At 35.7% G+C, this 64746-nt stretch overlaps 1 protein-coding gene and 2 long non-coding RNA genes across 5 annotated transcripts; 1 reads left to right on the forward strand and 2 right to left on the reverse strand.

The window, feature by feature from the left end:
• Positions 1 to 18099: 18099 nt before the first annotated feature.
• Positions 18100 to 19620, reverse strand: LOC108368501 (uncharacterized). Its single transcript, XR_001848378.1, has 2 exons — positions 19413 to 19620; positions 18100 to 19347 (listed from the first exon to the last, which is right to left on the reverse strand). It is a non-coding gene; the product is annotated as an uncharacterized LOC108368501 (long non-coding RNA).
• Positions 19621 to 23336: 3716 nt separating this feature from the next.
• Positions 23337 to 23966, reverse strand: LOC108368500 (uncharacterized). Of its 2 annotated transcripts, none has more exons than XR_001848376.1 (3): positions 23874 to 23966; positions 23641 to 23775; positions 23337 to 23568 (listed from the first exon to the last, which is right to left on the reverse strand). It is a non-coding gene; the product is annotated as an uncharacterized LOC108368500 (long non-coding RNA). The 2 variants fall into 2 exon arrangements; XR_001848377.1 differs by having other exon boundaries at positions 23641 to 23791; positions 23874 to 23960.
• Positions 23967 to 36743: 12777 nt separating this feature from the next.
• On the forward strand, positions 36744 to 54796 carry LOC108368499 (sodium-independent sulfate anion transporter). Of its 2 annotated transcripts, none has more exons than XM_017623347.1 (10): positions 36744 to 36938; positions 46811 to 47080; positions 48892 to 49062; positions 51466 to 51668; positions 51742 to 52078; positions 52158 to 52319; positions 52390 to 52490; positions 53586 to 53771; positions 53861 to 54197; positions 54268 to 54796. In XM_017623347.1, the coding sequence occupies exons 1-10, from the start codon at positions 36908 to 36910 to the stop codon at positions 54282 to 54284; spliced, it is 1815 nt and encodes a 604-aa protein (XP_017478836.1). In that variant the 5' UTR covers positions 36744 to 36907; the 3' UTR covers positions 54285 to 54796. The 2 variants fall into 2 exon arrangements, with proteins under 2 accessions (XP_017478836.1, XP_017478835.1); XM_017623346.1 differs by lacking the exon at positions 36744 to 36938 and adding an exon at positions 46352 to 46586.
• Positions 54797 to 64746: the final 9950 nt, after the last annotated feature.

The raw sequence follows: 64746 nt of genomic DNA on the forward strand, positions 1-64746 counted from the left end.
AAAGTTTCGTCTAAATTTCGAATTTTTTACTCTGAATTTTTAGAACAATAGCCAAAATGTGCTGCTTAAAATTCTCATTCATTTTTTTTTATTTCTTTTTCCATTGATAACGTTGATTTAATTCTTGTTGCAAACAATCAGGTGCGTAATTACATACCTGTAAATTTTTTCTTTATATTTAAATAATCATTTAAAATATTTAGGCATTCAAAAGCTCCTCGGGATTCCAGTAAAATTAGTTTTGAATGGAGCGCGATATGTTCGCCTTATATCGATATACATTTATACGTATGTAATTATATAAAAAGTATGCAAAGAAATTTATAATATAGTTAAAGATAACTACGAAAAATAAATCGGGAACGGAAAGTTCATCAAAAATCTACCAAAATGAGAAAAAATTTACCTTTTTACCAACCAAAATTTTTTCTACCAATTTTGGTAACAATTTAACAAAGTGGCAACCCTGCATAGAATAAAAAATTAAGTTGGTTTTTCGGAATCAGCGAACAAGTCTTTATTGGACAGTGCCATCCATTGAACATTTTTGTTGTAAACCAGTGTTATTAGAACATTGAACTAGTGCTTAATCTATACAGTGTTTTAATCTAGTACTCAAAGGTCAATAGGGGTATATTATATTTCAAAAATAATGCTTCTACATCCAAGCCTTCGCTTTCGCTGGAGGAATCTGAAAATATTTCTGGGTTGCTTATAAACTTTTGGCAGTACTTGTTAAAGGCCTATCAATGTTGCTTAATATACTACTTAACCGTTCAGCTCCTGAAGCTAAAAGCCGGTTATTGCCCGCACCCAGGTTAGACAGACTTAGACCCATTTCAACAATATTAGAGTGGACTCTCTGCCCAAGAACACATTCGCATTCGTAAAACCTTCGATCATTTGATGCGTATGTGTTTTATTTATTTTTATGCGCTTAACTATGTCCATGTCGCAAAAAAGCTCTGCCGTTCGTCATTCCATCTTCTCCGACACTCGTCGTCCACGAAAACAAGGCCATAGATCTTGCGTAGAATATTTCTCTCGAAAGCTCCCAAAGCATTTTCATCTTTGTTCGACGTCGTCCAAGTTTCTGCGCCATATAAAAGGGCGGGCATGTTGAGAGATTTGTAGAGCGTGATTTTTGTTCGTCGAGAGACGAACTTTCAATTGCCTACCAAAGTAGCACGTGTTGGCAAGAGTTATTCTTCGCTTGATCCCCAGGCTGACGCTGTTGGTGGTGTTTATGCTGGATTCTAAGAATACAAAGTCCTTTACTACTTCAAAGTTATATCTACCAACAGTGACGTGTGTCCCGAAATGCGTGGACTCTTTATATGTTGCCAGGAGGTACTTTTTCTTGCCCTCGTTCGCCACCAGAACCTCTGTAGCTTCTTTTTCTAAACTGGAAAATGCTGCGGTTACGTACCTCCGATATCGATATCATCTGCATACGCGAGCAGCATCGTTCTTTTGCTATATGTGGTGCCACTGGGATTCAGATTGGCCGCCCTTATTACACTTTTCAGCATCAGATTGAAAAAGTCGCACGAGAGGGAATCTTCTCCTTCTTCTTGTTTGGCGCTCTAACCGCCTAAGCGATTTTTGACGAGTTTAACAAAGCACGCCAGTCGTTTCTTTTCTGAACCAACTTACGCCAATTGGAAGTGCCAAGTGAAGCCAAGACCTCCTCCACCTGATATTTCAATCTCAGTGGGAGGCCCTCTGCATCTGCTACCACGAGCGGGTTCCGAGTTGAAAACTTTCAAAGCTGGAGCGTCGGTGTCCATTCGAACGCCATAACCAAGCCAGCGGAGCAGCTGTATTTTAATTAGCTGCACTATATCCATGTCGTTGTAAAGCTCATACAGCTCATCGTTCCATCGTCTGCGGTACTTGCCATTGCCAACGCGTAAACGCCCATAAATCTTCGAATGTTGTCATTGCGCCATATACCAGCACACGCATGATGAGTGACTTATAGAGTGTGGGTTTCATACGTCTAGAGAGGACTTTACTCCTGAATTGCCTACTCAGTCCAAAGTAGAACTTGTTGGCAAGAGTGGTTCTGCGATGGATTTCCATGCAGGCGTTATTGTCGGTGTCAATGCTGGTTCCCAAGTAAACTAAATTCTCTACTTTCTCGAAATTATAACTGTCAACAGTGACGTAGGTGCGAATGTGCTGACCGTTTCTTTGATTACCGGAGATACTTTGACTTGTCCTCGTTTACCACCAGACTATTTCGGCGGATGGAATGGCCGAGGTTCTAATCCGCGTCTACGCTTCGATTTCACGACTTTCGAATCCCCATTGTAGCAGCGGTTGGAACGGCCGGGTTTCCAGTCAGCCCCTACTCATCATGTGCACGAGGTTCAAAGACGCGCTAGCTTGGCGGTTGGGACAGCCGAGGTTCCAATCCGCTCTTACTCTGAGAAGGAGCGGCCTTTCTTTGAAGATCTGCGGGACTGTCCCGCTTGGCGCAATTTTCTGAGAGTGGTGCGTGCCATATGGCAAACGTCGGACCAATTTCCACACTCAAGCATGATATCCACAAGGTTGTCAACTATAAGTGGGTCCCACCTTCCCCTTTCGGTTGCAAATATCGCGCAAAGGAAAAAACAATGTTATGTGTCCTCGATTACCTTTCAGTACAGACCGTGCAGTAGGGATCATCGTCGTACTTATATAAGTCTGTATAGGTACGCTTTAAAGCAGCCGTGTCCCGTTAGTATTTAAGTTAAGTGGAAGTTTACTTCTCCATGTCACCTGTCAAACCATTTGCTTATACTCGGAATGAGTTTATATGTCCAACGTCCACTAGTCGGACGGGTCCAACGATCCTGCCACTGCTGCAAGCAGTTTTGCTTCGCTCTTTCTCTAGTCCGTTCATCTGGGTGTACCATTATCTGAATTGCCACTATATCAATAGGACAGAGCCTTGCGACTACCAGCTCAGCCTCTTCTGAAGTAGTTCTGACCACGTAGCACACTCTTATAGCACAAAATATTTATAGGGATTGGATTTCCCGGGCGTATGATCTCCTCTTTAGAACTGCTCAGGCAGCCAAGAAATGCTATGATAGGGCAAGGCATGGTAAACCAGGAGTCTTGAAACGTCTACAACAGTTGCCACTTAAAGAAGCACAACTTCGGTGCTAAATTTGTGGTGAAAGAGAGACTCCGTCGCCGATGCTGTCGTTCAGCCGGTGGACGAACGTCTAACTACAATCCGCGTCAAAGCTAAATTCTTTAGCAACTCGCTCATCTGTGCCTATGCCCATATGGAAGAGAAGGACAGGACGTCCAAGGATTTCTTCTATGAGCACTAGGTTCCAGCGTAAAAAGAAATATCGAGCCACATGACTGTCTCAAGATCGAAAACCGAAAAATTAAATCGATCATGTTGTGATAGACGGAAAGCACGCTTCCAGTATTTTAGACGTGCATACACGCCAATCTCAAACTACTGACTCGTAAAATTATCTTGTTGCAGTCAAGATACGAACCCGCGTCTGTGAAGCAAAAAATGTGCGCCCAACAATGCAAGGAAACCTCAATGTCTAAAGGCTGCAATCAAAACAGATGGCCAATTTATACTCACACACTATAAGAGCACTAATCAACAAGTCGAACCACATTTCCCACACATTAAGTACATCCGCCGAAGAAGTAACTAGTCGACTTTCAGCGAGCCCGAAAGTACAACTGATACGATGGAGGAGTGTCAAAAAGCTGCAGAGATAAAATATGGCATCTACAGGGCCACGCTGCGATCGGGCGAAACGTGAACCATGTGGGACCGTTATAGGGAACTGAAGAGGGAAGCGCGATGTATTTTCCGCAATAAGAATAGGGAAGCCGAAATACGTGAATAAGCTCATCGCGCGAGCTTGAAATACTGTCCGACAGGAAAAACGCCCGGACGTTTGACCAGAGAGTTTGAATTATTACGGAACATTTCAAAGCCAGGACGAACTGCAGAATATAGTCAAATGAACGCATGCCCGACGACTGGAATTTAAGTGTGCTCTACCCAATCCACAAGAAAGGCAGCTCCGCCATACGCGCCAATTACCGTGGGATCAGCGTTCTAAGCATAGGTTACAATGTTTTATAGAGAGTATTGTGTGAAAGAGTGAAGCCCACCATCAACGACCTGATTGGAACCCATCCGTATAGTTTACTACAACACGCCAAATTTGGAAAAGACCCGCGAGGTTAGGACCATCTACTTGTCGATTTCAAAGCCGTTTTCTACAGAACGAAAAACGATTATTTATGCCACGGTGTCTTAATTTGGTATCCCCAAGAAACTAATACGGCTCCATCTGAATTTGGAGGGACCTCTCTGAACCGTTTGATGCCAAAGGAGGTTTCAGACAGTGTGACTATCTTTCTTGTGATTTCTTTAATTTGATGTTGGAGAAGATTATAAGAGCTACAGAACTGAACTGCTTTATAGGAGCATACAATTACTGGCGTATGCCGACGACATCGACATTATCGGTAAAAACATGTGCCAACCTGTGCTGCCGTCTCGAACTAGATAGAAAATCTTGCGCTGATCAGACCATGTCGAAACGCTTCAGCTCTGAAAGTATTCAGCGCGAATCGCGACGCTGGTAACAGAGGAAGAGGAAGGCCTCCTCTGCATTGGGAAGAGCAGCTGGAAAAGGACTTTTTTCACTTAACATTTCCAATCGGCGTCATTTGGCACAGAAGATAAACAACTGAACTTCAGGGGCATCCGATCGCACAGGGTTTGCCACAAACACCTGAAGATTTGGGAAAAAATTGAAAAATTTGTATACATTAGCTCTTTTTCATGCAATAATTCTATATTTACTCCAAGCACAAAAATTAAAAATTAGATATAATCAACTTTACTATATTGACATTATTTTCTAGTATTTCTTTGGTGTTTTTAAATAGGCATTGAGGAAAAAACTGCAAAACAAGCAGGCCTGCTGAGTTCGAGTTTTGTTAAGTGTAAAAAAATTGAATTAAAAGAATGATACGTAGTTTTCTTTTTTTCAATCTCAGGGTCTGGGCATGTAAAGTTTATATTTATTAACACAATCGTTGAATGAGATAAAGTCTATATTTATTAACACAATCGTTGAATGAGATAAAGTCTGCCCCAAAATTCACTCTGGATTCGTCCCTAGTTTTTCCCAACTCTGGGGCAGGTAATGTTATTGCCTCAGGCGGGACATCGTTTAGCAGTGATCGGTTCGGGTCTGAATGAGGCGAGAATAGAGGTAGTTCGAATTACCGCACTGATTTTTGCACTCTCTCCAGTTGATTAATAATGTCGCATTGTCCTGTGCCCTCGACCACTCAATGACAACATGCGTAAGGTAAGAATATTTTATTTAATCGCCGCTTTATACAGATTTACTTGACGAGGTCCACCTCATGGAGGCACTGAATTGAGAGAAAATATTCTGTTGGGAGTCATAAAAGTGAGTAACTTTGATTTCCTAATGTACAATCATAAATTTGTATATACATACAAATATTCATACATAGCAGTCGTGACCTCTTACAATCTCTTTTAATCACATACATACATAACTGACCTACTTTGGCACGCAAATTTTTTCACGTTTTTCATAGTCATTCATCAAAAGAGCAAATATGTACATAATTGCGCACCTGTACAAACTGATTGCCGGCAAAACGCCGGTTGAAGTTTTTGGCGCCCAAATTTTTTCCATACAGATGTATAATATGCATGTAAAAGTGTACAGCACAAATGACCAAAATCCGCAACAGAAAACAATAAAAAAATATTAATAAAAAAGCAAACAATGAGTAAAAGCAGCAATGATATGAAAATTGAGTCATTCGCCCTCCCACTACCGTACCACTGAAGGGGCGAAGTGTAACGCATGCGAGTGAAATTGCCGGCAAAAGGAAGCTATAGAAAACTGATACAATACATTTTTGGCACATTTAAATGGCCTTCGCATGCTAGAGCGAAACCAATTACAACGAAATTTCAAGGCCACGCAGCAATAACCCATTCGACATTTCGCCAATTTGCCACGCCACGACCAACCTTCAACATGCATACGTACTTTGTTCTTGACAGCAGTTACTACGTACACACATTTGTAACTAGCTTACGGGTCTACCAACATTGCTGGGACCACATCGTCAGCGAACCGCCCAATCACCCACATACACGCTCACACCGACCGTCATATGAATGCCTACACGTTATCACATCACATGGATTGCGCCGCTGCCACGAATCGCATGTAAGACCGTTGTTATAACTCGCCGTCCAATTACGAGTACTTCGCCAGCGACGATAACAAAATTCACATCAGCCACCGAAGCAGAAGCAGCAACAGCGGGCATAACAGTTAATAGAGGATGCCCATTAGCTTCACTCTCTGGAAGCTGTGCTATCGTTAAGCGACGCCTTCATATTCTGCAAGCTGTCGTGAATATCCTGCCGCCCATACTGTCATGTCTCCCCGGGCGCGCTCCTGCTAATACTCGGCAAAGGCCAGTTCGGCCCCAGTAAGCACACACAACAACCAAGTGCCAACAGCGCTGCGTGCCTAGCATTCCTACCTACTATCCGCCTGCTTAAAGGAATTCCTTTAATTTTTGATAACTTTTACTTTTCTTTGACCTAAAAAGCAGTTACATGCGAAGAATAAGACGAAGCAAAAACGTTCGCCACGAAAAAGGAAAACTCGAAATACATAAATGACGAAAGCGAATGCTTGAAGGAGCGCCGTGTGTTGTTTGTCTGTAGCGTTGAAGGACGCGTGGTACCCGTAGAATGGTAGATTGGAAAATATATTTGCGCTTTTTCGTTGAGCCATGACCAAAAGAAAAAGAGATTAAAGAAAGCACAACGAAGACAATACACGCTGACAAGGAATGGCAAGTTGGTTTCATAGTATATTTGTTCCACGTGTTGGTGTGGTGTTGCCGTGTGGCTGGGTTGGTTGCTGGTCTGAAAAGCTGCTGGCAACTGCAATGCCGGTTGAATGTCGCGCTGAGACTTGAGCACAATTCCCAACGCAAACTCACATAAATTCGCCTCGGGCTTGGAGTGGCAAGCAGTAAGCCAACTGTCCTCATATACACGCACTTACTCACACTCGTATACATAAAAATTATTTATGTACATTGAAGTGCTTGTGGAAATGAGTATAGTGCCAAAAAACCTAACGGAAGCTGGTCGTCATTGCCACCACCATCAGCCCAGATCGCACACCAAAACGGTAGTAAACGAAGCAGAACCACCAACATTAAATGAAGAGTAGCTGCCTTTCGAAGAGAAGACTCAAATGTTAGCTTACATACTTACTTATGCATGTACCTTCATACATATCTACACCCAAACAAATTTGGAAACGGGAGCGGATTCTGTGGACAAATTTCGAAGTGCCGAATATACACCTGGATTAATTTGTTTCGTCTTAAATTTTGCCTTTTTTGTATAATTTTTTTTTGGTCGGGCGTGGCGTCTCAACTGAGAGCTTAAAGAATGGCTTTACCGCATGATTTGTGGTGCACAAAATCTCTAAAAAAGACGGTCATATCGTTAATACCTTTCCGAAGAAGAAACATCATAGAGGCATGTATTTTAGTAAAATCGTGGGGATTGGGAAGTCGCAAGCTTTCTGACTCTAGGCTAAAAAAATCTACCTAACCAAGAAATTCTAAGTCAAAATCCTAAAACGGATAAGTATAAACATTGGTACACAGACGGTTGGTCAGATAATCGATCCACTGTAATTCAGGCCAGAGGGGTTAGCAATCTTGAAGTACAGTAAAATAAACATTAAAAAGATATCCTTCAAGTCTAACCACTCCTATATTCTTGCATGGAGGAATCACGGTGACAGAGTTCTGATTACGAAGGCAAAGTAGGATTGTCGTTTTTTTTTTTGTAGACCGGAACTATTTTGGTGTCTCAGTAACTATTTTTTCAGACTTTAAATTTTTTTATTAAAAAAGATTTACTGTCCTTAAAAGTATTTGCGTGTTGCTTGATACCCGCATTGAAATATTTCATGTTTTTGATCAATTTCATTAAATACAATTTTTCAAATTGGTGGCAGCCCTCCTCAAAAATGTTTTCGGCAGTAAACTTTCCTAAACCTCTTCGGTTTATATTGCAATATTTAGTTTATCTTATCAAAGAAATTTAATTAAAATTATAAAACATATAGCAATCTCCACAAAAATATTTTCAGATGTAAGCCTTCCTCTTTCCTCTTTCTTTTGACAACCATAGTGCAATATTTACTTTTTCTTATCAAATTACTTAAACAGCAATTTTCAAACAGGTGACAACTCGCTCTATATTTTATTTTATGTTAGACCTCTAGCAGTACATCGGAGGAAACTGCTTTAAATCCCATGCATTAGTTTTCAAGTGATGCGCGTACAAACATACAGACAGACGGACGTGCAGAGAGACAAACACACTAAAAACTCTAAAATTTGTTGATTTGGCTTCTATTGCTCTAATAAAGAGCACCCATATTAATTTTTCTTTAATATCTATAATGTGCAGACATCGGCTTGTTCCAATTTTGTTATATGTATAGATCCGGACACCGTCGTCCGCTGCGGTGTAGTGGTTAGCAGTGCGCGCTACCATTCCGCAGGGCCTGGGTTAGGCGGATCCTGTTAGTTCCAGTGGAGTTATCGGCGCTGTATTATACCTCTTTTTTTTAAAAGCACAAGTGGACCATCTTGTTACGTCACAATGCGGCCTTTGCATCATGTCGCACATTGTATGTGTGGATTTGCGTACGCGATAGCTACGGTGACCATAAATATGGATTCAAAATGAAGGACAATTTTTCAAAAATATGCCTGCATATATTTACGTAGTATAAAAATATCAAAAGAGTATTTATGATTCTAAATTCTTAATACATTTTAAACTTTAAAAATGAATCACGTTTTCTTCATTGATAATAATCTATTTTTACATGAATATTTATAAAAGTATAGTAAAACTTATTATAATTACAATAGCTTACACAAAAAGTGAAAATCTTTAAACGATTATTTTATATGCAAATTTTGAGTCGTTCAAAACGGAAAAAATACCCTTCTTTTTTTGTTTTTTTTTGTACTTTTCGCAGTTATTTGTCAAAAATCGACGTAATGAATCGACGTAAATGACGAGTTACAAAATGCCCTTTACAAAAATATATAATTTGTGCAGATTGCGCTCCATAGCATCTACATTTCTAATCCGATTTTCATTATCTTTGGCTCAAAGTTTACTGTAATGATATATCTTCTTTATCGAATTTTTTAAATAATGAAAAAACATAATCAAATGAAACTGCGTATTTGATTGAAAATCTAATTTTTTCGCCTATAGCACTAATAATTTTCATTGAATTCGCCACAAGTTATATATTTTAGTAAGAGGCACATCAATACCCTTCGAGCTGTAAGTCGCTTACGTTAATTTGCAGATTTTTTCATGAGATATTGAAGAAAAGCTACGAAAAGTACCAAAAAACACTTTTTTATTTTAAATCCATCCATAATTTTAAATAATTTTAAAATAACGAATAAAATGCGGGACAAATGCAGGACACTTGGAAAAAATCAGTACATTTTCAGGTTTTTCAGATTTGAAAAACTTCGCAGGACCGACCTTTGAAAAACAGTACGGTGCTGCAAAAACCAGAACGGATGGTCACCGTAGCGATAGCGCAATATCAACTTTGGCGCCACAAAGAACTTGCTTAAAACGTCCCTGTTTCTTCCTGTTATGGAAGCGGGTATGGGTTTCGTAGCACAAACTCAGGGGTGATTGATTGCAAGGGCAGAACGATAGCTTACCAAATGCGGGTAAAATTGGAAAAGCACAGAAGCACACAATTCAACTGTGTTTTCACATTAACATACACACACACTCACACACCCAGCTCGTAAGAAAGATTGGAAAACAAAGACCTTTTCAAGGGTACGAAAGTAAGCAGCGTACGCCACCATTTACTGTACTTCAGTACGTTACATAAATATATATTTATGGTGCAGATGAGTTGAACAAAGTTGGCGAAATTGACCCTGCAAACTAAATTGAGCTTATGCAGACCACCGAATACGAAATATGTACACAGTTTTGGAAAGGTTTAAGCTCGGTTGCCACCATTCTGTGTGCGAAACCAAAAAAAGCTGCAGATGCCTTGAATACTGTTGGGATAGTACATTTACCTGTTATTCGCCAAGCAAATACAACCTCGATTTTATAACGCAATAGCTGAGAAATTTTCTGAATGTAATCGTATATTTATTTTCAATTTCAAGAGAACTTTCTTATAGGGTAGAGAAAAAATATATGTTTTTATAAAAAGTTTAAACTTTCCTGGACTCTCGCTCATTAGCGTTTTGATGGTTGTGCCACCCTTCTATCCGTGGCAGACTACTACTTTAAGGTCTTGAAAGAATTGTCCTCCTTTTTGTGATGTGCATTTCTCCTTTAACGAGCGATCAGTATCTCTCAATCGGCCTTAAAATATGTTCAAATATAAATATAATCTCAATCAAAGCTCGTTTTACATAGGCAAATCTGAGATTATTAGAGCTCTGTCAAATTTGTTGTGCCTATTATTCTTACTTTTGAAGGAAACATCACTGTTATCACTTTTTTCTGCTATATTAAGCAATTAAAATATAATTTAGCTAGGTATTAAAAATAGCAAACCTCTTTTACTTTCTAGCGTCCATTTCTGTTTACTTTTTCATTTGGTATCTCTGGTCTTCTTCGCAAAAATAATCGATAAGCTAATCTCTTTTTCTAATTACAGATTAGGGAGGTAAGCTCGAAAATGAGGGTAATCTATGTATTTATATGTAACCTAGTATTAGTGTGGAACACCTTAGTAGATTGGCTTCTCTTGGCACCACATTTAATATTTATTTAACTATGTAATCCTACTAGGTAAAGACTTATACATGGGACATTTGAGTTTCTAAAAGTTTTTCATTGGCTGTCAAGGAAGCGAGAGATCATATTTTTAAGATAATTAGTCTCTTTAACTGTTCGATAAATAGATCTGTTGAATTGCACATAAAACGTGTCGAAATTCCGCATGCTCCTGACTGGATTATTAATTATTATATTAGAATATTCCTAAGTAAAAGAAACACGACAATGGTTATCTTCAGTACTGAACTCAAGGCCGGATCGTGAGCTCGATTTTGCATATATTGCATTTTTTATGATTTGCATGGAGCTGTGCACCCTTCACACAGTTTTATATCCTCGTACAACAAGTCAGTTTAGTGATATTCAAGACCTTTAATTTAAGCCAAGGTAGAAAGAAGTCTCTAGGGCCTTTGAGAGCTAAATTATTACAGTTCTGAAGTTAAACTTCAAAATTTCATTCGACATTTTACGCATTTTTTTTTTAATTTCACTAAGTAGTACAGCAGTTTCGAAGTTTGATTTAAAATTGTTATAACTTGGCTCTCAGAGGGCCTTGTCTCAAATTAAAGGTCTTGAATTGCACTTATTGTTTGAAGGATATACAACTGCGTGAAGGATGCACAGCTGCATGAAAATAGAAAAAAATTCAATAAATAATGCATTTTTTATAGTAAGGTGTTCACATTTTTCTTTCGAATTTTGAACGGTGGAATCGTGTTGCTCGTCTCAAAATCTATAACACTAGTATAACAAAAAATACATAATTTTTTTTGTTTTGGAATACATCCCGTGGATTTTGCAAGTCTTTTCGAGTAACACTACTTTTCACCAATTTTTTTTTTTAAGGTCAAGGGGTAATTGTGGCTCAATGGCAATATTTTTCGTGAAAGGGATTTACTTTAGATTTCAAAACCATTTTTTTCCCGATCAAAATGCTGCTTCTGTCGAAAGCGCTGCAATTAATTCGCATGTAGCGTTCAAAATGCACACTGTGCGACTTCTGAAAGGACAAAAAATGCTGTGCATATTTTTTAGATATGAGTTCAGTGGCAAGATCTATTAAAAATGGCCGACTTCATATCAGAAAAAAATTCAAATTTCCGAAAATTGTTCCGGAAGTATAATCACAATTGCACAATTCTTAACCCAACTCGGATTTGTCGACCGATCATCACTATAATTCTTCATAATTAACAACTGTTGTGCTTGTATCGGCAAATCATCCCATTTTTTGGGGTAATTTTCTCATACATGATATATCAGGGCGGAACTGATCAAAAGTCTCATGAATATATCTTCATTCGTCTTTTTTTCTGCTGCACTGCGGGAATCTTTGTTTCGTGCTTCCTGAGCTTCATCTGACAATTAACCATAGGTACGGTGACCATTCGTCCCGTTTTTTGCGGGACAGTACCGATTTTGAAAAAATGGTTCCGCTGAAAATTTTTTAAAAGTCGGGACATATAAGTCTCGATTTATTATACTTGTACCGATTAAATCCCGATTTTCAGTGTTTTCTTCATTCATTTAATAAGAGTCTCCCTGTACTCTGGGCCGGAAACAATTTTTCGTACAAACGTGGCAGTATTTATTTTCTATGATCTTTGGTTATGTTTTATTCTGTCAAAATGGTACTCTTGCTTCTTGTCTAAATTTTAATTTTTTTAAAGGTTTTTATAATTATTCGTTAAGTTTTTTTTATTGAAACGATTTTAACTTGAATTTGGTGAAATTATAAAAAATAATACAATTCCCTCGAAAAAATCATAGGGAAAAATATAAATAGGGAAAAGACATTTTAGCATCCTTTGGCTATTCCCCTTTGTTTATAACTTTTTATGAAAGTGTAGCTCGTTATCTAACAAAGACCATGTGAGCAAAATTTTAAACTCAGTACAAAAATGAGCAAGATTCCACAAATTTCTGTAATTTCGAGCTGTTTAATTAGATTTCTTAGAAACATTCTGAGTATGCAGTTTTGTAGCACATTCCACTCAAAATGCAAGTTTTAAGTAGCTAGGACTTACCGTTGAGTTTTGGTATTAATTTTTTTTTTTTTGGAAGGGGTTTGGTATTAAGTTTTGGTATTAATTTTTTTTTGGAAGGTGTTACCATGTTCTCAATACAAAAAACTTGTTGAACATACTTTGTATGGAAGAAAATGCGCGAACAAAAAATTGCCAAAAATAACGGCAAGTTGAAGCTACTTCAAACTTGCACTTTAGTATACTAATGGGCTACATACTCGAAACAATCGTAGAAAATCTGAGTAAAATGTTAAAAATTTAGATCAACATTTGTTAAAATTAGTCTAATTTTTATAAATTTTCTACAAAGTTTGCAATTTGGATTTACTTACATATTTTTTAAAAAAGTAAGTTATATTTTCATAAAGAAATAGTATTTTTTTTTTTAACAAAGAAAAGTATCCAAAACTTTCTTTCCCTATTTACATTCTCGCCACCGTATATTTTCTGTGTGTACATTAGGCTGGGTCTATTTTGTATGGGGGAAAATAAACTGCATTTGACCGTATTATAATAGTAATATTATGATGTCTTATGTCTAAGCCGATTGTTATTGGCTACGAAAGATTAATTTAAAACTTATCTTTAGCCCGAGCAATTGAATCAAAGTATATGAATTTTGAAAATGAAACTTTGGCTTGTAATATCTATGGAATGCGTTAATTGTTATAAACAGGACGATATATCAAATTAAGGGTTATTGAATTAGGTACCTCACGTTCATTTATCATTTCTCAATAAGTCTACAAGTTTTCTAGATATTAAGATAAAACTTACAAAAACTATAATTTTCCCTTATGAATTTTCAATTCTTCATTACTTCAGCAACCAAGTGAAAAATACAAAAAAGTGAGACGCGATTTATTTCAAACGTTTTAATGTGTTCGGATGTTTATATAATATTAAAAGGACCATGGGCTTGGGCACGCCGATTTGGTAAGTTTTCAAGATCGTGGTGAATCGTTTGATAAGTTGATAGTAGTTTCAAGCATATAAGTATTTACAAACATTAACGTAATACAATTAGGGTGAGAAACGACCATTTTAAGTTCATTTATGTTCTCTTGAAAATTGGTGCGGAATTGTTTCATTAGTCGCCGAAGAAGCACATTTTTCGCGGTTTCTAAATTTGCCGTTATATGAAAGTAGGGGGCGTGCAATAAGTGTTTAGATATACATAAATATTTTAGTTAACTCCATTATGTGAAAAAGTGACTGTAGGTGAATGCAACAGTCTTTAACATATTCTGGGAAATCCTTTTGAGGACTCTCCAATTGGACGACATTGCTTTGCTTTCAGCTTGAACGAAAAAAGTCACTCCCTGGCATACTATTCTGTAATCCGGTTGAGATCCGCCTAAGTGTTTCGATATAACTTTGGTAAATGTTACTCGATCGGTACGTAATAATTTCCAAATTGAAGGCGAGACTTACTGTTACTGATTTATGATAATAATATGATGAAAATCATTCAGATTATAAACAAATTATTTTGAAATAAAAAAAATGTTGAACAAATTTTTTTTTAATTTTCCAAAAGATAAAATTCGCAAACTGTATTAGCTATATTAAAAAAAAGGTTAGAATATTCGGAATCAGCGACCTAAATGCACGCTAGCAATATTAATGCAGTTCTTTACATCTTTCGACTATTCAATTCAATTAAAATTTTATTGAAAACAGATACATTTGAGATTAACCATAAGCTAAAGGGCTGCGAGAAATTATATTTGACTTTATCTTTTGCGTTAACGGATTCATTATCTAATAATATGCACCAAATCTTTTTGCTGAACTCAGAATTTTTAACAAGAATTGGTCTTATTCGACTAGTGTGCGCTATGGGTATGGTGACCATCCGTTCTGTTTTCTGCAGGACCGTACTGTTTTTCAAAGGTCGGCCCTGCGTTGTTTTTCAAATCTGAAAATCCTGAAAATGTACTGATTTTTCCCAAGTGTCCTGCATTTGTCCCGCATTTTATTCGTTATTTTAAAATTATCGGACAATGGATGGATTTTTTCAAAAAAGTGATTTTTGGTACTTTTCGTAGCTTTTCTTCAATATCTCATGAAAAAATCTCCCAATCAACGTAAGCGACTTACAGCTCGAAGGGTATGGATGTGCCTCTTACCAAAATATATAACTTGTGGCGACTTCAATGAAAATTATCATTACCATTTGCATTTTGTCGTCAAAGTCGAAAAAAGTTAGATTTTCAATCAAATACGCAGTTTCATTTGAATATTTTTTTTCATTATTTTAAAAATTCGATAAAGAAGATATATCACTACAATAAATTTTGAGCCAAAGATAATGAAAATCGGATTAGAAATGTAGATGCTACGGAGCGCAGTCTGCACAAATTATATATTTTTGAAAAGGGCACTTTGTAACTCGTCGTCTACGTCGATTCATGACGTCGATTTTTGACAAATAACTGCGAAAAGTACCAAAAAAAACAAAAAAAAAAATTGTATTGTTTTCATTTTGAACAACTCAAAATTTGCCTATAAAATAATATTTTAAAGATTTTCACTTTTCGTGTAAGCTATTGTAATTATAATATGCTTTACTATACTTTTATAAATATTCATGTAAAAAAAGATTAATATCGATGAAAAAACGTGATTAATTTTTAAAGTTTAAAATGTATTAATAAATTAGAATCATAAATACTCTTTTGATATTTTTATACTACGTTAATATATGTAGGCATATTTTTGAAAAATTGTCCTTCATTTTGAATCCATATTTATGGTCACCGTAGCTATGGGTCACTTGGCGGTCGATACAATTAAAATAAAAGACTAATATTTTGCAGGCTTGTTGTTCACTTCATGATACAATATATTTTCACTATTACCAAGGGATTTGAGAAAAATTTGATTTTCGACCCGCCCTAGTATACATTTTTGCGATAGTTTTTCATGTTTTTTTTCCCTTTGTTTTGTTTTAAATAAAACTTATTAAAAGATGTTTATTCTTAAAACAAAATTGTTTGTTCGGATTCGAAAATTTAGAAATGTTCCGATTTTAGGCCACAGAAATCTGGTCACCGTAACCATTGGTAACAAAGCGTGAATGCCGTTTATGGCCAGTCGGTACGCTGTCGGGTCCAGAGGTTGTTTTATGAACACTGACATCCCTATGCATCCAACTGCTAACGGAGCATAGTTCTACGCTTCTTGCGGGGAGCATTTTGGGCCTCGTCATGTAGTTAGCTCGTGTTTTAGCGACATCACAAGGCATCTCATGGCCGGAGTCTTTGGCAGGTATGTAGCTTCATCCACTGCGTCCTGCTAGTTACCGGCGACCACACGGGCGCTGCATAGTTTAAAGCAGTAATGGGCATACTAAGTTAAGTACTTTTGTATTTAAAGTACAGTACAAGTAGAGTAAAGTAAAGTGGGTACTAAATACTCAAATACTTAAATACTCAAGTAAGAAGTACGTAGGTATTTAGGAGCTGTTATAAACTAAACAACTAAAGTAAAAAAGAACTTAGAGCTGCTGGATACTAAAGAACAAAAAATACTGTGGTGTGGATACAAAATACTTTCACTAAAGTACTAAGGTATTTAGTATAGATCGCTAAATTCTTACAATATAAATAGTTAGTCAGTTGCATTTTATGTACATTGGCCCAACTTTCAAGCTAAAAATACTTTATGATATAGGACAAATTGAAACAATTAACATTTTAACTTATGGCGTTTTCGTTTTTACAAAAAATTTTGCTTTCTCATCACCCTTCTTAGTGTTTGTGCGTAGAGGGCAAAGAGGAGGTTGCAGTTTTCGGTAGAAACGAAATCGGCATTACATACACTCACATCAACACACCTTACCACAACTTACCTCGCTTCACCTTAAATCAACTCACCAGACACAAACTCATCATACCCCATTTAAACTCACCACACCTGATCCTACCAGTCCTTACATCAATTTGGAAACTATTTCGGGATTTTAGAGATTTTCAGTATTCTCGGAACTAAATTAGGATGTTTAAGACTATTTCGGGGTTCTCGCAACTTTCGATACTAATTCCAGATTTCCGGGACTCCTCCGTGATTTTTTTTACTATTCGGAATTCTCGCTATATTTATGGATCTTAATATCGTTAAACTTATTTTGCAATCGTTATATTTGCCGATAATTTTATAGATATACTTATTGTTACCGTTATAATTATAGAAATAGGGCCTAGAATTCTAAAAATCTCGCAAATCTCGAAATAGTTCCGAGAACGCCAAACATTCTAGAGACCTCGAAGTCGAAAATCTTAAAATAAGCCCGAAAATCCCGGAATAGTCCCTGGAATCCATAAATATCACGAAATAAATTCGAAACCTCGTTATAGTTTCGAAAATCTTAAACATCACGAAACAGTATCGAAAAACCCGAAATTATTTATTTCTACACTGAGTAAATAGCAAGTATTTAGCATGATAAAAATATAGTAAGGTAGAACCGCTGAGAGTTACTTTTAAAATTCTTGACGTTTCCAAACATTTTACTTTTTAAATTTACTCACGAACTCACACACACATTTTCATTTTCAATCTCAAGCAACAACAATTTCGAACAATCTTTACTTGCACACTGATAAAAACATATGACAAAAATAAAATAAAAGTACAGATAATAATTAATAATACAATATATTTAGATAAGGTTGAATTGCAAATCATATATTCTAAAATAAAAAAGGTAAGCTTATATTGATTGATATTATATTGATCACGCTCGGAAGAAAAAAAGTGAAATATAAGTATTTTGAAGTTGCCAATGTGCGACGCGTTCTTCAAGGAAAGTGGAAGGGGGTTCCAGAGCCTTGCCGCATTAATAAAAAAAACAGTCTTGAAGTGCATGAATAGTTAAATCTCGGAAGAATAAGACCTGGCGAACGTGTACTCTTTCAGAACTTAAATTTATTGTACAGATATTCCGGGCTCTTCGTGATAGATAATTTGAACATAAAAATGCAATTACGCGCGTTCAGGAAATTTTTTAAATCACAGCCAAGTATAGAATTACGCATAGATGAGAGATGATCGTATTTCTTTAAACCAAATACATACAAAAACCAATTCCGCACGCCATTATCGAGCAGTCGGGAGCATAAGAGATAATGGAGACTACCTCTGGTAGTTGAGGGATCTTCGAGATATTGTATTAAATAAAGGCGGGCGAAGGACACCCCTGTTATATTTTTCTTGGTAGACTAATGTCTAGCACTCAGGGAGAGAGGACGCCATGCTCTATTCTAGTAGAATGGAGAGGTACACTCTGTCAAACGTCTATGACATATCCATTGCTACCAAGACTGTCCTCACAAGGGTGGTTCTGGTTAAGACCTCGAGTTATCTTAGTGTTTATGGCGCAGGTTATATCTGGCACAGTTGAACCATGTGGAATTCCTATGCAGCTTCGTCTCTTGGACCGCAACTATCAGTATTCCATGCCAACCCATGAAGACGGTTGTCTCCTCGATTTTGTTCAGGAGTCCATTACAGTTGAATTGTAATATTTTCTTATGCCTTGGGACACTGATCGCAATATGGGGTGTTAGTGAGGTGTGGTGTTGCCTGCCGGACATTTGTTCCGTATGATGCTGTTGGCAGCACGCCTTGTGTTGGTAGTAGGCTGCACCGCAGAAGAGCTTATGCAGCACTGTAACAAGGAAGTTGCTCGTTCCTTCTCAAGTGGCGCCAGCCAAAACAGGAATTGCAACTGACTGATATCGCATTACGGTATATCCTGGGCCGATACACCTAACTGAAGGTCTGAGAAACTAGGCGCCGTTCGTTTGTCCTCGATCGTGAGTTGCCGCAGCGTGTAGGTGGGTTTGTGGTTGTGTTATGTTGTAAGGTGGTCGTCTTGTGGTTGCGTCGCTCAGTTGACCTTCGGTCGTCCATTGGGGCAGTCTGGGTATTTGGTGGGACCGGTGCGTTATGTGTGTTGTGCGTCACTGAGGCAGCCATGTTATTTGTTTGGTTAGAACAGCACGAGGTCACAAATAACGTGGTCCATTGTCGGTGAGTTCTAAGGCTTGAGCAGGCTCTAAGATGACTTCATCCTTTGCAGGTAAAACGCCTAACTGAAATCGAGTTTGAGTGTAATCATATCTGGCAAAGCGGAACAGATAAAGGTTTCAAATCCAGCGTTTGACATTATGCTATCCCTGAGAGGAAGAATGCGGAGGAGATATTTTCCCATCGACGAGCAACGTTTTAGATATTCGCCGACCTAAACAGGGTCAGGCCGCTGTTGGTCGATCAATGTACTCTCAGAATGCCGTACTTAAATATATATGTTGTTAGCTGTTTTCGGTTCCAAGCCAGAATTTTAAATGAATGAATTGAAAGTACTCGTTCAAACTACATGGTATATTTGTGGAATTATTAAAACTCAACGCGATTTTTGAGCAACTTAAAACTTTCACCTTATTGTGCTAGAATTTAATAAGCTATAAAACTGCAACCAACAAGTGAAGATAAGTTCGGTCGAAACCGAATTTTATATACACGACGCAGGTATCAACTATTGTCGTTCAAACTTTCGTTAAACTACCTAAAAGTATAAAGCAGTCTTATTTATTGTTAATAGATTGTTGTAAGTATAAACTTGGAGTAAATTAACGACATCATTTATTGAAATATAGTTTTCGAATATCCGAAAATTACCGTTATACGGGAAACCGGGCCAATTTAATCCGATTTTAATTATTTTCAATGAATTGCTTTTTCGTACCAGGGTTGATAAATCGGTTACCGAGATACACATTTGTGGTCATAAGTGGGCGGCGCCACGCGTAAAGTCCAAAAATGTATAATAGTCTAATTTTTTGCTCGGTGGTAATTTCAATAATCGATTTTGAGTCAATTAGCTTCAGTTTTCATGCCTCTGTAAATTACCGTTATATGGGCGGTGGGCGTGGCTATTTATTGCCCGATTTCAATGATTTTCAGCAAATTTCTTAGTTGGCTCCTAAGCAAGGCTCGTACAGAGTTTGGTAAGGATTTGTGAAGCAGCTACTAAGATACAGTATTTCGCCATAAGTGGGCGGGGTCACACGCCTTTTCCAAAAATTTCATAATAATATTATTTTGTACAAAAATTCTACTTCATATACTAATTTTCATCAATTTGGATAAATATTTACTGAAATATAATGGTCTTTGCATTTTTCGAAAATACCGTTATACGGCGTGGTTATTGTTCGATTTCGCCCATTTTCAATAGCAATCTCCCTTGGATAAAAGGTATGTAGTGCTTGTAACTTGTTAAATACATACTTGTTTAAATATACTTTGAATAACTTTTAAGGTTGATTATTGTTCATAGCTTTTTATATATTTCAGGAAAATTTTCTTATAGAATAAACACATCTTTTTTAAAATAAAATAAAATTGCATATATAATACACGCTATTATCCTTGCTAATTATAAAATATAACCTNCAACAATTATTGATCGAAACACTCGTTGGCCTGAAGCCTATCCTCTTAGAGAAGCCACAGCAAAATCAGTTGCTACTATTTTCTTCAAAGAGTATATACCACGTTTTGGGGTACCTGCTAAAATTACAAGTGATCAAGGTGTTCAGTTTACATCCAATATATTCAAAGAATTAGCAAAGTTTTTGGGATGTCAGTTAATCACAACCACTGCATATCATCCTCAAGCTAATGGCATGATTGAACGTCTACACAGGCAGTTGAAAGCTTCAATTTTGGCGAGGGGAAATTCTATAAATTGGTCGGATGAACTTCCTCTGGTCTTATTGGGTTTAAGGTCTTCATTCAAGGAAGATATTAAATCTACTGCAGCAGAATTAGTTTATGGTCAAAATTTACGTTTACCAAGTGAACTCGTAGTTCAATCTGAAAATAATTTTAATGTTAATGAGTTTCTTACAAAAATTAAACATCATTTTCAAAGTTTTCATTCAGGCATATCTCATCACCAAAATTCAAGTAAAATTTATATACCGAAAGATTTGCGATCATGCAAACAAGTTTTTGTACGTGTTGACAGTAATAAGCCGGGATTGAAACTTCCATATGAAGGACCATATGAAGTCATTGAAAAACATCCAAAATATTTCAAAATACAGATACACAACACGCATAGGAATATATCGGTTGACAGAGTTAAACCTGCATTTATAGAAAATAATTTTAACAATGTTCAGACAAAACCAAAAAAGCGAGTTACATTTTGTTTGATTTAAATAATTTCAATGTATTTTACTTTTTAACGAAGGGGGAGTATATGTAGTGCTTGTAACTTGTTAAATACATACTTGTTTAAATATACTTTGAATAACTTTTAAGGTTGATTATTGTTCATAGCTTTTTATATATTTCAGGAAAATTTTCTTATAGAATAAACACATCTTTTTTAAAATAAAATAAAATTGCATATATAATACACGCTATTATCCTTGCTAATTATAAAATATAACCTCTTCAGGTAACCTCTCAATTTTTGCTCGAGTTATCGTGTACACGGACAGACGGACGGACGGACATACAGACATGGCTTAATCGACTTCTCTTTTCATTCTGATCATTTATGTATACATTTGTCTATATCTATCTCGATTTTTTTAGGCTGTTACAAACAACCGTTTTGCGAGCAAAGTTATAATACCCTGTGCATAAGTGCGCTCGCGTATAATAATTATTTATTATAGAAATTAAAATTGAAATGCTTGAAATTGAAATGAAGAATTAAAAGTACTCCTTCAAACTACTTGGTATATTTGTGGAATTATCGGAACTCAACGCGATTTTTTAGCAGCTTAAAACTTGCACTTTAATATGCTAGAATTTAATAAGCTATAAAACTGCATACCAAAAATTATTACAAAAATTAAAATTAAAATGCTTGGAATTGGGATGGATAGTTTGTGGAATTTTTATAACTTTTGTACAAAGTCTGAAATTTAAATTTATATGGTATTTGTTAGATACAGAGCTATACTTTCATACAAAAGTAATGGACCTTAGCTGAAGCTAAGCTACTCTATTAATCCGTGGTAAAGCGCATGGTAGTGCCGAGTGGCACCAGTCGGAAGCAGAATTGTGAAAAACCACGAAAGGGGGCGTCCATAAATTACGCAAGTAACTAATTGACTAACTCCTGGTAGTGTAGACAGAGTCGGTGGTGAATACAGCCTAGGGCATTACCTTGTAAAAACAATCGCTTAAATACACGACAAGTAGTCGATCGGTAATCGACGGAGTTCACTTGTTAGCTACCGATTCAACAATCTAGAAGTCGCTCCTAGTGATGTGAATAGTATCGAGTATCGAATAGTATGTATTTAATACTGTTGAGCAATTTGAGTATTCGGTGATTATCGAAAAAATTATGTAGATACTCGATACTCAATCATCATCGCTAAAATATATTTTCATAACAAGCGTCGCCAAAGCAGTGTAACGGGTTGTAAAATTTACAATTTGAGGAGCAGTATATAACCAGCTTTCAAAATGATAATTTACCGGAACACAACGTGGATCAAACAAAGGGAAATTCTGTTTGCTGTGATTTGAATAAAAAATGTAAGCAAGCTCACAAAAGTTTTTTAGAGTCTGCCATTGTCGAGGGTAATCAATATATGCAAGAAGATTTATTGGAGAGACATCGAGATCCGCTCGCGTGGTGGAAAGAATAGGAAAAATATATCGCCAAATAGCTGAAATAGTTAAAAAGTTCACTAGTTTCTATGTAATGTTTTGGTATAAGGGATTTTTAACGGAATAATGTAAAAGTATCGCATACTTTTATTCGATACTTGTTTCCAAACTGTCGACCATCGATGGATTGAAAGTATCGAAAATTTACATCACTAGTCGCTCTCCCGTGCTGCAGGGATCCCAGAGCAATATAGGAAACTCTCGTCATCTTCAGAGAGCTCCTTCGCAGCAATGAATAGTGGCTTATGATTATTATTCCTTCTCTTGCAACTTTTGCTCTTATGTTTCAATTTCTTATGAACTCCACGATTAGCGTGAACCCAGTTTAGTCCGTTTACAAAAATTTTACTATATTGGGAATCAAATTTTCAATTAATTCATATTAAGGCACAAATAAAAGTATGTTTAAACTTGCCTCATGCTACGATCAATGCCTCCTGATGATCTGAGTCGATGTTGGTAGTCACGAAAGCGTGCTCTAGGAACATGTCACCTATTTGCTTCATGTATGGTCCCTCTTTGCCCAAGCTAGTTGGCTTGCATGAGTGAGATCTGAAGGTAGTATGTTTTCTTTACGTAAGCCGCTCTGGCGTTTATATTTGTTCAGCTCCTGTACCAGTTATAACACAGTATATATGTGACTTTGTGTGACGTGCTATCGTTAGTGTTCAGATTAAATTAATTTCCAACATATTCCCTGGCAACCGTGCTCATAAATATGTATTGCGCCTCCATAAGCCGTTGGTTTGTGTCACTTGATAAGGTGTTCTGCTCCAGCGTCTCTTGTGGACAATCATCTGCACAAACTCTTTTGCTTTTATGTGCTGGAAATGTCTGCCTGCTTCGCTAGTGTACCGCCGCCGATATACATAATTGGTGCAAGAGGATATGCTAAAAAAATTTTAATTTATTACATTTTTACAAAAATATTTGCAAATTTATTTCGTTTAAGCTACGACGCACCCCAATTCCAAGAATAAAACATAAACAATAGCAACGAACTTCAAATACATATGTGCATAAATATGTATGTACATATCATACAAAGTTGTATTCTGACGGATGCGTTATTGGTTTCATAAATTATGGCGAAAATTTCTGGAATTTATAAAAGCTTTACATACAATAAAATTGAAAATACAAAATTTGGCATGCATTTAATCTTTCTTATTTAAGCAATATTAAAGATTACGTACACTTTCTTAATAAATTTGCTAAGCAGCTTCCTTAGTTTTTTTCTGGATTTTTGAATGCAGCTCTGTGAAGAAATTGAGCGAACTGGAAATCAGTCTGCCTCAGCGGAGGCGAATTCATATCGTCGCCTGGGTAAAAGATTGTCGTATGTTACGCACGTACGTATGACGCTTACGACAATATTTTACCCAGGCGACGATATATATACATAAATAATCATATACATATAAATTCGCCTTGGCCTCAGCTGTTCAATTCCAGTTCCCTCATGTCTCGCACAGGGTTGCATTGAAGAATCAGATAAAAACTTTACGATAACAATTTTTGGAATAATTTTGTACAGCAACTGGTACAGTAACATTTGAAAATAACACGTATATGCTAGGATGTATGGGTATGTATGTACATATGTACATACGTGTAGTTCATTGCCATTGTTTCTATCATAGCGCAATAGCACTGCTTATAACGGCGGAACGGAGCAGAATCGCGACGGTAGGAATAGGTGAAAATCGTAGGTATACCAGTTATGTATATACATACATATATTATTACGTTCCGTACCAACAATAACATATAGAACAGTGTTTACAGCTTTGATTTGTTTGATAGTTGAAGAGAATAAAATTGTACACAGAAAATAGATTTATTTGTGTAACGAAGAAGATATATTAATATATTTATGTTTCAAGTTTGAATATATTTGCGCATTATTTTTGCTACAAAACTGTCAAATCGTAGTCAGAAAACGGAGAGGACCTAAAATCAACAGATGTTTACGATTTCCACCGTTCGCGCCGTCTTTCCCCGTCCTTTATAACCAGGGCCGCCAAGAGAAAATCCGGGTTCGGTACTAAATATAGAAATGGCCATCATTTGCATGTGAACGCTTTTACATTTACTAGAATATGAATACTGAGTAACCAAATTTATTAACATAGCAAAATACATAATTTATCCCTTCCAACTTAATTTTCGGAAAAATCTGGGCCCTTAGAAAACTTTACTAAAGTATAACAGACAATACTCCTGTGAAAGTGGTATCAAATCCTAAATACTATAAATTTATTACTTGTTCGACGCAGAACAAAATTAATTTGAGATTTGATTCGTCGGACAAATCAAAAAAAAAAAAATTTTTTTATTCTGGTTGGATAACTAAAAAATAAAATTTCTATTTTTGTTTTATTCGTTAACCAAATAGAAAATAATTTTTTTTTTGATTTGATTTGCTTTTATTCTACCTCTTTTCAGCGATGGTGACATTGTGACGGTGAGCCTGGAGAGTGCAACCGGAGAACTCTGGTTGATCTCTGCTTATATGGCGCACGAGGACGGGGTGGAGCCACCTCCGCGCTTAATAAGGAATGCAGTGGCAGAAGCTAGACGCAGGAGGGTCCGCGTTGTTATTGGGTCTGACGCTCAGCTCAGACATCAACACTAGAGGTGAGTCACTCTTTAACTTTATTCTAAAGGAAAATTTATGTATATGTAATAGGGGGAGCGACCCTACTTTTGTAACGGCAAGTAGAGAAGAGGTTTTAGATATCACGCTGGCCTCTTCTGATATAATGTCCCGTATATCTGGCTGGAGAGTCCTTAGTGACCACTCCTTCTCGGATCATCGGTACATACAATTTGCTTTGGACGAAGCGCGTTACCACAAAGGTGGTTGCCTATGCCGATGATGTAGTATTGATAACAAAAGGAAAGTTTCCGGAAACACTGTTTGAGCTTATGCAGGGTTACTTGAGCTTGGTTGAGAACTGGGCTTTTAGCTGCGGGCTGGGTGTAAATCCCAGCAAAACGGAGCTTGTTCTCTTTACTAGAAGGTATAAGTACCGCATTGCCGTCTTCCCTCAATGGGTGGTCTTTCTCTAAGGCTCTCTGACAGGGTGAAGTACTTGGGCTTGATCCTTGACAGTAAGCTTTCGTGGAAGCCTAACGTGGAGGAAAGAATCAAGAAGGCTACAGTAGCACTGTATTGTTGCTGAGGGGCCATTGGCAAGCGCTGGGACCTTTCGCCGAAGGTAGTGCATTGGCTTTAGGAAACTATTATCAAGCCAATCTTATTATATGTTGTACTCGTCTGGTGGAACGCACTCGACAAGGCCTACATCGTCAAGCAGCTGGAGAAGGTGCAAAGAGCTGCCTTAATTGGAATCAGTGGGGCACTTCGAACCACACCTACTCTTGCGCTTAATGCCATGTTACATATTGTGCCTATAGATATAGCTGGCAGAGTTGCCGCTGCGCGAGCCGCAGTAAGGCTAAGAGGGGTGGGCTTCAAATTCACCTCAAGCTATAGGCACTCCAGAATTCTAAGAGACTTCGGGTTCCTACCGACTCGGACAGACCACTGCACGCCGGTTCTGGGTCGGAATGGATCTTTTACCACCCACATCCCGGCGAGGGGAGACTGGGAGAGGTGTAGTATCTGCAATCGAGGACCTGTAAACTTATTTATAGATGGATCGAAGCTGGATGGGAAGATTGGCGGAGGTGTCTTCTGCGAAGAGCTCTCCATCAACTTGAGGTTATCTGATCACTTTAGTGTTTTCAGGCTGAGGTGGCCGCGATAAAAGAGGCCTCGGATTGGTTGCTCTTTAGTGTAATATCTGTCAAGGAGGTAAATATTTATTCTGACAGCCAAGCAGCCATCAGGGCTCTTGGCTCCCTCACTGTGCGTTCGAAAACGGTGAGGGAGTGTTTGACTTCCCTATCGACCGCGTCTGATTACTTTGCTATTAAGCTTATTTGGGTTCCAGGTCACAGCGAAATCGCTGGCAACTGCATGGTTGATGAGCTTGCAAGACAGGGAACCCTCGAGGAATTACTTTCGGATAGGGACTGTCTGGGGGCTCCCCTGACCTCGTGTCGTCTGCTTCTGGACAGATGGGCGTTTAGTCAGCTCAGTGAGCGCTGGGCGAAGACCTTGAAGTGCAAGGTGGCAAAGTCTTTCTGGCCACGGGTGGACCGGGGCGGTCTGAGGAGCTCTTGAGACTACGCAAGCTGCATCTCTCACTATTGGTGGGAGTGCTTACTGGTCTCTGTATGATTGTAAACCATGCTGTAAGCCTGAATGTTGCGGATAACATGATGAGCTCTCGGGAGTGGACATCAGTCGACTGAAGAGCTTCGTTTTGTGCACGGAGCGTTTCTCCGACAAAATGCCATAGGTGTCGTCTTTCTCCCATAGCTTCCTCCCTCTTTCCCCTACCCTCCCTGCATCCCTTTTTTCCCTCGCCCTCTGAGGGCATCACAACGGACAGCTTAGTCGAGTCCACACGCGGAGGCAGCCCGCTTACCTAACCAAACCTAACCTAGGTAAGCCGTAGTGTAGTAGTTAGCAGTGCGCGCGACCACTCCGCAGGCTTGGGTTTAAGTCCTGGGCAAAAAATATAACAAAAAGGTTTTTTCTTAACAGCAGTCGCCCCTCTGCAGGCAATGGCAAACCTCCGAGGGTATTTCTGCCATGAAAAGCAGCTTCTCATAAAAATACATCCGCCGTTCGGAGTCGGCGTAAAACTGTAGGTCCCTCCCCTTTGTGTGACAACATCAAGGCGCACGCCACAAATCGGAGGAGTGAAGAAAAGAGATAAAGAAAAGGACAAAGACAAAGACAGAGACAGAGATAGCGCAAGATATAGGGATAAAGATAAAGAGAAAAACTCAACTCGCCCCACCTCAACTCAAGCCACCTCACCTCACCGCAATTCACCTTAACTAACCACAACTCAACTCACCTCATCTTGCCTGAAGTCATCTCACTTCAACTCACCTTTAATCACTTCAACTCTTCTCATTTCAACTCAACTCACCCCACCTAAACTCACTTAAATTATTGTGGTGTCAACCACTGGGCGAACACTAGTTAAGCTAACTTGATAAAACGCAAATCTACTCACGAGGTACATATTTTAGTCTAAAACAAATTCATATATGTAAATATACATACATACATATATGCATGTAAATAAATGCAGTATACACACTCCACATTAAATCACAACAAACAACGTCAACAAATTAAAGCATTCTATTTTTATATAAGAACAGAACCTTAAGTTTCTCTTCAAATAAAATTGCAGGCATATTAGCCGGACGCGCGTCATTTAGCCAGAGAATCATAAATTATTAGCTCAAAAATTATGGCTTTCAGTCATATGTATTAGACTGCATCACCAAAAAAGTTGCGATTTTTCCGTTGAAATTACAGTATCTATTGCATTTGCAGACTTCCACCACAATATTTCGGAAAAATCTCAAGATTTACGTGAGCTGGACCGATTTAAAAATACATACCTCCAAAAATGGAGTTTTTATGAGTAAAAATAGTTTCTTAAAATATTTTTTTAAAAAATCCTTTCAGATGATAAAGCAGTTTTAGCTTAAAAAATCTGCATAAAAATATTGAAAAATTTGTCAACGGAATTATAAAAGTAAAATTTTTGATGCTGTTTTTTAACTTCATCTTTATTCATTTCTATTTAGACATACATATATTCACCATTCATCTTATCGTTTCATCTAACGTTTAACAGCATACATTTAGGAGGCATTTCCTCCGCTAACTACCCACCATTTCCGCAGCACTTGCAGACAAAGAAGTTTCTCTTCAAAAAGTTGCTCATACGCCTCTGTCTGCAACATAAGTTGTGTTCTTTTACAAAATTATCCAGTAACTTGCCAGTAATTCTCCAGTAACTTAATTTCTGAGAATTCGTTCTCATAGCACAAAAGTACAAGAACGCAAAACCAGTAATAATTTGCAAGTTTTACGAACAGCTGATTAATTTGTTATTTATTCGCGGCTAGTTCCTAATAAAACAATATGTAGATTAGACCGTTCGTTATTTTAACTATTTTTTTAAATAGTAGATACTATATTTAAATAGGTTTATTTTGTCAATTTGAACTATGAAAACCTCATAAACATTTCTTTTATTAGTTTTAATTCCACCCAACAACATGCGATCAGCTATTTTTTCTCACTTGCAAGTTCTTACTAACAAAAATTTATTCAGTAAAAACTAACAACTTCTCCTCAAAAAGAAATGGAAATTTACGCTCTCAATTTCCCCTTTCTTACAAGTTTTTTGGGCACAAGAACGGCAAAACGTGATAATTAGTACAAAATGGTACAAACTATCGCGTACAAGAACGCTACTATATTTGGGACTTCTTTTCGCGGGATTTAAAAAGTTTAACCGACTTATATATGTAAATATATTAGGGTGGTAAAAAACGTAAAAATTTGTATTGCGTTTGAGGCCCTTTTTATTGAAGTGAAGAAGTCTGATGAGGTTATGTGGTGATCCCCGAAACAGCAGTTATAACATCCACCATTTATAATACAATTTAACAATAGCTTTTGTTCGTTTTTCCACAATAATTTTTCAAATAAAAATTTTTTAATATGATTTATTAATAAAATAATAACAAAACTTAAAAATGTTAAGCTCTCACCCCTAGAATTTTTCTAAATAAAAAAAGAATCACACAAAATCAAATCACAAGAAATTGTCCACGTATTTTATATAGGGGAAAATACTTTTCGTAATAATGGTATAGGAATATTGAAAATCAATATTTTTTGATCGGAAAACTCTGTTTCTCTTTGGAAGACTTCCAGTGATAATATCCAATTGTTTTTTTTAACCATTTTTTAATACTGACGAATTTTTACTGGTCTCCCATTTCATTTTATGGAAGACCTATAAAAAGTTAATATTAAAAAATTGTTTGAATGAACAATTGAGAATTATTATTGGAAGTCGCCTTAAGAGAAACAGAGTTTTCCAATCGAAAAATATTGATTTCCAAGAATTTTATACCATTTCCACCAAGAAGTGTTTTTCCCCATATAAAATTCAGGGGTTTTGAATCCGTTCTAAATATCTTTTTTAACAAAAAAAATATGGGTGGTCTTTTTTCCATTTAGGAAAATCCTGAGTGAGAGGTTAACATTTTAAAATTTTTTTCCCCTTACGTATTTTTGAACCACCCCATTTAACAAACCCGTACATACATATTTGAAAAATAAAAAATAGTCAATACGTCAAATTTAGAAATAGAAATGTTTCCGAACAGCGCACATTAGGTCAAATGATTACTTTTTCTGTGCGAAATTAATAGCAGCTAAAATACTGCATTATTTTAATGTAAAAAGATTTAAAACATAAAAAACAGTGTAAATGCAGTAAATAAAATGTGAAAACATGACTTGGCTTTCGTAAAGCAGATTTTCTGCTTTTTTGCACGTTCAAATGGTTAGTATACATATGTGTTTAAGTAGTACTCAAAAACATTGTCCATTTAGATTGGTTTTGGCACAAGTTATTTCTTTCTCTATTCACTTTGTGTAAAAAATTTCGGAATTTCAATCCGTGAATTCTCTCAAGGATTTGCATTTATGCGAAGGCTGCTCATCAATGGTCTTTGCGAATCGACGCAAGTGTCTTTGTAAAACAGCTATAGTTAGGCTACAGGAGATGAAATGTAATCCAAATTGAGGTTGCTATTTTTGTTTTTTGCTTTCGCATACTTCCATTTTCACTATTTATCACCATTAAAATGAACTATTTATCGCCAAAAAATTTAGGCTAAGCTATTTTTAGCAAAAGGGAGGACAGAACCGCAATTTTTGAAGATAGCTAAAAATTCGGAAAAATGTTAGCTTTCGTATTTTAGCATTGTAGCGACAGCGAAAGTTAGAATCCGGCTGCTGATGGACACAGTTGGCTTTTTGATTTCGAAAAGACGTTCATCAGCGAGATAGGCTATGTTTTCAGATCTAAATATTTGTGCATCCTTTCCAAATTGTTTTCCATAATTTTCGTATTTCTTTGATAAATAATTACAAAAAGACGCGTTTTTTCTTCCAGGAGTTTCATGGAACTTTCGCAAATATCTGCAGCATCAAATTTTTTTCAACATATTGACAACCGAAAAAAGCTTTAACTTTTTGCGAATATCCAATCAGCCAAACTTTAAACAACTCGCTTTTTGTAATAGCATGATAGACCAGAAAAACCTGTTTTTCTTGCAGACGGCTAAAAACGGCGGGTTAAGTAAAATGAAATCAACTCATTACATCTTAATTTATCCATTTCCTTTTCCATTTTGTTTGCCGAAAGTTAACACAATTGTAAAAGCTTACTTAAAATCGTAAATGGAAATACATAAGCAAATTGTTGAGGATATGGAAATAAGTCAGTTTTTCTGCAAACAAATGATAATAAGGCACTTTTTTAAATTGGGACAAAGATACTCACTTATGGTTTTGTTTTCCATTTAAAATTTTCCTTTAATTATTCCAACTTTACAAAAAAATGCATTGAAACTTACAAAATGAACTGGTTGCGGAAACAACGTATCAATGACGTTTTCAAAGTCTAACTGGTTTATTGCTGTCTAACGGTGTTTATTATTTTACAAAAAAAAGTGAAGTTTCTGTTATTTTGGAGTATTCCCTACAGAATGGCAACAAAAAATAATGTTAAACTGCCTTTACGAAATTGGACTGTCGCACAGCCAAATGAATCATTTGACCTAATGTGCAGCGGTATTCCGAATATCATGCAAACAATAAGAGCAGGATTTAGATATCCGATCAGATACTCGGCTAATGAATTGAAAAATTCGCTCGATTTTGTTATCCAAACTTTTAGTATACGTATATTAAATAATATAATATATTAATATAAAAAAATAAACAAGTCTAAGTTCTGGTGAAGCCGAACATTAAATACCCAGCGCAAGTATTAAATATAGTTTTCTCGCCTTTCAGAAAACTACTGTTACATGGTAAGCTACCCCTGGCTTTAGTCCTATTTCAAACATCTTCGATAGAACGTTCAATTAGAAATAATTAGATAAAATTACCTAGTTATATGTGGGCGGTATCACGCCCATTTTCCAAACTTCCATAATAATGTTACTTCTTTTGAAAGGATTGTTTTTGGTATCAATTTTGTTAAATTAGTTTCCTTAAATTTAGAAAAAGGTATCGCAGTTTTTCTGAAATTTTATTGTTATATGAAAAGTGGGCGTAATTTTAGTCCAATTTCAATAATTTTCAACGTTTTGCTTTCATGTGGCAAGAACAATAACCATACCGAGTTTGATACAAATTTATGGAACGGTTACCGAGATACACATATGTGGGTGGTGCCACGCCCCTTTTCCAAAATTTTATCATGAACGCATTTTTTGATAAAGAAATATTGCAAGCATCAATTTTGAATAAATTTGCTTCAGTAGTTACTGATTTATCGAATGTTTCTTATTTCTCTAAATTACCGTTATATGGGATACGGGCGTAGTTATTGTCCGATTTGAAAAATTTTCGGCCATTTGGTATGCTGTAGAAAGGCCAACAACTGATCCAGAAATTGGTAAAGCAGTTACCAAGATATACACATGTAATCATAAAATAAGCTAAAAAAGCCAAATCAAAATTTTATTTATGGCAAAGAAAAATAGTTAAATTAGCAAATCAAATATTTTTGGTCATTATTATAACTTCATAAGTGTGTTAATGTTTAAAATACAAATCGTCGTTTAAAGTACAAAACCGCGTATTAGCAAAATGCAAAACCGCGTATGTGAGGTAACATAAATTATTTTCTAGAGAGGAGCAACACTCATATTTCGAAATGGTTCTCTTTTTTATAAAAAAAAAATCACATTTCTGGCTAGTATATTTCAAGACGAATGGATAAGGATTGAGCCAAGAACTTGTGTTGTTCTTACAGGAGTTCGCCCTGGCCTTGAAACCTTCCGTAAGTCGCCTAACCCTGTGGTAAAATTTTCGGGCATTCTTACTGTCGGCCAGCATCTCAGGCTCTTCGCACTTACGTTTTCGGCCGCTCTCTTCTTATTGCGCAAATACGTCTCGCTTCATTATTCATAATATAATTTTGTAAATTGAATAAACGCATGTTAAAAATATCGCCAAAAGCGTAAAAAGTACAAAGAAAAAATCGAATAAAAAACATTTTCTAGCGTGGGGCACTTGCAGTTGAATTGAAGTGATTTACATAATTCATTAGCAATAATTGGCAATAATATTTCATTCAATATTTAAACTAGATAACATAGACCTAAAATTGTTATTGCGCAAACACGAATTTGAATTTTTTCATAAATTTTTAAACATTTGGGATTGTTTTTTATTTGACAACCACAGCGAAAGTCTTTTCAAGTTTAGTAGGTAATTGTGCTAATTTAATTATTTGTTGATGAGGCCTTGACAAATTCAAATCCATAAACTTTGCATAACAAATAAACTCTTTATCCTCGAGCGCACTAAAATTGCTAATAATAATACAAATTTCATTAAATCCGACTCCTCTTCATTTGATGCATTATTTATTTGTTTAAAGTTGGGAAATTTTTTCATAATATACTGGTATGTATGTCAGTAATATTTCTCGGTGTCTAAAAACAAAAAAGTCTGTCTCACATGTAGCTAAAAGTTCGATGTGGGGATCTCGTCATAATAACCTTAGGTGCTAGCAATTTACCGTCTTAAAATCCGATATAATCCTTTTCTGAAGAAAAGATAATATTTTCATTCCAATTTTTTTCGAAAACGAAATAGATTTCTCTTAAATACAGCATGAAGTATGTATTCGTTTATTTGGCTTTACATTCAAAAATCGAATACAAAAATTAACGAACAAAACTAATAATTATTCCAATATAACATGTTAAACGAAAATAAATACAATATAAATAATTTATTTATTTTGGTTCACAGAAATTAGTATTACACTTTGAGTATCGTTTAATAGTTCTAAGCATATTGTCAAGTGTGGTATAAAAACTTGCATTTTTCAAATGCACCAACATCTACGTAAATTTCTTTATCAAGAAGTTTGTTAGCTTCCCTTAACAATTTTTTACACGCATTTCCTTCAAAAACTACTCCATGCAAATTTCTACAATTGAAGTCTGGGCACTTAAACGAAACCCGGGACATTTTAAGGTTGTACCGGGACACCAGGTCAAATAGTCCAAAACCATTACATATGCGGGAAAACCGGGACGTCTGACAGCCCTAGATAAAGGGCGTTCTTCAACCAAATTCTGAAGTAGGGCGTTCTTGAAAAGTTTTCTGAGATAGAACATTATCGATCTGGCTGCAGATATAGATAGATCTTCCACTCAGGTGCCGATATAGTGGTTTCCTTTTAAAAATAAAACTAAAATAAAAGAGTCAACAGTGCAACAGAGTCTAAGCGGTAGAACTTATAGCCTTATCAATCAGAGCAACATTCCCATCATCCTGTTAACCCAGTTTCCTAGACCTTGGTTTCTTGGTTTTGTAGACGGTTTCTCGAATATTTATATAGACGGTTTCTGTCTCTATCTCATAGATGGCTTGCTAATTATTCGTATTAAGGACCTAAATCGTTAATGGATGGGACGCCACTAAAAAGTCTAGCCGCGTCAATTCGCAGCCCCGAGGTGGCAAATTCACACCACCGAGACGGCTGATAACACTATTGTGGCATAGGATGTGTGGCATGGCGCGCCATCCTGCTGAAACCAAAGATCGTTCAAGTCCATGTATTATAATTCCAGACATACAAAAATCGTTTTCAAAGGAAGTTATGCCAATGATGTAACCGCTCCAAAATTCGCACCAAACACTTACTCTTTGAGGCGGCGCACAGTGGTTTCTGGACGGAAAAAATTCCAAATGATGAAAATTAACAAAAATATTTTTTAAAATTTTTTCTGAATAGCTATTTTTTCTGTACTATTGCTGGCAGCAGGTTTTTCTGAATATTTTTTATAAAAGTTTGATTAATAAGTTCCTTAGCTGGATGAAAAATATTTAAAATCTTTTATGATTTTTATAATAGGTATGGATAATGCCTTAGATAGAATATAAAATATCGTTGCTCCAGTTATCATGGTCTTAATTGAACATAAATCAGTTAATCGAAAGAAAATATGTATAAGAGTATGCGATTAGGAGGTCTATAAAATAAGCTCCACTCTTCTCCAAGCTGAGTACTATATTTTAGTATTAAGTACATTCTGCGCAATCTGATAGTTGTGGCAGCTGGTCACCTTGGCCGTTTGAGGTCTTCAAATGTCCGTATTAGCTCAAAATCTTGATGAAGTCAATTGTGTTATCTACTGTGTAAAAGCACTTGTTGATGATATACAAATACTGGTTGGCACATACATTTTGAAAATCGAATTAACGGCGTAGATCTGACGACATTAACAAAACATCCTTAGCGTAACATATGTAACACGCATAACACTGGAATGGCCCCATAGATTGTATTGATGGTCTTATTTGAAAGTTTATACTTCCACGTTGGTTCTATTTCATTTACGAGTCATGCTGTTTTTGGTTTTTTATTTTTTCAATATTTTTTTTAATTCTCGTCCTTTCCATGAGTCCTGTAATTGTGCAACTTCAGAGGCGCATTTCTTTGTAATTTTCCCTTATTCTACAATAAAATCCTTTACACGAAAAAAAAAATCGTTGATTTATCGCACCTCTGAGAGGCGCAATTTGATTTTGAAAATTTTTTCCCCCAAATCGCCCACTGTGCGGCGCTGGTTTCTCTCCGATCGTGTGCGCGTTTTCCGATCCCCAGATAGGGCAGCTTTTGTCTGTCAACATAGCCACCGGAGTGAAAATACGCTTCGTCAGCACAGATGATTTTTCGAGGAAAATCTTCGTACATTTCGAGCTGCATAAGTTTGCATTACTTCCCAACGTTGTTCAAAAAGTAACTCATTTAACATAAAAAACCAATATATGGAGCACACGTCATAATGCTGTATTAGGCCTTTTTGCGTTCTAATGTTGTAACGAAAATAGAGGCACCTACAATTTTACGCCGGCTTCGAACGGTAAATGGTTGAAGTCAGACGCTTTTTTAAAGCAGAAACACTCTCTTAAGGTTGCCATTACCTGCCGAGGGGTGACCGCTGTCATAAAGAACATTTTATATTTTAGATATTTCTCGTACTAGGGACCGAACCCACGTCTCTCCCTCTAACCACTCAGCTACAGCTGGGCTTTTGTGTTTGCATTAAGATATCACAAATAATTTCAGTACCTAATTTTGTCTGCTGCAGCTAGTAAAGACGGCTTTGTTTGCCTCAAGGGCAGAGGGGGTGCTAAATCAAACGACGAAATTTGTGTTCGTTCTGAAGCTTTGCAGTAAATTCGGACGGTTGTACTTCACGCTTAGTGCAGATAGGACGCTAATTGCTTTGACAAATTCTTGGGCTCTGCAAATTGATTAAAGAACGCAACGTGTGCTCTGACTTGCGGCAGTACTATTTGTCCACTTGATCTATTTAATTTAATGGTTTATTATTATTTTGATCGAAATGGAAAATTACGCAGAAAAACGGAGATCTAAAATACAATCGCAAAAGCAAAGGAAAACGACAGAAAGTGGCGAAGTTACTGGAACCAGCATCCCACCGGTGTCAGGCGAATCTACAAACTATTCATCGCGTAATTTTTGTTTTTAATATATTTCCCATACAAGTTTGTAGATAAATTTTATTATCAGTGCTCGATATTTGCATAAGGTCCGAACTCAAAACATTTGGCTGAGTAAGACAACACTTCAGTTGCACTCTTCATGTTATCGCGACGATGTCGATCAGCCGACGGCCGGTTGGTTGCGCGACCCAGCTTCCGCGGGCCTAGATAAGCGCCAACGCCATCAAAGGGCGCTATCTTTCACAACTGAATGTAACTCATTTCGGTTGGCTGTAGAGGTGTAGACGAGCGCAAGGACAAGCTGGCTGGCAGGTCAACAGCATTAAAACGTAAAAACGGATATATAAATTGTTTAAACAGTCATCTGGTCATCTTACCGTTGTTGTATCAAAGTGTGTCAAGTGCATTTCACTTGTTCGTATTAGTTTTAATCTATCCTTTCGCGAAGTGATTGTTCTGGTGGGTTAAATAAATTTGCACAAAGTTCAAGGTAGTTTAAAGCCAACGTGAAGTGTGAAAACGGGTGGCGAGGCGCCGAAAATGACCAAAAATAAAAATTTAACCATTGAAGGTATGTAATCAACTAACCAGCGACCTCAGACACTCAGTCATATGGAATGTTATGAAGGTTCAACAATTTGTACCAAAAATTTCCCCCACATTAAATCCGCAATTTTGAATTCTTATAGTGCCGATGCAGAATCTTATAAGATACTTATAAAATGTCTAAATATGAGTTTTTAGAGGATATAATGACTTCTTTAAGAAGTTGTGCCCCACATTTCATACGTATTTCGGTAGGATTTTGCGATTTTTCAATCACTATACGTCGCAGCGCAAATAGCTTACACCAGTCTCAGTAGGCTTCCTAGTACATATTATTGTATGACTGAAAGTTGCATTTACATTTTACATTTGTTTCGAAGTACTTCTTGCGCGAACTACTTTTATTGATTGATATTCTCATTTTAAAGGATCCATACAAGCCGTTTGTTTTTTTTTTGCTCAACGCTTTTGTATGGCTACAAGTTTTGTCACCTTTACGATGCGATTTAACTGTCGGGGCGTGACATCCGACGATATATTTTTTTTTTTTAATTTTTAATGGTTATTTAAGGCAAATGATTGACACACATTTTTGCACAAAAATGTTTGAGAAAAGAGAAAAAGCATTCGATGAGGATTTGCTTGGGCTAAGCGTATGTCTTTTCTTGCGCAAAATGTCAGATGTTGTTCTGCACTCCTATTCAAATTTTTTTTTTCAAAACCAATAATTTTTAATAAAAAAATGTTTATTATAGCTTAAAATTTTTGTAACCAATAGAGGTATGTTTTACATAAACAGATTAATATAAGTTCACAAAAGTTGATATAAAACTATTCGTCGATTTAAAAAATTAACTTTTTACTGCCCGTATTTACTGCGCATGTTTTTTACGAGGGGAAAGCATCGTAAGCCTAACCCCGTTAGTATGAGACTGTAGCCCAAACTAAACCTACTACCGTTATGTACCGCTCGCCTCCCGGTATTACCGTCAAGCATTTCGTCGGGATAACATTTTGTGACTGCTAAAGTTATATGTAGATCTTATGAAGCACAAAAAATATGCGTACTTAAAATTTTGAATACCCACTCAAAATCTAGAATTAAGGTCTAAGGTTCATAGGTTGAACCATATACTTGTTCGTAACTTAATTTCCGTTTATCCGATGAAAACTATGACAGTGCGTATATGGTAATTGCGACCCTGAATACATGGAAGTCCTTGATTAATGCAAGTCTCTAAAGCAAAACATTTTAACCTGTATAAGTGCAATTTCAAAACAATTTAACCTCAATAACTACAACTTTCTTTGTTTGTGCATGCCACACACACAAATTTTTAATTTTTTTTGGTTCTCTCTGATTTACAAATATTCTGGAAAAACTAAGGAGTGGTGTTTCAGTTAAAGTGATTTGTGATGAGTTTATGATAAAAAAAATCACCTGGGAAACGGCAATTTTAAAACAGTGCGAGTACCCAAAAAGGATTTAGGCAAACGGTTTTCTTTTATGAGAAAGCACAATGTTCGGGAACAATATTAGTTAACAATTAACTAATATTCGCTAGTTATCCTTTCATTACTTATCAACGTGAAAATTTTTTTTGATTAAATTTTACATTAGTCTATTTGATGGTCTTTAGCAATGGTACGTGCGAAATTTTAGACATCTTGCTCAATAGTTGTGGTAAATAGACGATATTTTTGACGAAGAAGTATTTCAGGTGCGCGATTTGGTAAAAATTAAAAAACGCGTTGAGCAACCCCTAGACGACCACTGATTTCTCTCGAATTTTCAGCAACAAGATTTTTCTCGATGCATCTAAAGATTTTGATACATAGCACACAAATTTGGAAAAATCGTTTTTTTTTTTAATAAGTCTATTATACATGTTAAGATTTTCCATGTTTTAATATTTTTTGGGTACGAAATCACATTCTCCATCATTATAATCAGAATTATCTTGAACATTTGCGGTTAGCCAGCTAAATACGATCTGATAAAATGACTTATACTCTTCTATAATGCTATCTTGAACTTGCAATCATCTGGTTTTTAGGGCAACCTTCTACCCAGAAAAAGCTTCAAAGCCCAGATAATGTGTCTTTTTTGCCTTGCAAGAGTATGAAATTTTAAGAAATTAACACAAAATTTTCTAACCGTTTGCTTTTATTTTAGAATCGAACACGAAGAAAAAAGAAAACATTATTTGGTAAAAACGAAAACACCACTAATTGTGTACTATTACCTGACACTCTTAAATCGTAAACTTAAGCTGATGGAAGTGACAAAGCAGTTGTGAGCCTTTTATTAGTATGGATGAATGCTTAATAAGTCATTCAATAGATTGCTCGGCTATAATAGTTCCTTTTTTATATGACATATTTGTTGCCAACATTTTTTAAAGTCCCAAACATTTTCAGCGTTGAGCTTTTTGGCTGCAATGCTGAGCTGGAGCTCGAAAATAAACTAATGTATTGTTCTGAAACGTAAAACAATGAAAAACTCGCAAAATAGCTTTAGGCTTACGTGTCGCTATATTGGGTCGTGCTTATCTTGTTACCATCAGTGTATTTTTTTGTCACATTTGCCGCCCTAGGCGCGGACCTACTGGGTCTTAGGGCAAATCTGCCACTGGTTATTAGACAGCACGCTTGTGAACTATATGGACTTCTGTTCTGGAAAAAAGATAAGTATAGAAAGGATAACATTCCTAGCTTGCACAAATGTATCTGGGACGCACAAATTTCTTCATCTTCATCTTCGCCTAAGCGATTTTGGCCGATCCCAAAACAATACGTCAGCCGGTGCTCTTCTATGCCAACTGAGGCTTATTATAAATGCAAGGCGCGAATGCGCTAACTGTTTGTTTGATGACTGGAGATACTTCGTCTTGTCGTCGTTTACCACCAGACCCATTCGCTTTGCTTCCTTCTCCAACTTGGAAACGGCACAGCAGGCTTCGCGATTTTTGCTACCGATGATGTCGATGTGATCGGCATTCGCCAGAATTTTGCCAACGGATCTTATTATCCTCTCCTTGATTCATCTTGATTGGTGTCAAACGGCTCGGAGATGTACTTCCCAATTCTGACGGGCCTGGTGGTATTGCTCAACCTCATTTTACACAGCCATATTAGTTACCCGGGGATATCAAATTCAGAAATCGCGGTAGTTGGCACATATGGTGGGATCGCCTTTCTTGTGGATTGGGCAGAGCTCACTCCTTCATCATCGACTGGCGGTTCGAGCTCGTCTTGTCCACATCTTCCAGTGCTGCTACCATTCAGTATGGTGGAAAATGTTCCGTCCATAATTTAAGTACGTTCTGGACATCAGTCACTAGGTCGTCATTGTTGTTCTTACAAGAGATTGCCCTGAGATTGAAACTTTCCCTAAATCGCCTAACTCTCTGGTAAAATTTTCGGGCGTTTTTCCTGTCGTCCATCATTTAAATTTTTCGGCCTCTCTCTTCTTATTGCGGCAAATAAGTCTCGCTTCCCTCTTCAACTCCCTATAACGCTACCACATGGGTCGCGTTGCGCCCGATCGCAGAGTTGCCCTGTAGGTGGCGTCTTTTTTCTCTGCAGCTTCTTGACATTCATCATCGTACCAGTTGTTCTTTCAGGCTCGCTAAAATCTGACTACTGCTTCGGCGGCAGTACGTAATGAGCGGGAATGTGGTTCCACTACAAGCATATGTCGGTTTGTTGAAAATTGCTCTCTCAGAGCTGGTGTGAGAGTCGAGTGGCGAATAAATTAGGCGTCTATTGTCATTGCAGCTTTTCGACGTTGAGCTTTCCTTGCATTGTTGGGCGCACATGTTTTGCTGCTCACAAGCCGATGCGCATCTTGGATGCAACAAGATAGTGGTCGGAATCGATGATTGGCCCTAGGGGTGTACGTACGTCTATAACACTGCAAGCGTGCTTTCCGTCTATCACAAGGTAATAGATTCGGTGTATCGTTTTTCGATTTGGACACAGCCACGTAGCTTGATGGATATTTTTATGCTTGAACCTAGTACTGCATACTACCATGTTTCGGACCCGGGCGAAGTCGATGAGCCTACCCAATAAATATTGGGCTTGGTTAACAATGGGAAAATGATTGGAAAACAAATCTTTTTTCGAGTCTCACCTTCGAAAACGAATTTGCAATAGGTTAGTATTCGATTCGAGAACTAGGCCATTCTCCAGCAAAACGGAACCTTCGTTATCCAATGTATTTCTCCTTCGTTATGAATGTGAAATCCAGTCCATTATCAAATTAAAATTTTATTGTAAGAGAGTGATTGTCCCTTCGAGAATGGGCCTATTGGACATCGAAAGTCTCTTTCGAATGGTCGTCACAATGTTTTTTGGTTAAGTAAGTTACCGGACGTTACGTCGTGGTGACGCGAAAGATCTCTTCATTTCCCACCTTGGCAAATTGGCATGTTATTTATTTTTGGAAATCAATATTTTCTTATCCCTAGCTCTAGAAATAAAACTCAAAACGTAGTTCCGCAAATTTTTAAATGATACAAAACAACGATGAAAAGGTGGATTTTAAGATTGGGTCGTAGACTACGGATCCGTACACCGTTTATCTAGATAAGGATCCAAAATATTTTTATTTTTATAAAAAGAAGAATTCCAATTTTAACGGGGAAAAAATAAAAAAAGTGACAGATTTTTTGTGAATTTTTTTAAAATTGTATTAAAGTATTTTCTTTCGCAAAAAATCAAGCTACTGATAATGAAAATACATGGATAAGTAAACAAATTGTGAATAAGTGCAATAATTTTTTTTATAAAATAGGTTCAGGAAGTAATGTTAAAGCTCTTAGACTTATACTTGACTTGACTTAGCTAGAAACATAGAAGCGAATACTCTGCGTTTCATCTATTGCTTTTTCTCCTTTTTTTGTATCCTCAGCATTTGTATTTGTACACGCAAATTGTAAACGTTGATTTTGTTTTAGGTAAATGGGATACCAATTGCAAATGAAATAGATGTATGTACATATTTAAGCATATCAAAAAGTGATTGTTTTTATTTTATTTTCTGACTTTATTTGAACGCTGGTTTTGCGATTGCCATATGAATTCCATTTATACTAAAAATCATTTTTGCATGGCTCTCTTCGCACTTAGAAACTTAACTAAACTCTGAAATCAAAAGTCAATAGTTCTCCAAGTTTCTGAGTGAAATTGTTTTTTTTTTGGGCAACTACGCGATGCTTATTTTCGAGATATACAATGTCAAGTCAAGTCAAGTCTAAATCCTTGCATAACTGAGCTTTTCCTCATACCATGCCATATCGAACGTGGGCATGCTCGTACAATGCATATGAGTAACATTTTCCATGTTAAAGTTTGAATTTCTTTCATTCGCAATGCAAACTTAAAGATAAAATATCTCGGGAAAATGGCCTGTTCTGGAAAAATAGTGTACATCCGAACGTAAATTATGTTTACGTGTCTCGGCATTTTTTGTGTCATTTTAGCGTCCCTACAGTATAACTGAAATGTAACTTTCTTTAAATTACTTCAGTATCATGATTAATTACTGACTGTTTTTAAATATCTGTAAAATACAAACAATACATGTATATAAATTTTAAAGTTTGCGTTAAACTGTTCTTTAAACGAAACATTCGGGGCGAAGCCGGGTAACAATGTGGTCGGCTAGCAGTGAATAAAACCGTTAAAACCTATTTCAAATTAATATTCTAAGCTTTTTTTTAAACATGACACCAGCTACTTACTGAACCATAACTTTCCTCAGTCGATAGACGGTAGAAAGGTCTAATTTACATTTTTAGATTTCGAAAAGACATTCTATCTTTCCAAACTGTTCGCAAAATTTGCTAATTGCAAAAAGCGTAAGCGTTGCAAAACCCTTTTTTTATGTCCAGCTGTAAGCATAGAGAAACTACGACATGTTTTCGCCGAATCACGAACCGCGTAATCAAGTCTTATTTTTTTATTATATGTACAGCCATATTTCTATGCAATCCTGCAGCGATTGTGACCGCTAAATCCAACACTGCAGTTGTGATGCTGTTACTTTTTTGATAAATTTATGACAATGAAGTGTCGTATGTGACAGCCTTTCACGCGTACACTGCCTCACGCTTACTTATGTACGTAGGTGTGAGTAGAATTAAAATTAGATTAAGAAAAGTGTGTAGAAAAGATAAGTATTGATTTACCCAAAATTACTTAGCCAAAAATGCGCAAAAATTGTCCTAATTTATTTTTATCTAAACGCCTTTGTAGATGTTTTACTACTTTATATAATTTAGGAACTGTGTATAAATAACAGGGCGTTTGCTTTGAGTGTGTTTTGCCCCACGACTGTTTACATAATTTAGATAATCAGATTATGCGGACACTAGGTTTTCTAAACTATAGCAGGAGCAACTTTGCCAACTTTTAGAGCATCCGAAAAGTCTATTTGTTTTAACATGCCAATCGAAGATTTTCTCGAAATAAGCGATTTTAGAGAATCGATTCAAAATTTTCGGAATCTATCGAGAGTCGATTCTGAGAACACGATTATCTTATGTTTCACACAAATATACATATATCGATGGTTTCTTGCGATGTATTTTTTCCCCATGCATCGAAACATCAATAATTTATCGATGTTACTCCCAACGTTTGCATCGCAAATTGGCGTCGCAGTAGTTCGGTAGCTTCGCATACACGACTTGTACGTGAAAGCCGAACGGCTTCTTGAGGCTGACGAATTAATGACGGGGAACGCAAAACAATCCAGCCATTCGAGTAAAATTTTTTTACATATTGAAACAGACATGGTAATGAAAAAAAAAAAATCTTTTAACTCTTCTAACCTTCTTTCATTTGCTAAGAAAAAAATATCTGACATTAGAGCGCTAATTTACTTCCACGCGTGAGAAACAAAATTTAAAATTGTTGCGCTGTGTTATTATTTCGGGTTTTTTTCATATAATTGTGTGTAATTTTCCAAAAAAAATATATAAAAAAATTATTTTTCCTTCGTTATATATGAGTAAAATTCTTTATTAATTCACATGTGTATTATTATCTCCCTCAAACTATTCAATTACTCTCGCTACTGAGGTTGTATCGTTTTTTACCAAGCACACAACGATAAGTTCTTTTTTACTTGGAAAAAATCCCCGAAAAAGCTCCCAATTAAGCAAAGCATAGAGTAATAATTATCTTTATCAATTATAATTGATGGAATATCAAGTTCAGTGTCAGAATTACAGACAAAAAACTCCGCAAATATATAAACCATTTTGTTATTTATAAAAAGATTATATGTGGTACATAATAAATAATAAGGTTCAGACAGCATTTAGAAGATAATTTCACGATCTTGACCATAGTCGACTTAGGCCATAGTCCACCGCTCAGCCGTTCATTGCGTGGCCTCGGCATTAATGTTAACACCAAAAAAGCTGAAAAATTATTTTGAGTTATAAAATTTTGAAGATTGAGGCTGGTTTTCACTATGTCAAATTCAGTGACATTTGTCGGCAAATAAGTGAAAACACATTGTCAAAGTGGATTAGAAAGCGATTTATCGATTGATTTCAATCAGGATAGGTCATGTGCTGCTAAATCGGCTTCTGTCAGTTTTTAGCCCATAACATCGGTAAAGGTATAGATAAAGGAGATAAAGTTGTGTCAAAATATGTCGGCGAATGAAAACCAGTCTTTAGTCACAATTCTTCCGCCTTCAGAAAAAAACTATATGTGACACGTAAGTGAAAAGGGACCTACGCTCAGAAAAAAAGATTTCGAGAAAAACGACTTTGAAGTTTACCAAGCTGATTTTGATGCTTCTGAACGCTTTTTAATGGATTGAAACTCGTTACTCGAGGGTTTCGCTTGAAACTCGTTAGCCGGGGGTTTTTGGTGTCGCTTATTACGAATCCGATGTTAGTTTTTAAAAATTCAAAATGGCGGATCCAATATGGCGGAAAAAATTTAAAATTTGTTCGGATTCATGTGAAACTCAAAACTGTCTTTGACACCGTAAACGAGGTAAGTGATTACGAATCCGATGTTAGTTTTTAAAAATTCAAAATGGCGGATCCAATATGGCGGAAAAAATTTAAAATTTGTTCGGATTCATGTGAAACTCAAAACTGTCTTTGACACCGTAAACGAGGTAAGTGATTACGAATCCGATGTTCGAAGACCCCCGAGTAGCGAGTTTCAAGCGAATTTGATTAATTTCAGAATAGTTTGTCAGATTTGATTTTCTTGTACTTTTTTTGTGAAAGTACCTAACTTTGAAGTGAAATTGTAAAAAAAACGAATGCAGCTAGAAAGCTGCTGTTTATTGCATTGGAAAGAGTGGCCCGTTTACTATGAGGGTCCATGAAAAAGTGAAAACCGATTTTTTCTGACCGTAGGTCCCTTTTAACTTTNCTTGTACTTTTTTTGTGAAAGTACCTAACTTTGAAGTGAAATTGTAAAAAAAACGAATGCAGCTAGAAAGCTGCTGTTTATTGCATTGGAAAGAGTGGCCCGTTTACTATGAGGGTCCATGAAAAAGTGAAAACCGATTTTTTCTGACCGTAGGTCCCTTTTAACTTTACGTGTCACATATTCGGAAAAAGGATTGGTGTGAGATGCTTTCGCGACTGAAGATGTCTGCTGGGCATAGTTTCTAAGTAGTTACGCATTATTAATTCACGGTAAAGTTATGGCAACTAATGGATGAGTCGAAAGATGCTAACAAAACTTCCAAGAATGCGACAATATATGAGCAAAATACAATACAATCACTTAGTGAGAATACGAAGCTTGCCGATTTATACATATACATACCTATACATACATACATGCATGAGTACATAGATAATTTTTCGAAGAGTAATGATATGTATAACAATTTATGGGTAAAAAAATATAGGGCACTCTCTGTCAAGGGGATAACACCTATTTTCCTTTGGTGGTGTTGGTTATTGCCTTTAGTATCAAATATCGAATGGTCTTTTTGGAAATAGTCTTGATGGCGGACCAATTTGGCGGCTAGAAGTTTTCGATCTCACTCAAAGACGATAGCTTTATCAAGCTTAAGCTTACGTAACTTATCATAAAGCATGAATATGATATATTTTTCTTCACCCTGGTCTTTAAAAAAAACTACGACAAAATAGGTTTTCATGACTCACCTGAGAAAACTTGCCCTTTAAGCCAGAAAAGCAACGCTTTTACGTATGTACTCGTATCATTTGAAGAGCTTTTCACCTACACATTGATATTCCTGTTCTATTACCTGGCTCACAAATTTAAGTAATTGCTTCATGCGAAATAATTCCAGCTTCAGAAGCTATGTACTAATTTAAAATAAATATTCGCGCTCATTTGCTTTCCGCTACTTATCTCACTGTACCATACTGAGAATAGAGTCCGGCTTTGCTTTGGCTTTATCTTCTGATTTTATCGAATTTTGCAAACAGTTGAAAAATGAGATTCTTCAGAAAAAGTACATTTCGTCTGCCACAATTGATGAATTTCAATTCGCTAAGTGCTAGTGCATTCACTGAAAGTTCTACAACAACAACATCACCTGTTCTAGAGGGTGATGGGTTGACGGTATATAGTACTGGTGACAAGCCACCGCAGATTGTTTTAGACAACGACAGCATTCACAAAGCCGATATTGCGGTGGAGGCTAAACGTAAATATTGTTTTTGACACGCGCGCTTTTACTAGCTGAACGCTTTTTGCGTGCATAAATAACAGATATTTGTCATTAAAAGAAAGTTAAATTTAAAACAGAAAAAATCTAAGAATCTAAATAAATAAGTAAAAAGTATACTTTTAATTCGCTGAATAAAGTTGTAATACACAGTCTTTATATTTCGTGTCGCCTAACAGCTTAATTTTTTATTTTTCTTGCAGCTCTAGAGGAGCTAGAGCCAATAAAAAATGGCGAACTCCTTGATACCAAATTGACAATCGACGCTGCCAAGTATGAGCAACCGCCAGAGAAACATTGGATTTATCGACGTTTATATATTTTGAATTGGCTGCAGAAATACGATCGTGAAACAGCTATATCCGATTTAATTGCCGGCATCACATTGGGTCTCACTATTATACCACAGAGTATCGCTTATGCGGCATTGGCCGGACTCTCTTCAGAATATGGTTTATACTCGGCTATCATTGGTAAGTATCTACCTGTGTGTGGCCAAAACTAAGGGATGTAATGCACTTAGCTTAAAAGTGATCCCTTCTTTGATATCGGGCTAGCAAGTGCAATCGCATAAGCATTTTTCTTAATTTTGTCCAAATTTGTAAGCTTACTAAATCAAACCCATAAGGTAGATCGTGTCTGCGTCAACCTACGTATACGCTATGTCGTTGACTGTTTGAGCTTTAAGAACTGCAATTTGTGTCCTTTTTTCCAAAGTGCAAATCTCCAATAGTTCCTTTTGAAAATCTGATCAGTTAATGGCATTTGGAAAATTAATTTAAACGTATTAGTTAGACATTATCTGATAGCCTGCAGTGGTGATCTCGAGGCGGACCGAGTTCGACAACAAAAATTTTAATGACTTTTCTCAAGGTGTTGAAAATTGGTAATAAACGCAGTAATCTTCTTTCTTATGTATTTACATTTTACATTTAGTTTAACTTACATTACTTTACGGTTAGAAGAAACTATGAATTAAAGTACAGCGTGGCGACAAATAACTGCAGTTTTTAAATTTGAATCCTTATTCGCATTTGCCAGCAGTGTAAACTTTGAGAGAAAAGTTCATTTGGCACGCAGGTCTTCGTTAGTTAATTTATTTATCTTCTGTAACCATAGGCAAATTTTCTCAATTTTGAGTCCCTTATACTCCTTTTTTGTCCAACATAAGGCCTCATACTCACAAATCGAATAAACTCTGAACTAATGACTAGGACGGCCATTCATTCGACCTACAGTTCTTTTCTTTTTTGTATTTTTTTATACAAAGCCTAAGAAAAAATACACCTGAAAAACACTTGCGTGCCAAGTGAACTTCTCTCTCAAAGTTTAAACTGCTGGCAAATGCAAATAAGGATTAAAATTTAATAACTAATTAATACAACTAAAGTAAAATCTGTGGAAAATTAACAATAAAATACCTTTTTCGCAAAATCTATAAAGGACCCTTTTATTTCTCAAAAAAAAAACCGGGGTAACAGTTACTCGTCGCCACGCTGTAAATAGATTACAATTTTTACTTATTTCTTAACTGAAGTAATCCTTCCGTAGACTTCTAATAATCCAACTTGGAACTTATTGTAGGACCTCGTTGATATCATTAATGTATCTACCACCCTCATACATACGTACCTACCATATCATCGGTATTTTTGCTAGTCTAGAACACACACCCGATCAGTCGAAACGTCTTCATTTTTTTTATGAAACAATAGTTCATTATATTCTATGAAGTGGCGCACTCTATAAAAACAAAAACAAATAAATGCATAAAGTGATTTTATATACCCGTTGGATTTCCATAGAAACAGTTTTTGAAAAAAAAAATCGCTGGTATGAATAACCTATTCAGAGAACTACTTATTTGCAACTTTGCGAACATGACGACCTTTTGAAGAACTTAAGTTATATATTTAATTTTTCAAACACAGTCAATTCAATACTTAAACAAGTGCAATTCGTTGTTTTGTTAGATTGCAATATGGGCGTTTAGGTCTAGTTAGCCCGATAACTAGGTAAGCGACGACAGGAATGATCAATAAAGCAACGATGAAAACGACAAAAAAGGAAAAGTTAAATTTACCGCGCTTGTGTCCTCCCTTTCCTCAAACGCTGAGCGTTATTTTTTGACTTTTGTTTTTCCTCGCTTCTGCTAAACTTTACTTTACTTTATTGAAATTCTAATGTTTTTTATCGACGCTTTACTGATCGCTTTTGTCATCAATCGACTGCAATCCAAGACTAATATGTACTTTGATTTGTTATTTTAATTTTTGTTTTTTAGGCCAAATCTTCTATGCTTTATTCGGCACAATTCCACAAGTATCAATTGGACCTACCAGTTTGATGTCGCTGATGGTGTTGCAGTTCGTTGGCGATCGTCCTGTACAATTTGTGGTTGTACTCTCCTTTTTAGCGGGTCTTGTAGAGTTTCTAATGGGCGCCTTTCAATTGGGTAAGTATTGAATCTAAGTATGGCGGCATATACTTATGTTAACATAAGTAATGCATTGATTTTCACGTCTATTTCAAATCATTTTTTATAAACAAAGATCTCTACAAATTACTAAATTTTGTTATGTTATAAAAAATCTGCGTACACGATTTGTATGCCAAATATAAAGTATGAATAATTTGGTTCGAGTAAAAATTTTCGCAAAAAATTAGCTTTTGAAAACTTCCTAATTTTATTCTCATTATTCACTTCTATTTGCCAATGTCTGGCTGACTATTTTTCATACCTAGTAAATTGTGTAAGTTTCCAAGTAGAGCCTAGGCACATTGATTTATGTACATATTTGCAAAATTAAAAATGGCATTCCGGAAATTGAGTTATTAGTACTTTTATTTGTTGTTGGGTTTCAATAAATTTTTACCTCACTATACAATGAATGTGATGTTAAAATAGTAGACATATTAACAGCTAAACAATTGTACAAACAATAAAATTTTACAAATAGCCGCTAATTGTTTATTTTATGAGTTATGATGATAGCAATTCACTTGTGTTTGTATGCATATACATATGTATATATGTATGTATGTATCATTGTTTACTTCGAATAACTTTGGAAAATCGTAAATAAGAGCGTGAATAAAATAAGTGAGAAGCATTCGAAATGTTATGATACATGGGAATCCCGAATTTAATTTGAATAAATAAACTATATACACTTATAATGAGACTGTGTTACCGCATGTACAGACAAGAAGGAAAACAGTATCAAACATGTTAAAATAATGAAAAGAAATCCAGATTACAAACCCTGTGAAATAATTATTTAGAATCTGAATTAAACCCACTAAATACATTAGTCAAAATAAAAAAATCCCGCAATGCGGCCGGCATAAGACACAAATTTTAGCGATTGGTATAAATAGTAAGGATCCTCCATGAATCCAACCTCTCTAGGCCAATTGTAAGGGGTGCCGCCGCGAGCCTTTAGTTTCCCCATGGGAATTACATGCATGTAAGAAAGTGAATTCTTTCATTTTGAGGTCAATATAATTTTCTAGGATCAATGAAAACGCAACTAAAAGAATACTATAAGAATACATTGATTAAGTATTACGAGCATGATTCCTTAAATTCCAAAGAAAAAAATCGTATATACTAGATTTGACCCAAATAGGACAAGGGATTAAAAAAGTATAATTTAGGAATTTAAATAACCTGAGCCTGCACAGTTCTTAAATGGCATGTAAGCTTTTAAAAGCTTTCTAATTATTATTACAGTTTCGAGCGTTTCCCTTGATCCTAGAAAATTATATTGACCTCAAAAGGAAAGAACTCATTTTCATACATGTAATTCCTATGGGAAAACTAAAGGCTCGCGGCGGGATTTTTTTTTTTTATTCTATACAATTATTTCGCAGGGTTTGGAATCGGGATTTCTTTTCACTATTTTAATACTCTTGATGCTGTATTCCTTGTTGTCTGTACATGTGGCATGCGGTATTCTGACGTGGTCTAATATACATATATACTTACTTATGTACATATATATGTATATCCATATGATAGAATAGTCATATACTAACTAAGCGTATTTGGCTTCACCTCATCATGTTTTACTTGAGGCTTTCTAAGGATTTATTGAGATTACTTTTTTGGTAATTTCCGGATTTTTTCTGAAAAGTTTTTCTTATGAATCTTAGATCATAATAATGGTCATTCATTTGAATAGCTGGCAGAACTAGAGAAACGATTAGATTGTAACCTTCCTTCAAAAGATCTTAAGAAAAACTAAGATTATCAAGAGAAATTGTTTCTGTATAACCCTGCATCCGAAACGGGCACTGATGTAAGATCAGGTCTATTCTTCGAGATAACTGAGACGATTATCAACCTCTCATATAAACTACCTTTTCCAGCTTATTCTGCGTTATAGAGGTAGATCCAAACCTTAGGCGATAAAATATATAATCTCAGTTAGCCCATTAGTAAATATAGAGCCGAAATCATAAGTATAGCTAGTAAATAATCCTTTACTTGAATGTTTCTTTTTATCGCAGATTAAATGAATTTCCGAAATGTTTTGACAGCGTAATACCGAATCCGATTTGTCTCCGAACCAAATTTTACAAGATTTGACGAAAAGTTGTTCTTAAACACATCAACGTCTCAAAAGTGATTGCAAAAACTTACATACTGTTTTTGAAATATTTTTGGGAATTATAAATTCAAAGTTAAATGCACATTTTAATCTTCCTCAATTGATTTATTTTGAAACGAATTCCCATCATCCATTGTTAAGTTTGGTTTTTGTTTTTTTCGCAAAATAGATATTTCAATGTTTAGGTTTTCTGAACATACGTACGTACTATATCATTATTTTTTTTCAAATTTTCTCACCAGGTTTCATCGTGAATTTCATTCCAACACCCGTGACGAAAGCTTTCACCAGCGCTACCGCTGTCATTGTGGCTGCTGTGCAAGTAAAAAATTTATTAGGCATAAAAACGAAAGGTGTACCATCAATTGAAGTACTGTTCAGGAGCATACGTTACTCGGATACCCTACTGGGCTTGGTATGCCTGACGGCATTACTTTCACTAAGAGTAAGTACAGTCCCACCCGTGTGCCATGTAGCTGCATTATTATCCCAAATGCAACTTTCTCTTTTCTTCACAGCAACTATCTCACATCAATTTTAAAAAGAATACTCCAACCACACGCATACTTAAGAGATTGCTTTGGTATATCAGCATCTCACGCAATGCTCTAGTTGTGTTCCTCTGCAGTTTGGGCACATTCCTTTGGGTAAAACAACGCTCCGCGGAGGCAATTCCATATGCACTCACCGCAAAGGTGAATTCCGCTCAACTGGAATTGCATTTGCCTCCATTCGCCTTCGACTACAAAAACACTACCTATATGTTTTCTGACATCGTTAGCGAATTGGGCAGCGGCATTATTGTGGTGCCGATTGTGGCCATATTAGCAAACGTGGCTATTGCAAAAGCATTCGGTTAGTTCAGTAAAAAAAAAACTTTAATCAAAATATAATTTATTTGTTATAAAATTTATGTCTTTTTCGTAATCGGCAGTGAAGGACAATCGCTTGGAGGCTTCGCAGGAAATGCTTACACTTGGCATTTGTAACTTGGCTGGTTCATTCTTCAACTGTATACCAACTTGTGGCGCATTCACGCGTTCCGCTGTCAGTCAAGCCAGTGGTGTGCGTACTCCGATTTGTGGTATTTACACAGGTTAGTTGTAGGAGGAAGAAATGTTTAAAACTGAAAATATTTTACGGTCTTACATATATTTTTTTTATAGCTTTAATGGTATACCTGGCACTCACCATACTCACTCCCTACTTTGGGTATATACCAAAGTCGTCGATTTCTGCGGTACTCATTGCTGCTGTCGTGTTTATGGTGAGTTAATACTCGTTTTTGATTTACCCTGTTACCGTCTAAGTACCAAACTCACCGGTTTGAGCGCGGAACTCCAGGTTCGTTACGAGCCTAACGCAGTTCGTTGAAAAGTTGCATCAACTTGGAACAGTCATCTGTGTTATTTTAAGATAAGATGCAAGAAACCACCTTAGTGAGGTCTGTTTGTACCCTCCGCCTCTAACCTTCTTCTCACCTTTTTTTTTGGTGTATCTCTACAATGGCCGTATTAACTGCATTCCAAGCATTTTTTGAGCTCAACACGATATCAACTAGGTTGTCTGCTCGCGGTGGGTCAACAATAAATGATGCTGTATTGTCTCTATTTGCCTCAAAACGTGGGAAGACAAACATGATGTTTTCCGCCTCGTCCACCTCTTGACCCCTTGGACATAAGGGAAAGTCATCCAGACCGAAGCGATGTCAAAATTAATATCGGTTTATAAATCTTTATTCGTTAAGAGAGAATTTGGAGCAACGCTTAAAATGAAAACTGGAGAATAATTAAGTTAATCTGGCTGGATGTGCCACATATTGATCGTTTAGTGTCCAGAGGTACCAGACGAAGAGTAGATTTCAAGAGGCGTCTTTTACGATGCCAACGCCTTTACTGAGTCTAACGGGTGCTTGGAGTATCTTTAAGTTTTCCTAAGTAGCCATTAGGTACTTAAGATGGGTTCTTGTTTAAAATCTAAGGTACGAGAATTTATATTTGATTGAAGATTTTTTGTAAACAGATCGCTGAAACGGCTTTACATCAGAAAACTTGCTTTACTATCATTTATTATAACATTTAAACGCTCTCAAGTAGGAGAGGAAACTTGAGCACACATTTAAAAGAGTATTTTTTAAGGCTCTCTGACTTAAAACCAACGTATTGCGAACGTCTGGGTCAATTAAATCAAAAGCAATTTTATTGGTACTAAATTAGGAGACTTTCGTTTTTTGAAGCTAAAAAACTTAGATGTACTATGAGGTACCTTCATACGCAAGCTACATCGACCCTACTCACATAAACTCCCACAGCCTTTCAATGTAACAAATACCATTCATTTTCCATATGCTGTTGTCTTTCAGATTGACTTCTCACCCATTAAAACCCTCTGGAATAGCAACAAAAAGGATTTCTTCAGTTGGGTTGGATGTTTCATTGTTTGTCTCTTTGCTGGCGTGCAAACGGGTCTATGCTTTGGCATCGTGCTTAACATCGTATTCGTATTTCTACGATTGGGTAATCCTAAAGTGGATGTAACGCTGATGGAGGTAAGTGGAAACGAAGAAACTTTGATAGCTTCGTAGAAAACAAAATGGATATTAATACATAAACTGGTTCCTCTGTACTCATGATTTAGATCGAAAGCCGCAACTACATATTCGTCAGTCCCACTACCGATGTCTACTATTCGGGTATTGAATATATACGCGATAAAATCAACGATGCTTGTCTGCTGTATCGAGATGATTTCCCAGTTGTATTGGACTGCCGTCGTTTCGTCCAATTCGATGCCACCTTCGTCGATGTCATCAATGCTTTGGCTAAAGAGTTGGAGGGTCGTAATGTGCTATTAGTGCTGTACGGTATGAACGAGGATTTGCTGCAGCTAATGCATAAATCCAGTAATATCAATTTTTGTGACGGCAGACGCATTTGTTCTGATGATATAACGCCAAAGAAACCAGAATTTGACGGTAATGGAAAATAAATACATAGATGGAAACAAGATATAAAATGCACTGACTTTATACCAAATATCGATAGAAAACAAGAGGAAATAGGTGAAAAAGTCCTTCGAGTACATGCTGGTATACATAAAAGTGATTTCAACGCGTACCTCATCACCGAAAAAATTGTGCGACTATTTCATTTACGTAGGCACACTCTTTCAACAAATCTAACCCAGGCAGATTATACCGTAAATATTAATGATACAGAAAATTTAAATATTTACTAGCACAGTCGTATGCATGTTTACGTATGTTTATAAGTAAATAGTTTGTACTAAAAGTACGCAGTAAGAATGAATTCGTTTTATTTTTTTGTTGAGAATTCCTAGCAATGACATTGTAAATTAGTTTGTAAATAAGCCGCGCTGCGTGGCACGTCGTTATTTTCTTAGTTATATGTACATACATACATACGTAGATATATTTATAAACGCTTCTTGGTAACGAGCACCTTTATAGTTATATACATATGTACATATTCATAGATAATTTTTTAGACAACTTGTTACAAAACCATATCTACATATTATTTAATACGAATAAAGTACATACATACATATTTATATGAATGTATACGCGCTACTAGTTAAAACGATAAACAAATACAAATGAATAAATCTTATTTTTATCTGAGTATAAATATGTACACATATGCAGATTAGGGTTATGACTTTTTTGCCCTTTTTGATTTTTAGTGCGGACGATAGAATAAAACGCCGTTATTTCTCGGAGACTTAAAAGGACATCTCTCACGCCTAGGGGCATTTACAACCGACTTCACTTTTTCTCAGATAACTTATGCATATCTTCACTTGAAAGCATCAAAGATTTTGTTCTTATTTCGGAAAACAATCGGGTTTAAAGAAATGTGAAGCACATAACAATGGACATTTCCATCAACGTGACCATCGTACACATTCAAATTTAAAAAAGCCGTAATTTAAAACTTTTTGCTTTTATTTAGACAATAGGCTTAGCTTAATGCTCTTAATTATCCCTAAAATTGGTGGTCAAGTTGATTTTGATAATTTTTCGTTGTCAAGATAATTGCAAAAAAGCTTGTAAAAAACAAAGCATCGCACGGCACAAAAACTCAGGGATGGAAAATAATCATTATTTTTAAGTTTTAACCAATAAAATCAACAAGTTGTAATCGTCATAAAACAATTTTAACTATATTCACGCCTTGGTGTTCGTACGTCCCACTGTAATTTACAATGATTTTTATTTTTCGAGTTTAACCAATAAATATCAAAAATAATAATTAATATTCGAGTTTTAATTTTTCGCTCAAAGGTAATTATTATTACTTGATTTTTTTTTTTTTGCTCAAGGATAATAATTACACTGTGAGACAAATGGTAGGGGTCAGTGATTGGGAAGGGTTCAAACTACCGGGGAAAGTTATATCGGTAAAAAAGAAGTTATACGTGTCCCGGCGTTTCGCTGGGTCACGTCTAGGAATCGAGATATATCGATTTGAAGTTAGTAACTATCATATAGGGGAAATTGTCACCTTTGGTGGTCTTTTTTTTTGACATAACTCGAGAACCACTAGTCCCATTTTGCTCAAACAAAAAAAAAATTAAAAATTACAATTCCTTTAATCTGTTCATATAACGTTTTTCTTATAATCAACAGTTTTGCCGGTAAAAATAAATGTATAAAGAAAAAAATATTTTTTGCCTAAAATATTAAATTTTTTTATTTTTTAAATTCATAAAAAATCCAAAAAGGAAAAAAAAGAAAACGTAATATTAACAGATTTAAAAAAAAAAAACGTTATATTAACAGATTAAAGGAATTGTAATTTTTAATTTAACAGATTAAAAAAAAACCTTATATTATCAGATTAAAGGAATTGTAATTTTTAATTTTTTTAAATTTGTTTGGGCAAAATCGAAACGCTGGGCCACGTATAACTTGTTTTTGACCGATATAACATTTCCCGTTGGTTTCATCCCATCCCGATTTTGACTGTCGCATAGTGTTATTATTGAGTTTTATTTGTTTCACTTAAGAATAATTATCATCCAAAAAACCCAAAAGCTATACCACGTGAATTCCGCTGAATCCTTTTCAGAGGTAGCGACACCCTAATAAAAGAAATTAGTCCCAAAATTTTCAGGTCAAAATTTCAGTAATTTGCGTCTGTATAGCGTTTTCAATTTTATAAATAATCATTATTTTTACGTGGAAAAATAAAATCCAATAATAAGTATTATCTATATAAAAAAATAATAATCAAATAATCACTTCCGTTGAGCGAAAAAATAAAAATTAATAATAATTATTATTTTTTATCGAAAAAGTATAAATCATAAAATAAAGGTTAAATGCTGATTTAAATTATTTTACTCATAATGATTACCGTCCCTGAAAAAAATCTAGAAGTCGTCAACGGATCATTCGACACCATCCGATCATCAACAGCCGCCGACATCATCCGAAAATGCACGCAGTCGCACATGTACTACTGTGACAGAAGCAGTTGGAATGCATGGACCGATACCACAAAACGATCCAGGCTACGATCGACTGTACAAGATACGTCCGATCATCTCCGCATTGAACAGAAATTTTCAAAAAGTACCAAAACGAGGAAGATTTTTTGTTGACGAGCAAATTATATGTGCGACCAAATTCAAATACTATCTGAAGCAATATATGTATATCAGAAAAACCGCACCCGTGGGATGATAACTTGCTTCTTCTGTGGATACTCGTGAGTAAAATTAATCAAATTTGGGCGCGTCTGCCGGTATTGTTGTATGATTGGCTCGCTCGGTTCCTTGATAATTTGCGAACACAACGGATCTATTCGCTGCCCACTACGTTCGCTATGCAAATTACGGCAGAAATTTGCCAACCGAGACAATTACGAAGGGTATGATTGAACGTGCCATTGAATCGATGTCACAACGGTGCCATGAAATAATAATAAGATTCAACAATGTATGGAGTGAACTTATATCTATTGAGCGATTGTCAAACGCTCGAGAACGCACCAAAAATCGAGCGATATTATAAAAAGAAATAAATTATGGGAAGCATTCAATGTCCAAACATTGGGACGAAATTTTCCTATCATTTTCTATACAAAAATTTCAAATTTTCGATTCGTACAAAAACAAGAATACGCCCCATTATTCTTGAATACAATAAATAATAAGCCGGTGTTGACCCTTTGGACTCGTCACTCGGTCTTTGTCATATCGTATAAAATCATGGAAGTGTGGACCACCACACGAGTGATATGACTATGATGATTTTCTACAAGAGGCATCACGCAATGACTAATCAAACAGAGCCGAAAAAAGTATTACATGAATTTGTTTTTATTATATTATTAATAGGTATCAAACACAGATAGGGCTTTTTAAAAAGTTTCATATACCTTCGTTGTTTTTGGTACTAAGACTTCAAAACTTTTATAGAAGGTGTATTTCAATACATCCCACCAAAATCTGTGAAAAAAGCAGTTTCGAAAAAAGTGTTGGTTTGGGCCTTTGTGAGTTAAAGTAATGATATAAACTTTTATTTTTGGTACAACATGATTTTAGTTCTTAATTTTGATGTCCGGGTATCTAGGAGTTCCGAGAGGAACAAAACAGGTATTTTCTACCTAATTCACCTGATTTTGATAACATTAGTTTTTCATCTCAAAAAATCAGGCTTTTAAGGGTTAATGAGATATTTTTAAAACAAAACTTTAATCCACATCTTGACTGCCTGTCATATGCATATGACCGATAAAGCAGTATACGTGTTTACCGGGAAGATAAATTGAACAGGCAGTCGAGAAAACGGTCCTGAGTGAAGAATATGATTCGCAGTTTAATATGCAAGTAGTATTTATTTACGGGTTTAGGTTATAACGCAAAACGGATTTGAAGAAGGTTTAACCCGTAAGTAATTCTGGACAGGGTTGCCGCCTATCTAAAAATTAAAATTAGTTGAATATGTAACATAAGTAAAATACCACAAAACTGATTTCTAGTGACAGGTGAGGAAGAAAGTTAACACTGAACCTTTTAGTGAAAAGCATATTTGGAAAAAAATTACTGAATATTTCCCGTGTTTAAATCACATATGTAATAAGTCAATAGTCAAGAGGCTAATTAATTAGTTCTTCTCTACGGCAAGCCGTTTCATAGCATACAAACGACTAATGCAGAGGATGATTGTTTAAAAATTTTAGTTCAAGTAGATTCTGTTCGTACAGTTATCAATTTGAATTGCTTGCAATAGATTTTGAGGAAGTTAGTATGTAAATTAGATCATGAACCATTTTTGTGTGAGACTTTTTCATAATATTTAACCTTTTTGGAATGCCATTGCAAGCTTTTAAATCTAAAAAAGTTATAACCGTAATGTACATCACTTTTTCTAACTTTAGTGGAATTCGCGCTTCTGTGTATTCGCTGTATCCTGCGTAAATGTAAGTGGAGGAGAGTGTGGTTGTTGTTGCATGTGTATTTGATGTACCGCTAGCAACAACAAATCACACGCTCATGCAGTTACAATTACACAACATACAACGAATAGACAGAAGAGCGAATTCCCCTATTATCTTTTTGTGTATTTGTTATTTACCGTTCGCTTCATACTATGTGTTATTTACTATTTACTATTTACAGCTGACAATAAATGCTTAGAAGCGCTACCGTAATTGTTTGTAGCTCAAGATACGAGTTATTACGTAGATACATAAGTATGTATGTATGTATATATATTAGCAGGTAAACTTTTGATAATTTATGATTCTTTACGCGGTTGCTTTTATATCCATTTAACTTTGTTGATTTTCCTATATAAGTTTGTATGCACCTCTTCCGCAGGCATTATCAAAAAAAAACGATAAGCCACATTTCATATACTTCCCCTCCTTCCCCTTTGCGCTATGTTAAAAAACTATTTATTATTGGTCACTTCATACTTATATACCTGAAAACGTCATTAATTGCTTTTCTACTTACCTAAATTCCACCATTTATGCAATGCAGATCAATCCTTCATATGGCGTCCGCCGTGGTCGAGTGGTTAGAGACGCACACCATCACTCGATAGGAATAAGGTTCGATACCTTAAATCACCATATAATGAACATTTTTTGTTTACAAGTCTTTGCTTAAATGAATATGACCAACACGTACTACAGGGTGGCGACGAATAACTGTTACACATTTTTTTTTTTTGCGAGAGAAAAAAGGGTCCTTTATAGGACAGCCTTTCATTCGACCAACCCTATACAGTTTCTCTTTTTTATGTCTTTTTTTATACAAAGTCTATGAAAATATACATCTGAAAAAGATCTGCGTGCCGTGTGGCATATACTTATCTCTCAAAGTTAACACTGCTGCAGTGAAATCTGTGGAAAATTAACAACAAAATACTTTCTTCGTAAAATCTATAAAGGACCCTTCTCTTAAAAAAAAAACTGTATAACAGTTATTCGTCGTCACGCTATACTGTTGATATGATAGTCATAAATGTGACATTTGTGTATTACTTACGTGAGAGTAACGTTAAAATTACATCTAAAACATGTTGATTTGAAATTAAAAAAAATTCAAATCGAATTACTTTTCAATAAATTTATTTTTGTCTTTTAAATCAATAGGTATATATTTATGCATATTCATATATATGTATGTATACACTCCTAGTGGGGAAATGGGCACGCATTACCTTTTCTACCAAGAAAATATTAACAACTACGATAAATGTTTCTGCTTACATAACCAATATATATTATAAAAATCAGCTTAATCGGCCCCTAAATGAGTTAGATATAGGACTTTTATTTTTTCGCTTCAGACTTTTCCTGGAATCGCCCATATATTTTTTCATGACACTTCAGCATCCTTTGTAGCCGAATGGATACGAGTTCGAGTACCTTCTTGTAGATCACGGGTCCAAACCCTGTGGCACGGACGTTATTTTTTTCATTTAATATAATTTCTATAAATTACTTTCGTATGACAACGCTGAAGAGAAATTCTTTCGTGCATAGGTTATAGGGGTTATATATGTATTTCTTTATGCATTCCCAAACATTACCTTTTCCCACTGGGGTTTTATTCAAATACATACATATATACATATGTACATATGTATGTATACAGAGAAAAGTCTAATACAAAAATGATGGCAAAAACGATTGGAATTTTTTTCATAACCACATTAGTCTTATTTTTTTTTTTTAGTTTTGTCCGTTTAGCAACAATGTTTATTTGAGTTTGCTATTTGAGTAATTGTTTCAGTACCATCATTTATAAAACGTACATCAAGCTGAATTATTTCAGATTGTGGTGCTATTAGTTCACTTTCGGTGAAATGTTTCAAATCGTTTTGGGTATGCCTTTCACAGTACATACTGAAAGTCCGTAGTTAACTGCCGATTCTGAGTTAACTATGTACTGTGAATTTGGCCCTAAGAAAGATCGAAAATAGTGTGAATAGCTGAAAATATTACATCTTTAAACTGTTTAGCCACTATTGAGGGTTCAGTAAAAAGTTGAATTGCTAGCCGAAGTGGAACTTCTAGCTGATGAGTCAAGAGGTTGGTTTTCAATCCAATTTTGAACAGTTGAGTTCATACTCAGAGAAGAGAGACATTGATATGGAAACTGAAAAATAAATCGTTAAAAAATATGTTACAACTTCATAAGAAAGTATTTATTTATATTACGTTCTGGTGCTTCCACAGACGGAGTTTTTCTCCAAGTTCTGCTCTATAACCGATATTTTCTTGCCCTGGAAATATCAACGCCAAGTCGTCAGAGTTTATGTATTTTAAGAGGTCATATGTGAATCCACAAGCTTTTCATGGGTCAGTAAAAATATTACGCGTTATGAAACGTTTGCATTATAAAATAAAAAATAAAATACCATAAAGGGCATCAAAAGCGCTTTCCATGCTCATCTCTTTCAACAGTTCTTTTAATTGATCATCTTCAACTCCTCCTGATTTATTTTGGACAATCTAAGTAAACAACGTTATAATATTGTGATGAGTAAATGTCGATATAGCTTTAAGTACATCTAGTTAGGGACACGAATTTCGATACGATATGATACCATATCAATATTTTTGCCATTCGATACCGATACTTTTTACTCGATGGTTTTGAAACGATATTGTTTTGAATCGAGTACCAGAACCCTGGTATCGTATCGAATCATAAATTCACATTACAAATTTAATGTAATTAAAATAAAATTTTGTACATAATATTAAAAATGATAGTCTTTTATTAAATTATTTTTGATGTGCGTGACGTTACTAAAATTTGTATTGTTTTTTTTTTTTTAATTTTAATTAAACTAATTTTCAAGGCAAATAAAACATGAATTGTATGTCGAATATGTTTTTTTTATTTTGGCTTCAACGCTACCTGGTGATCCCATTTTTTAATCTATGTCATCATCTATGTCTATATCTACTCTGGAACTTATGTATAAAGAAATATGGATATATTTTTTACTTTTGAACATCGCGGCAAGAATATGTTGCACATTCACACCGATTTTAAAATAGAAAGAAAATGGAATCGAGAACGTGGTATTGAATATAATTCAATCTTTATTAAGATTCTAATATGTGTGTATAGAGATATCGTCGATGTTTTTGCAAAACCGCCCATCGATCAGTTGCAAAATCGCCTAAACCGCCGTTGTGGCAAAAATTAGATTTTGTAACCCTGAACTCCAGGCATCGAAATTTAAGCATACAGCATATATGTACAGTTTACAGATTACCTTCGAAGAATTGATGGAGGTTGGCACCGCGCCTTCGGTGATGTCAATTAACACACTTACCTCTACATAAGCAAACAGTTATTAAATTGCAAAAGCGTTCAATATTTATTAGAAAATTAGACCAATATTCAAATTTACTTTTCGGTTTTGGTATCGATATTTGGAATATCGAGTATTCTTATCACGATATTAATGGGTACCCGATATTCTTACAGCGATATTTTAATTGAGTACTATATCGATACTTTCGGTTCGATATCGTGGTTCTACATCTAGTGCCAGTAAAAAGTATCATCTCAACATTTTGAACAGTTTTGACTATTTTATCTAGGCATGTCCAATTACAATACAGCCTTTTTTTCTAGCATATCGATATTTTTTTGACAAGAATATTTAAAAAATTTTAACAATTTTCATGAAAAGACAAACATCGGTCAACCTAAAATCAAATTTTTACTGAGAAAACAAGCAGCATAACTTAAAAATATACCCAGAAAGCCAAAGTGAATCAGAATACCAATTAAACGCAGTAATACGCGCTTAACTAAGAAAAATAAATAAGTTTTAACAATTTTTATAAGAAAAACAGCAATAAGTTTATTTAAAATATAATTTTTATGTTGGTGTTGGTTGATTTTTCCGACAGGGTGGTAAGATGATTTATTTTGGAACGAATTTCCGTCATCCCTTGTCAAGTTTGGTTTGCAGACAAACCGGTTTCGGCGTTGTGCGTTCGTTCGAACGAAATGAATGAATGCACAACGCCGAAACCGGTTTGTCTGCAAACCAAACTTGACAAGGGATGACGGAAATTCGTTCCAAAATAAATCATATAATTTTTACTTTAAAAACAACAGTTTTAGTTGAAAATACCTCTAAGGACTAAAAAATCGGAAAGACTTTTGGAGCCGTGAAGTTAACGCAGAACACGGTAACACTAAGAAAAATTAAAAAGTACTTTTATCGGAAGTTTTTTTGCTAATTCTTTCGAAGCTACCTACCCGAATCGCTTATTAGTTTTTTAAGGGAGAAAACATCGCAAGACTGTGTTTTTTGTAGTTCTTTTGCTGGCGGTGTAATGCATTTCTCTCCACATAAAAAAAAACTTTAACATTAGTACATACATAAATACTTTTTATGGAACCAAATGTTTAACACCGTCAGCTAAAAAAGAATTAACGTGCTTTTTTAACAACTGAAAACTTTTACTTTTTTATACTAAAATTTAATGGGCTACTCAAACTGGAAACTTTTGTGAAAATTTTTTGAATTTTCATACCTTTTGTACAAAGTGTGATATGTGGATTTACATATATGGTGTTTAATACATAATGAGTTAGACTTTTTTGCAAAATGAATAACCATCAAATAAACAAAAGAAAAAATGCCCAAATTAGTTAAAATTTTGAATGAATTCCTTGAATTTCGGCGTAATTCATGCAAATTTTTTTGTCTGGTAAACAGTAGCTCAGTGTTTTGCTTTTGTTTATTTCAAAGTTAGTAGTCGTTTAGATAGGGATCAAGATATTAAGATATTGTAGCTATGTACCTAGTAGTTAATGCGCTTGTAATTAGTGCGGATAAACGAAAAATATTTTGTAGAGCTGACTACGGTTATCGCTGTCTTCGACTGTGTATTATTATTAATTAATTTTTTATTTATAACAAAAACTAAGTAAATCCAAGTTTAAAATATTGTACAAAAATTAAAAAAAAAATTGTTTCATCAGAATTGCACATTTTTTATTCAGAATTTTTAGAAAATTGTTGGCTAATTAATCTTATAGCCCGTTCAATTCTAATAAAAATAATATTTTGGCGCTCATACATGGATTTTATGAGAAGCTGTATCATGAAGGTTTGCCATTGCTACCGAGGGGCGACCGCTCTTAGAAAAAACTTTTTCTAATTTAGATTTTGTCCTATGGAGTGGTAGTGCAGACCTATAACCACGCAGTCACAGCGGCCGTCGATTTTGGTAGGGTGTTGTGCAATTTCTTCCATATATAAATATATTTTGCTAATGCGTTGAATGGAAGAAAATGCGGGACCCCGCATTAAAAAAAAATTATCAAAAATCAAAGATTTGCACTTTACATATTCTATTAAAATTGAACAGGCTATAAAATTGCGTTCAAAAAAGTTTTAAATTTTGATGAAAATGGGTTGTATTATTATTAAATTTTGTATTATATACCGAGGGCTTATCTGCACTTTTCACAAAATTACATTCTTATTTAAAAATCCCCCTAAGAGTTAACTGTCATTGGTGGTATTAATGCTGACCTAGTATAACGCTTGTCTGAATAATTTACAATTAAATTCCAAAGTCAGAACTAAGCTCAGTCAGCACACGTAAGTCCCAGATAGGTTATAACATCACAAAGGAGTTTTTGTGAAAGTTGCATATAGAGGGTAAAGAATATAAGCCCTCGATATGTACATATCTATATGGGCGATTCCATCGACAAGTCTACCGCGTAAAAGAGGATCAGTCCAGCGCCTCCATCTTGACCTGCAGGTTGTAACGGAATTATCGAAATCGGTTGACTTGGTCCAAAGTTATGTGGTATTATTATTGTTGGGGATAAAGCACTGCGACCTTAAGATCTATTGTGCCCAAGTTATGCGGTAATATACATAACAAAATAAAAAATATTCCGACAAATTGATAACCACCTCCTTTTTTTGAAGTCGGTTAATAATTACCTAATTCTTATTCTTTATCTCAATCTTAATATTAATCCTA

The sequence above is a fragment of the Rhagoletis zephyria genome, unplaced genomic scaffold (genome assembly GCF_001687245.7).
Source record: "Rhagoletis zephyria isolate East Lansing unplaced genomic scaffold, Rhagoletis_zephyria_1.1 Rzeph_scaffold_03149, whole genome shotgun sequence".
NCBI lineage: Eukaryota > Metazoa > Arthropoda > Insecta > Diptera > Tephritidae > Rhagoletis > Rhagoletis zephyria.

Excerpts from the sequence above, each read along its gene's own strand:
- LOC108368499 (XM_017623346.1), top strand. The coding sequence starts at position 46,373 with ATGAGATTCTTCAGAAAAAGTACATTTCGTCTGCCACAATTGATGAAT. Across the intron at positions 49,063-51,465 it reads AATGGGCGCCTTTCAATTGG|GTTTCATCGTGAATTTCATT; the intron begins GTAAGTATTGAA and ends TTTTCTCACCAG. Across the intron at positions 52,320-52,389 it reads GATTTGTGGTATTTACACAG|CTTTAATGGTATACCTGGCA; the intron begins GTTAGTTGTAGG and ends TTTTTTTTATAG.